This window comes from Corvus hawaiiensis, chromosome 1, assembly GCF_020740725.1.
Source record: "Corvus hawaiiensis isolate bCorHaw1 chromosome 1, bCorHaw1.pri.cur, whole genome shotgun sequence".
Lineage (NCBI taxonomy): Eukaryota > Metazoa > Chordata > Aves > Passeriformes > Corvidae > Corvus > Corvus hawaiiensis.
The window spans coordinates 90,412,333-90,483,425 of NC_063213.1; the positions used below are offsets into that span (position 1 = coordinate 90,412,333).

Genomic DNA, 71,093 nt, shown 5'->3' on the forward strand with positions numbered 1-71,093 from the left:
ACAAAAGGACAGAAAAGGATGTCACTGCAAATAATAGCAAAAGCCAAGAAGACTCAAGAAGAAAAAATTAAATCAATGGTAATTAAGGTTTGTAAAGACAAATACAGATCAAATAAAAAGAGGAGGGATTAAAAGGAAGGAGGTGGATGAGTCTTTACAAACAGACCGTGTGAATTGGCCTGTAGACAAGGCTAGGAACTTATGGGGAGTGAAGTAACAGAAGAAACTATTAGTTCTCTAGAACTGTTACTAATCATCAGAGACTGTTGATTAATCCAGGGCGTGTTAAATTCCTGAACCTAGAGCAAGGCAACAAAGACTTAATAGAATTAGGAATGGGGTTTTTTTCTTCCTTTTCGATGCCAAAAGGGGGGGTGCATATTAGAGGGGGACTTAGAGTAGGCAGTTCTGGAAGTCTGTATCTGCCGAATACCTCAGCCAGTGGGGAAAAGGGTGCTGTGGCCAGGAACTTGACATCAAAAGGGGGCTGCATCCCGCAACCGTTTGACAGACCCCAGGGGAAAAGCCCCATGGACTCTCCCTGTAGTCGAAGAATGTTGCAGGACTCCTCTGTCTCCTTTTCGGACATCAACCTCAGGCATCGTGGATTAATTTTCCCTAACGGCAGGGACCTGCTGCGTGCTCTCCGTGCTCCTCCCCAGCCCCCCGGCAGGTGTAAAATAGTTCCCGGCGGCTCCCACCGCGCGTTACAGACGGCTGCATGGTCCCGGGGCTGCCCGCAGTGCTCCCCTGCTCCGCAAGGGCTGCCCGCGGGCTGCGGAGCCACCTCGCCACCGGCGCGGCCACGGCCGGGGCCCTTCTCGACAGCAGCCGAGGGGCTGCGGAGCGGGCGGCTGCGGGACGATCAGCCATTTTATGCCGCGCGGTGCTGCCGCCTCCATCTAGCTCTCTATCGCGCCGCCGGCCGACCCCGCCTGGCGCGTTCACGCTCGGCCGCGCTCGCCGCCCGCCCAGCCTCGCCGGAAGCTCTCCGGCCCGGGCCGTGCCCCGGCTCCGCCTGCGGTTCGGCAGGGCCCGGCCGCACGCGTGCTGCGTGGCTCGGAGCACCCGCGTTGCGCCGCAGGCCACGGGGAAGGCGGGGCGGGGCGGGCCGGCGCCATGGTGGTAGCGCGAGGAGAGGAGCGCCCGGGCGGGGCGGCGCGTGGCGCGGCGGTGAGCGCTTCTGCTTCCTGTCGCTCGGCGGCCGCCCTCGGCAGGTGCCGTGTGACCCCGCGGAGCGGCGGGGCCGGCCGGGCGGTGCGCGGCGAGGCTTTCGGCCAGCGGCGGCCGCAGCGAGAGGCTGCTGGCACTGCCCGTGCCGGTGGAGAGAGCGGGGATCCGAGGCCGGCCTTCCCAGAGCGACGAGGGGTGGCCGCCTTTGCCGCGCTGCCTAAGACGCAGGGCCCCGATCCAAGCAAACACGACACTTTTTATTTCCACATATTAGGAATATCCAAAATACAAATGCATATTCGTAACATTAACACCTCCCATTCTCCGCTTCATATGGAAATGAGCTTAAATGTCATTAAGCATGCATAGTGTGTGTCCTGAATGGAGTCAGTGGTCTTGAATTGGGTCAGTGGTCCCAAGAAAGATGAAGTAACTCATCTTCCTCATTTTGGCCTTTTTGCCTTTTTGAACTTTAACAATCCGAATTACTTTAGTGACCTCTTAAGTTTCCTCTTGCGTGACTTTTGAACGGGTTCCCACCAAGGGAGGAAATTGGTAATTGTCCTTGTTCCCTACACCAACTTATCAAAGTTTCTATTCCTCCTTCTAAGCACAGCTAAGCAAACATGCAAATGACAGATCATCAGTTATTTGGTAATCACATCTTAAAACCCCTTTCAGGTCCAGCTCTCTTAACTATTTTCGTTAACTCTCACTGGGCCCAAATTCCTTCCTACTCTAACTAATCTCAACACAGCTAGCCTATAACTAAAATCTTTATAGTTCTTCTAAATCTATCTTTCACTCTGAAGAGGAAAGGCTGCAAGGAAAAGGCAAGGCAAGGTCAGTGAAAGCTTTCTGTCCTGGCACATTTAGCAGTGTGAAGCGGAACCGCTGTTTGCTTTCCCTAAGGACTCTACGACACTGAGAGCATGTGCTTTTACATGGAGCTGAGAAGTGTGGAGATACAGCTAGAAAGCAGAAGTGAGAGCACTGCTAAACTCATGTCAGAAGTGGACGCGCTAACGCTGCTAGGCCGCAAACCATGGCAGGCAGTACGGCCTACCAGGAAATAGCTAGTATAAGGGAACGGCATGCTTGCTGTCGGTTAATGCTAGCTTGTAGTTTTGCAATGTTATTAAGAAACATAGATATGGTTGTTATAGTGACTGCTGCTTATATAAGAATCTATTTTTAGTTACTGCTGAAAAGGTATACTCAGCTCTGTATCAATAAAATCGGCTTCTTGCATCCGAGCAATCTGCCCCGTCTCTTCCATTGCCGACCACCACAGGACAGAGAAGGAAAGTGAGAATCACCCGTATGTTGGGGTTTTAGTAGTTCTCCTTTTATTTTTTTGGGGTTTTTTTTCTCTTAAGGAGCTTTCCCCCATACGCTAGGAGACAATAACGACTGGACACTTAAGAGAGACAAAAGAAGTTGTCATCGCTCAGGGGAGGGATGCAGCTGGCTACTCCCTTTAGCTGAGGTGTCTTGTGAGGGCAGAGATACAGTGAACTTTGGACTGGGAAAACGGGGTTGCATGCAGCCCCCAGCTCTTGTTCTCTCAAGCATTCGGAGGGGAGAGAGGCTGCGGTGGCTGTGGGGAGAATTGGTCACCACTGCAGGATTCCGTCTCCTGCTGCCTTTCTTCTACCGTGAGTGCAGCTCTGTTCGTAAGAGCGGCCGTTGCATTGGAACCTTCTTAACAGTCTACCTTCACTAAAAGAGGGACTCTTCACCATCTGCTCAGGTGCCTCAGGTGAGAAACCCCGGCATCCCGAGCCTGCCTTTCCCTGCCCCGCTCAGAGCAGGGCCGCTGCTGCCCCACCCCACCCCCCCCCCCTTCTTTGCCACTGCTCCGAGTTTTCTATTCTACAGGAATAAAATCCCATATAAACACATGAATAGATTGAAGAGATTGACTGATAATATGGGTTTATTTACAAGCCTGATTGGCGCATTTAAGGCCTGATTGCCATACTACTCACAAACTACTATTAAATGTAACTCACTTTCAAATTTCTAAGAGTAAAATACGTATTTGCACTGTATTCAAAACTGCATGGCAAATTATTTCAGATATTATGGACAAAACGATGCGATAATCATCACATAATAAGAATTTGAAAAGTCAAGTAGGCAAGAGAAAACTGCTGGGATTTTGTCTGCCCGCATTCTGGACCACGGCTGTGTGAAAATGGTCTGTGAGCCAGGTGCAAAGGTGCACAGCAGGAACAGCACTGTCACCTAATAAACACCCCAGGTTTCTTTATTAATGACTCCCAGGAGTAGAAGAATGTGTCAAGTTTCCTACAGAGATCCATTTGGAGAGGAGAAATGTTTGGAGAGGAGCAAAATCACAGGAGTTCCCACTGTAGGCTATATCCCCGTTTCCTTGTATCCTTTCACTGCAGAAACCCATCTGATCCTGACTAGTTGAATTCCAAGGACACACCAAACCACTTGCACGCACATCTGCTCACTGAGCCTGAGAAATGTGATCTAGAGAAAAGGAAATGAGAAGGACCAGTGTAGATACAAAAATGCTGCTAGCGAGGATTTTCTTGCTATTTTCTAAGTCCGTGAGAGACTTTTCTCTCTCACAGAAGAGGTAGCAGAGTATGGAAACGACCAAGCCACCTGCAACCTTGAAAAGTCTTGTTTATGGTATAGTAGAAAAATATTTTGACAATGGATCTTTTAGGATTTTAGCCAATCACCCCAAGGGGTGGCTGATCCTTTGTCCAAATAGATTATGAAGAAGAAAGTCTGTAAAAGAGTTTGTAAAATAATTAAATGAATAAATCTTGCTGCACAATTCCTGCCTGCTGGATCTTCTCTCCTCCTCCTCCTCCCTATGGCTGCGCGACATGGTGATATAGCCTAGGGCCCAGGCCTGCGGTAATAGACCAGCATTACAAGTGAACTGCAACACGAGCAGCTAACACATTCCTCCTGTGATAAATGAGTGAACGATAAATCTTGTCTTTCCCATATATGATTTTAACATTTAGAAGTGATCATGTACTATGTAGAAACAGGTAAAATATAGTTAAGTAAAAACAAGACTAGAGTAAATTGTAACTTCGAAAGAGTGGTAACATGTTGGGAAACGTGGTAATAAACACGTGATAATAAATGTCCTTTAAGTTGAGAAATGACAGAGGTAGAAACCAAGACATCTTAAAGAAACAAAGAAGATGAACCGCATGCATCCCAGGAAGTCTGTTATCTCATCAAAACTCACACCTCCCAAAGAATCTGTCAACTACAAATTAGGTTGGAGACTGAGGAGGCACCGGAGCGGGGTGCCAGCCTTCAATTCTGGAGCTATCCAGAGGACCGAGGCGGCAGCGTGCTGGCGTGCGCTGGCACAAGGGGGCAGAGACAGGAGGGGGGGGAAAAGTTGAGTGAAGTGTAAATTACTTTCTGGGCTTAAGGACTATGTTTAAAAAGTACTTAAGTTCACAGTAACATGAATGGAGCCACGCCTCTAGCAATATTGCTAAGTGCTCCCGCGCTGTGATATGCCTTTGTTCTACTAACAAATGTTCAATATTATGCTGCTGAAAATTCCGCTTGTGAATTCATCTTTCTCACATCTTCCCTTAAAATCAGTTCTAAGAATTTAGTGTGAAATACATTTAGGCTTGGTCCACAGGAATTTTAGTTCAAATAAACACATCTCAATGTTTTCCATCTTTCCCATTAAAGGATATTGGTTTTGGCTCATTCTTTTGGCATTTTGCCAGCCATATGCTCAATGCTATTTCCTTAGGAATGAAAGCTGCAGCATGATATTACAAAGTGTTTGGTGAAACCTTTACCATGACTCTCAAGTCGCAACATGCCAGATCATCACTGGTTTTCAAAGCTGCTTGAAGATAGAAGGAAAGCATCAAAGGTTTATGCATGAATCAGCATCCCCTTGTCACAACGTCATGCTGTAGTGATCCCTGCAGAGCTCTAAGACTGGATTTAAAAGAGAAAAGCTCAACACTGGCTCTTGAGTCAGCAGGTTGAAACATCCAAGATTGTACATCTATTACTTCTGTGCTAAAACTACTGTATGAAAACGTGTTACCATGATGGCAGTTTTATAGTACTCCATAGGAGACACCTCTTTAAATGACTCTGATATCCCTTCAGTGCTAAAATTGAGAAGGGGGTTGATCCATAGTTTACTCATGTAAACACGAGTGAACTACTAAGAGACAGCAAATGTTAATCACAAAACCTAAGCAGCAGCACTTGCCTTAATCTTGTCAAGATAAGAGGAACAGGATCTTTTGAAAACCAGCACAGAGATCGCTGAATCATCCGGTGAAGAACTGTGCATGCTCCAGAAAGAAAGGTAAAAAGTGCATTGTGACGGAGACTACTGATCTTTATCAGAAAGACCCCCGAGGAAGAAGGGCAGCCTTCCTCAGTGCGACCACCTGGCTACACAGCGCATGCGTGGCACGTCTGCTAATGATATCAATGACTTCCGAGAAGTAATTTCTAGAACTACTCCTATCCCAAGGAATGGGATGAATATTCAAAAATTTTATACATAATGCTGGACTGTATGGAGTGCTCTGCGTGTGTGTGTTAGGAGGAGCAATCCCCCACGCACCCAGCGCCAAATAAAGCAAATACCCACTTCTCTAACTCTGTCTCTGAAGCATCTCTAGGCCTGGTTTTGGGCAATTCAAAATAGGTGAATACACATTACAACTACCCCTGAAGTTGCTCTGTAGGCAGATTTAAGAGGAAAGGATTTCATCTTCATCACTCTCCTTCTTTCTTGTTTTGACAGAATTAAGAACTTGTAAAAAATCTGATATCACTGATGCTCACCACTCCTCCAATTAGACTATGCTCACTTACACTGTGCTGAGGACAACAAAGTGCAGAGCTTTGGCTATCTCCCGCTTCTGCCCTAGGAATTGCTTCCAGTGCTGTACCTTTGCTCCAGCTGCGAAACCAAACCAGCAGAACCAAGGAAGTTCTCTCTGAATGAACCAAGATTTCTCTAGAAGGCGACAACGGCAGTCATGGCAGTGAACACTGCTCTTCACTGGGCCATTCCTCTGAAAAAAAACATGCACCACCTCTCAACCTAAACCGTTAAGCCTCCTGGTGATGCTGACTGACAAAGTGTCCAAATGCAGTTAGATTCCAACAGCTACTTCCAATGACCTGGCAACAGAGCTTTGCAGACTTGCAACAGTGCAATAAACTAAAGGGGCTATGTTTCATGGCTGTTTTTCAAACATCATTGATTTATGTCCCTATGCTGGGTTAAGTGAAGGTGGCCCGTCCACCTTGATCAAAGTCAGCAGAATTTTGGCCCAATTTGCTGTTATGCAACACATCATGGAACGATCTCTTGGTGTTGATGCAAAATTCCCACTGAAGTGCCAGTCGCTGCATGACTTAAGGCTACCTACTCGCAGAGTGTCCACTCCACTGCCACACCCATTTTCTGGCCACCTTTAAATGACTGGGCACTCTTACTTTTTCAAACATTCCTCAGGGGTATGTGACCACCATCTTCTCCTTTCTGAAGTTCAGGAGCCTAATTTAAAAGTAGTACTAGCAATACCAGTTTATCCAAAATCCATTTGCGCCATCAACAAACTCCGAGCAAGCGCTGAGAATTAGTTTCAAGACTTTTACATATTTTTACAGTGGGCTTTTTGTTTGCTTCTTTGTTTTTAAAGTAGGTGGAGTAGTCCGCTGTTTCCCTGAGGCTACCGGGGGTGCAAGCAGGCAGGCAGAGCCCTGGCGTGGGCGGCACAGGGGACCCCAGGCGCTGACGGCTGCCACCGGCGTGCGCCAGGTCGGGACCGGCAGGCAAGGCTGCACCCCGCATCTGCCACAACACCTGCAGCTTCTGCAGCCTGAAACACAGCTGGCTCAGGGGTTTAAATCAAGAGCCAAAATATCTTGCTGGTTAATTTGGGGCAGAGAAAGGTCATCACTTCTAGCATGGCATAAGCCTGCCACTACATTTCTGTGAAGGACAATCACCTTGTTGGAGTGAAACTCCTGGGTAAAATACTGAAGCGCTTTCAGATTCATATTAGCCAACATTGCGGTGACCTTCTTTTATACCTGCGTTGCTTCATACTGCTGGTTTTGGGCACAAGTTCTTTGTACACTATCCTGGAAATTAAAAAAATCAGAAACAACACCCACCCCTCCCCCACCACCACTCCTTCCCCAGCCACAACCCTAACAAAACCAGCCTCCAGAATGTTCAGGATTTCAAATGAGAACAAGCATAGATGGGACAAAAAAAGAAGGATCCTCCTTAGACATTTGTGCATGCAGTGCCCTGCAAGCAACAACGTTCTACTTCTCGTACACCAAATACCTGTCTTCGGAACTCCTTGTTCTCCATTCAAACCCTTCTGGGAGGGTAATCGAGGAGATACTCTACATATCTTTAGCACATGTTGCACTAGGCAATTAAATCCAGTGCACAGCATTACTTGACTAACTGAGGCGGTGACAAGGTCAATTAAGACCTGTTCATATCTTAATTTGGAGCTCTTCCAACTGCTTGAAAAGTGAAGCCTTGGACATTGAAGGTTCAGACTAAGGAGAATCCAAAACGTGGACAGCATCTCCCTTCTGCTGGAAGCCTTGAAGTTCACCACTGCACTCTGCAGCCTACACAGATCATCTGAGTACTGTAAAAGTTCTCCAGGGAAGAACAAGAACAAGGCTAATGCTTGCACACAAACGCTGACCAAAAGCACTTGATGCTCTTGGACAAAAAGATGTAACCTTCACTTTTGGAAAGACAAGGTGACTATGGTTGTCTCTACAGTACTCGTAGGAAAAAATCCCTCAAGTTTTGTAAAACCTCTTTTCAGGGCTTTGTTAACTTCATTTTTGTTAAGAATTGGGGAACGCAGAGAGACCTGTCACTTTTTTGCAAAATGCCATAGAAACTGCTACACTCACCTCAACAACAGTCCAAATAACCTTCTCTGCAAATACTGACCATATGCAGTTCTGGTTGATACTAACCCCCATTACCTAAGAAAAGGAACAACTCGGCAAGCTGTTTGCAAAGATGAACAACTTAGCACGATTGCGGCTGATGACATGCCCTGACCTTTTCTGCCTTCAGCTGTGGGTGCCGTACCCTCCTACCCTCACACATGCCACTCAAAGCTCCTTGCGTGGAGCTCTTGCACCACCTATGCCAGCAACTGTGCCAAGCCGCCACCCTTCTTCAGCACCATCGCACCTACTACAAGGTAGCTGAATCAGAGGGAAAAGGACGTCGCCAATGGAGGCAAGTTGCTCCCCCTGACAGCTAAGCTCCAACTTTGGTGTCCCTTGTGTCCTCCCCAGGACGGGCGGCAAAACGCCTCGGCGGAGCGCAGCGCTGGGCGGGAGCGGCCGGCAGAGCACCGAGCGCGCTCCCCACTCCCTCCCGCCCGCGCCGCTGCGGAGACCTCGGGTTCACCGGAATCGGCCACGTGCTGCACGGAGGGCAGCGCGGCAAAGGCGGTCGCCCCTCGTTACCCTAGGAAGGCCGGCCTCGGATCCCCGCTCTCTCCACCGGCACGGGCAGTGCCAGCAGCCTCTCGCTGCGGCCGCCGCTGGCCGAAAGCCTCGCCGCGCACCGCCCGGCCGGCCCCGCCGCTCCGCGGGGTCACACGGCACCTGCCGAGGGCGGCCGCCGAGCGACAGGAAGCAGAAGCGCTCACCGCCGCGCCACGCGCCGCCCCGCCCGGGCGCTCCTCTCCTCGCGCTACCACCATGGCGCCGGCCCGCCCCGCCCCGCCTTCCCCGTGGCCTGCGGCGCAACGCGGGTGCTCCGAGCCACGCAGCACGCGTGCGGCCGGGCCCTGCCGAACCGCAGGCGGAGCCGGGGCACGGCCCGGGCGGGAGAGCTTCCGGCGAGGCTGGGCGGGCGGCGAGCGCGGCCGAGCGGGAGCGCGCCAGGCGGGGGTCGGCCGGCGGCGCGATGGAGCACTAGATGGAGGCGGCAGCACCGCGCGGCATAAAATGGCTGATCGTCCCGCAGCCGCCCGCTCCGCAGCCCCTCGGCTGCTGTCGAGAAGGGCCCCGGCCGTGGCCGCGCCGGTGGCGAGGTGGCTCCGCAGCCCGCGGGCAGCCCTTGCGGAGCAGGGGAGCACTGCGAGCAGTCCCGGGGCCGCGCAGCCGTCTGTAACGCGCGGTGGGAGCCGCCGGGAACTATTTTACACCTGCCGGGGGGCTGGGGAGGAGCACGGAGAGCACGCAGCAGGTCGCTGCCGTTAAGGAAAATTAATCCACGGTGCATCTTAACTTAACACGGTGCACGTAACTTGTTCTGGTGGCCATTCATCTTTTCCCCGTTTTGGGGTGCTCCCTGCAGCCAAGGCTGCATCAGCTGACTGCTTTTCTCTAATTAAATCCTCACAGATTTTGATTCCTAAGCGATTTCCCTGAATTTGTAGTAGCAAAAAGAACAATGGTCTAAGATATACACTATATCCCTGACCAGTTTGGAGGTAACCTGAGCTAAGCATGTTGGCCACAAATCCAATAATGTCCTTTCAAAGCCCGTGTTCCATTAGCAAAGGGGCCTTCCTACCCTTGGTCATCAATTGGCGGGTCAAAATACAGCAGGATTCCCGGGCCTAACGGTCCTCCAACAATAGCTGCCCCACCATAAGGGTCACAGTATTTGCATTTCCAAGCTCCCACACAGGGTTGCCATCTACATTTACATCTGCAAGCTGTTTGGTTGGATTTGGAGCAGAACTCACTAAAAGGCTTTGAGTTCCAATCCGGTGTTGCCATTCCCACTGATAATCACAAACAACATGTCTTCTACTTGTGGAATTTTTGTGGGGACAGCTTAAAAATAGGTGGTCAAAAAAACCCCTTGTCCCTCCCCATTGCTTTACAGGCTTCCAAATGTTTTTGGTAAGTGTGGTAAGAACACCTTACGCAGCTACCATTAGTGAGCTGAACAGCTATTTGATTGCATTTGTCTTGATATTTGGAACAATTGTAAGGAGGGCAATTGTGGGTCCAAAGCCAATTGTTTAAAGCCAGAGGGAAAGTCAATTGACAAACGCCTTTTCCTACATAGACCCGCCCTGTCCTGTTTAGGCAATAAGTGCCTGTTGGAGAAGAATGAAGTGGCCATGTGTTGGGGAGGATGAAAGTTTGGTAAGAAAGTTTCACAGGTATGTAGGCTTGGCAGAAAGGTCTGTGAATGTAGAAGCTGGGGATGAGGTAGAAATGGAAGCAAGTTTTGATATAGAATAAAAGATGTTTTGCTGAAACAGTGATCGCTGAGTAACTGAGAAGGCAAAGGTTGGAGATGAGTTGGAAGGAGATTTTTAGGAGCAGGACAAAGGTATGTGATTACAAACAAAGACGTGTTTTTCACCAAGTAAGTAAGTCTCAAGAAGAGCATAAGTCAATAGAAAACGTGTCTTTACCAAAAAGAAAGATATGGCAGGCAAACAAGAAATGTTGATGTAGCAAGAAGAAGAAAGGTCTAAGAATTCTCCACTGTAAGCTGAAATTGTAACTTACTTACTCTTGTGATTGGATAATAATGACTAGAATATGGTGATGGTAGTAGCTATGATAGGCTATAGGCAAATGTAAAGGTATTGGGTATGGTGCTTATTGGTTGTTATGTGTTAAGATACTCTGCAAAGAAAAGTCTAGAATGCTTTGTAACTTGACCAGAAAGCGGCTTCAGGTATGCCTACAGCTGGAGCTGGCAGCTGTAGGGCTGGCTCTGGATACCCGCTCCCTGAACTGCTGTAACTTCGCCTATGCAAGAAACAGCTTTCAAGAGAGCCACCTGAAGTCCAGACATCCTTCGTGAAACCTTCTCCTATAGCCATGGACTTCCTTCTTTGGCCCTTTGGTCCTAGTATGGACCTCATGTTGGGTGTTGAGCCACCACTTAGGTTCAGCTGGGCTAGCCAACCATAGGCACTCTTCAGATCCTCCTGGCCCTCCACAGAGCCAGCAATTGCTAAGGTTCAAAACTTTTGCTACTTCTTCTCCTAAGGCTGCCAATTGATTCTCCCACTCCTGGCCTAAACTTAGCTGACCATATAAAAGTAGAATTATTAAGGAAAATGTTTTAATAATGTGATCTAATTAGCTAGTCTAATTTTCCCGTTGTCTTCTGCACCACCTGTGGCAATTGATGACACAGAAACTACTTAACGTGAAACAATGGCTGCAAGTATTAGCGCCCCAGTGAGTGGAGATTCTAGAGGAGGGATGCCCATAGAGACTATTTCAGCAGATGGTCTGTGGGTAGGCACGCAGGGCTTCCTCTGATGTCGAAGCACTGGCTACTGCTCCGGCCCACTCCTGCAGAGTGTCAGTCACGGCCTCCCGGCCTTCTCCTCCAGCTGAGATGTGCAAATCTCTGAGGCTTCAGAGACCTTGACCCGAGAGTGACGGGTCCACCTGTGTTCAGCTGTCTTGATGGCTGTTTCTGTCGTCAGTGACACTTGGAATGGGCCACGCCATTTCACCGCCACTGGCGCTTCTTTCTACTCCTTAACTAGGACTCAATCTCCTGGTTGGATGTTACAAGCAGCAAAGTCCAAAGGTGGGGCTTGTGCCAGCTGAGCTTCCTGTTGAAGGGGTTTCACAAGAAGCAGTATCCTGGCCACAGATGGTTTTCAATATACATCACTTACCTCTACTCCCCCACTAGGTTGAGACTTACCCGGGTAATTCATAACAACGACGGAAAGGGGGATAACGGAATCTCTCTTCTGGGTCGGGCTCTCATTCTCGCCAAAGCCAATGTCCAAAGCCTTAGCCATGGAATCTTGGTTTCTATTAGCAGCTTCAAAAGGTGTTTCTTTCTCTATTCATTGTTTTCTACTCGAGCCGAGCTCTGGGGGTGCCAGGGCCTATGGAGGTTCCATTGTGTTCCTAAAGAAGCCAAAACCCCTTGAAGGATCTTTCCTGTAAAATGAGTTCCCCTATCTGAGTCTATTGCTTCTACAATGCTGTATCTTGGAATGATTTGTTCCAAAGAGGCCTTAATAACTGATCCTGTCGTTGCTGAAGCAGTTGGATATGCCTCTGGCCACCTTGCTAGCTGACATACCATTAGCAGAAGATATGAAGCCTTCCCACTTGGGGCATCTCAGGAAAATCCCCCCGGCATCTTTGGAAGGGACATGCAGCCCAAGGCCTCCCTCCCCTGGCAAGTTACTTTGTAACTTGGCTGTTTGCTTTAGCATAGATCAAGCAACCTTCAACAGCTCGTTTTGCCAGTCTAAAAAGACCCCCAGCAACATACAGCATGAGGAAGGCTTCTGCCAATCCTCAGGAAGTGCAAGGACTCTCTTCACGGAGTTCTTTTAATATTGGTAGGGCCAAAGCTTCTGGTATCTCTTGTTTGCCATCCCTTGTAAACCAATTATTGTCTTTTTTCTCTGCCACGCGGCTTTTTACTGTATCTCGAACTCCTCTGGTAGAAAAGACAGCTTCCCGGGCAGTGATGGAGTCGCTGGGAGCAAAGGAGGCATCTTGGAGAGTTCTGGCAGAAGTGTTGCTTTCTGAATTTCTTCATCCACCAAAAAGGAGACAGAGGAGTCCTGGAACATTCTTCAACTACAGGGAGAGGCCATGGGGCTTTTGCCATGGAGTCTCTCAACTGATTGCGGGACGCAGCCCCCTTTTTATGCTAAGTTCCTGGCAACAGCACCCTCTGAGGTACTCGGGAATTACAGACTTCTGGAACTGCCTACTCTATGCTCCCCTCTAATATGCACCCCCCTCTTGGTATGGAAAAGGAAGAAAACGAAACTATTCCTAATGCTATTAAGTCTTTGTTGCCTTGCTCTAGGTTCATGAATTTAACACGGCCTTGGCTGAGCAACAGTCTCTGTCGATTAGTAACAGTTTCTAGAACTAACACTTTCTTCTGTTACTCCCCTACCAGTAAATTCCTAGCCTTGTCTAAGGACGGGTTCACACGGTCTCTTTGTAAAGACACATCCATGTTACTCCTTTCACTCCCACACCTTCTTGGAGGTGGGACGGCTCCCCCTGGCACAGCACCTGGCACAAAACCCCCCTATGCGCACACGCACACCTGCACTTACCCTGCACTCCGCTGCACACACACACACACGCCTCCCGCACACTAACACCCCCCTCCACATCCCCACCATGCTACTTGCAGTGGCCCCGCCCCTGCCATCCCGGCCGGCTGGCAGCACCCACTCCTCACATGCTTCCCCATGCCTTGCGTTTCCTTGCTGCCCCCTCTGTAGCCTTCCGTCAACCTGCCTTTTCTCCCCTGCCTTGCATTGACTTGCTCACCCATCCCCCACCTGACTTCCTTTCACATTCGTCTAGGTCTGGCCTCACCTTTCCTTTTCCTTCTAGGACCCTCATTGCCCTGCCTCGCCTCGCCAAGCAAGGCAGTTGGTCCTGGCCACTTTTGTGTACCAGCAGTCCTTGAATGTACTTCTCACCTGCCTTGCCTATCCTTGCCTTGCCTTGGCAACACAACAGTTTCCTTGCCTTGCCCTGCTAGCTCTCTGGAGCCTTGCATTCCTTTGCACGTCCATGCCCCGCCCTTGACCTGCCTACTGCTTTCCTCCAGGGCCTTGGCTTGCCGAGCCCTTCTTGTTTCTGCCTAGCCTACCCATCAGTGGACTTTCCTTCCTACGGCCAGCCTTGCCTCTAACTTCTGGGCCTTCTCTTGCCTACCACTCCATTTGCTTTCCCCTCACTGCTCTGGCCTTGCTTAGCTCTCCCTTGACTTGCCCACAATTGCCTGCACTTGCTTTGCAGCGCCTTGCCTGCATGGAAGGCAAGGCCAAGAGTGGTAAGCAGGGCAAAGCAAAGCCAGCAAGTTGTAGGTAGTGCGAGGCAAGGCAGACGTAGGCAAAGGAAGCAGAGCAAGGGTAGCTTAAGAAGAACTCGACAAGGTACTGAAGGCAAGGCAAGGCCAAGAGACTCGGAGTGCCAGTGTTGCTGGAGCAGATGTTAAGGTAGCATGGGGAGGAATAGTCCAGCAAGACATTTCTCTTCTGGCCCCTGGGCGTGTAGGGGCAATTGTTGGATACATTCAATACTGGAGGTGGATCAGTGGCTGGATGTGTTGTATTTTGGAGGAGGGGATGCCGTTTCTTTGGAGATGGGCTTGTAGTTGCTCTCTTTGGCAAGGAAAGCAGGTTTGGATGTGCACATCAGGTGCTCTTAGGGATTTTAAGGGCTTTTCCCAAGAGGCAGAGCTCTCTCTGGGTTAGAGCTGTTGAGCTGTCCGTGGGAATGCAAAGGCCAAACTTGTGAGCCTTTTGTCCTGATGCCTTTAGTGTGTGAGCAGTCCGTGGTGCCGTTGTCTTTGGATCCTGACTCTAGGAGAGGGAAGGCTTAGGATGGTAGCTAGAGCTGAGAAGGAAAGTGCTGAGAACAGCGTGTGTGCTGCTAGTTTGAGGGGTGCAGTTGAAGTTGCAGGCAGTAAGATCTTCCTCAGCTGGCACTGTTTTGAGCTCTGTTTTTGCCAGATGGTTTCAAGATGGTAGGCAGAATCTGCGAGAGGGAAAAGATTTGTTTGGGCCAAAGAGGTTTGTCTGGCTCTTGGAGTGTGGTGTAAAGAAGAGTGTGCTCTTGGAAGGGGAAGATGAGGGAAATCTTTTTGTCCTGATGTGCTGTTGATTGGAGTGCAGGGACGTTTGCAACTTGCCTCTGCCCTTGGGGCGGTTTCGAGCAGCGCCAGGTGCTTGGCCTTCTTTTGCAAGTCGTCAGCGCCATCGTGTGGTTGTTTCCATGAGCGCTGACAGTGCCGGGGAAAAAGCCAAGCGCTTCGCTGGCGCGGCCGCAGTCGTGTGCGAGCAGTTGGTGGAAGAGCTCCGCTGTGCATCCTGCTTCTTGGAGACACAAAAGAATGTGATCCTGCGCGTCGCGGGGAAGCAAGAGGAATCTTTTCATTGTTGGCTGTGCAGTTTCGAAGCGGCAAAAGTCAAGGCAGTTCCAGCACGGCCTCTTTCTTTCAGAACCTTTTCTGTGCCATCTTGAACATGCTCAACATGGAACTCGCACCCACTGAACTGCATCAAAGGTCCTGGAGAGATGCACTTTCCTTCAAGCTCTAGGTACCATCCTACCCTCCACCTCTCGCGGATCCCAAAGCCCTTCCAAACATCCAGCAGCTGCACGCAGAGAACAAGTGCTAGAACAAGGCGTTGGCCTTCCTAGTCCCTCTAAAGTCTGTAAACTAGGCGAAACATTGCAGTGACCAGCACTTTCCTTCGCAACTATCTATAGAGCGTCATCACATTCTCTCAGAGTGGCTAAGTCCACCCTTGCAGCGCAGCATTTCCAGCCACAGTTGGGACTGAGAGATGGGCCAGGTGAGAAAGCATTTGTTGACTATCCCTCGTCTCTGGAAGACTTGATACTCGCAGCGCAATCACGTCCACTCACCTTCAGTGTGGCCAAGTTCAAGCAGCTAGAGCTCACAGAGATGGGAGAGTCAGGAGAGAAGCTGTTCCAAAAGTACCGTGTACTTACAGCAGCATTAAACCTGTGCACAGTAGTCTACAGCACTGTAGACCGTGGCTTCTCTGACAAGACGTGCCATCCCATTGTTGGCTCTCGCAGCTCGGTTGCTAGCTGCTCTCCTGAAGAAAAGAACTAGAAGGAAAAGCCAATGCTGGGCTGCACCTTCCCCTTGCCTCACGTAAAAGCCACTTCAACTCCCCGCTGCACTCTCTACTTCCCCTCTCCTTGGCATCGACCACTGTGTTTTCAGCATCTCGGAGCCGAAAGGTAAGCGCCAGTGTTCCCAGGGATGGTTGGAAGAGGGATAAGTAGTAGCACAAGTAGCTGTCGTTGAACTTCCTCCTTCTCAATGCTAACGTGAACTCGGCAGGCAGGCGAGCGCCAGCCACCCTCCTTTCTCAGTTTGTACGCTGCGGACGCGAGCCCGGTGCTCGGCGCCTTCGTTCGGCCTCTTTAGTACCCATGTGGCGCTTTCGTTCTGCCGGAGTCGAAGCGGCATCTAGTTCTCGCCCAGAGAGCACGGTGCCGGCAGCGAAATGCTCCAGCCCACTGCTTGTGCCGACACACGCCTGGGCTATGCACTTTGCCTCTCAGCGACATACAGCAGCACATTCGGTCTAAATGAAAAGGGAAAGATTCTCGGCTACGTCTGGCACAGAGAATAGCTGTAGTTCAACGAGCTTAGCCGGAGCTTACCCCCGACGCGTGGGAACTTGTATTTGCACCACATTCCAGTGGCAGTCCTCTTTCCTTTACAGGCAGCACAGCGCCGTCAGATCGCGGTGCTCTCTGCACGTGCCTTCTCACTTCCAAGTAGCACCGCGCACATTAGAGCCTTGCAGGGAGAGAAGACGCGGATAGTCGTGTCGCAGAGAAGAACGTGGCAGGGCGAAAAGGTGTTCTTCTTTTGTCCTCCTCGTCGCCCAGAGTGTGGTGCTGTGTTGAAAGTCTTGGCCAGCGAAAAGCTAATCCAGCAAGTGCTTCTCTCCTGATGCATTTCGCTGAGCGAGAGCTACGCGGACAGTTTGGACTCTGTGAAGCAGCAAGAAAATGATTGTCCGTCGAGCTGAGAAAAATCCGTGCACAGCACACTGTGGCCGCGTGCAGTGTTGGCGCTGAAGAGCGGCAAAGCTCAAAGGCATCGCTGGGCTTCAGTTCTGTCCAGACCGCAGAAGGCGAAGAACGAAGCAGCTGAGCACCGGCTGCATGTACTCAGTGGAGCGAATTTCAAATGTCCAGTCAAAAGCCTCTTCACAAGCACATTCAGCTGACAATGCTCTGGCTGCTTCACAAAGGAAGGCGCTGTGTTGCACTCCTGGACACTACATGGTCAGAAGCAGGTTCTTACACCTTCAATGCTGCAGAGTCCATGCAGCTGGAGCACAGCCAGAAGGACGCGTCCAGAAAGAAGGCGTTCTTCAAGTATCCCCCTCTTCCAAGTAGCCTTGAAACTGAGCACAACACACTGCGGCTCAGGAGGTTCCTTCTCAGATAGACGTGCCGTCACATTCTTCACTCTCGCAGCTCTGTTGCCCACTTGCAGCAGCTGCTCCCAAAGGAAAAGGCTCCAGAAGTAAAAGCCACTGCTGGACTGCACTTTCCCCTTGCCTCACGTCAAGCACCAGAAACTGTCCGCTGCACTCTCTATTTCCCTTCTCCGCCGCATGGCGAAGCATAAACGTAATCGCAATTGTTTCCAGGGGAAAGCTGGAAGAGAATTAGGAAGCAGCACAAGTAGCTGCAAGTTGGACTTTAAGTTTCGAGCTGCTAATGTGAACCCGAAAACAAGCGAGTGGCAGCCACGCTTCCTCTTGCAGCCTGTGCGATGCACACACCAGCTCGGTGCTCTGCCTTCATTCTTATGCTCTTCGTAGCAGGTGGCGCTTTCGTTTTGCTGGAGACGAACCGTCGTCTACTTGTCGCCCAGAGAGCACGGTGCCGGCAGCGAAATGCTGCAGGCTGCTGCTTCTGCCGAAACACGCCTGGGCTATGCAATTTCTCTCTAGCGCTGAAGTAGCGCCACATTCTGTTTGCTTTGTAGCCAGCATCTTTACGGAAAGCTTCTCGGCTACGTCTGGCACAGAGAACAGCTTTATTTTAACCGGCTTACACGGAGCTTGTCCCCGACGCGTGGAACTTGTATTTGCACCACATTCCAGTGGCAGTCCTCTTTCCTTTACAGGCTGCACAGCGCCGTCCGATCGCGGTGCTCTCTGCACGTGCCTTCTCACTTCCAAGTAGCACCGCGCACATTAGAACCTTGCAGGGAGAGAAGACGTGGATAGTCGTGTCGCAGAGAAGAACGTGGCAGGGCGAAAAGGTGTTCTTCTTTTGTCCTCCTCGTCGCCCAGAGTGTAGTGCTGTGTTGAAAGTCTTGGCCAGCGAAAAGCTAATCCAGCCAGTGTTTCTCTCCTGATGCATTTCGCTGAGCGAGAGCTGAGGAAAATCCTTGCACAGCACACTGTGGATGCGTGCAGTACACACGCAGAAGAGCGGCACGGCTAAAAGTCATCGCTGGGCTTCAGTTCTGTCCAGACCGCAGAAGGTGAAGAACGAAGCAGCTGAGCACCGGCTGCATGTACTCAGTGGAGCAAATTTCAAATGTCCAGTCAAAAGCCTCTTCACAAGCAGATTCAGCTGAGAATGCTCTGGCTGCTTCACAAAGGAAGGCGTTGTGTTGCACTCCTGGACACTACCTGGTCAGAAGCAGGTTCTTACACCTTCAATGCTGCAGAGTCCATGCAGCTGGAGCACAGCCAGAAGGACGCGTCCAGAAAGAAGGCGTTCTTCAAGTACCCCCTCTTCCAAGCAGCCTTGAAACTGAGCACAACACACTGCGGCTCAGGAGGTTCCTTCTCAGATAGACGTGCCGTCACATTATGCACTCTCGCAGCGCCGTTGCCCACTTGCAGCAGCTGCTGCCAAAGAAAAAGGCTCCAGAAGTAAAAGCCACTGCTGGACTGCCCTTTCCCCTTGCCTCACGTCAAGCACCAGAAACTGTCCGCTGCACTCTATTTCCATTCTCCGCCGCATCTACCACTGTAATCTCTGCATCTCGAAGCATAAACCCCGGCACAATTCTTTCCTGGGAAAGCTGGAAGAGAAATAGGTAGCAGCACAAGTAGCTGCAAGTTTCGAGCTGCTAATGTGAATCCGAAAACAAGCGAGTGGCAGCCACGCTTCCTCTTGCAGCCTGTGCGATGCACACACCAACTCGGTGCTCTGCCTTCGTTCTTATGCTCTTCGTAGCAGGTGGCGCTTTCGTTTTGCTGGAGACGAAGCGTCGTCTACTTGTCGCCCAGAGAGCACGGTGCCGGCAGCGAAATGCTGCAGGCTGCTGCTTCTGCCGAAACACGCCTGGGCTATGCAATTTCTCTCTAGCGCTAGGTAGCACAACCTTCTGTCTGCCTGGTGGTCTTTATCTTAAGGGAAAGATTCTCGGCTACGGCTCGCACAGAGAAGTGTTCCAGGACAATACATGTGTTTTATTACCCCTTCTCGCAATAAGACTGTGGTGCTGCGTTGGAACTGTTGGCCAGTGAAAGGCTAATCCAGCAAGTGCTTCTTCTCTCCTGACACATTTCTCTGAGCGAGACCTTGTGCGGACAGTTGGGCTCTGCGAAGCAGAACGGCTGTAGTGTCACGTAGGGCTGAGGAAAATCCGTGCAAAGAGCACTGTGGATGCGTGCAGTACACACACTGAAGAGAGCCACAGCTGAGTGCTTCAGTTCTGTCCAGCGCCGGTAAGGGAGAAGAACGCAGCCCCAGGCCACTGGGCTGGTGTGTGCGATGACTATGAGCTTCGCCGCTCTTCTGCGTGTATACTGCATGCATCCACAGTGTGCAGTGCACGGATTTTCCTCAGCTCTCGCTCAGCAAAATGCATCAGGAGGGAAGCACTTGCTGGATTAGCCTTTCACTGGCCAACAGTTCCAACGCAGCACATAGTCTCACTGCGAGAAGGGGTAATAATACCCACGCTTTCAGCACAGCACCACAATCTGGGCGACGAGGAGGACAAAAGAAGAACACCTTTTCGTCTTTGCACGATTTTCTCTGCCACACATCTATCCACGTCTTTGCTCCCTGCAAGGCTCTAATGTGCGCGGTGCTACTTGGAAGTGAGAAGGCACGTGCAGAGAAGCACTGCGATCTGACGGCGCTGTGCAGCCTGTAAAGGAAGGAAGACTACCCCCGGAATGTGGTGCAAATACAAGTTCCCACGCGTCGGGGTAAGCGCCGGGTAAGCCCGTTGAACTAAAGCTGTTCTCTGTGCCAGACGTAGCTGAGAATCTTTCCCTTGATATTCAGGCTACAAAGCAAACAGAATGTGGTGCTACCAAGGGCAGCGAAGGAAAATGCACAGCCCAGGTGTGTTTCGGAAGAATCAGCAACCTGGAGCGTTTCTCTGCCGGCGTGCCCTCTGTGAGACAAGATGACGACGGAAAGAATTGGGCCGGGGTTTATTCTTCGAGATGCAGAGATTACAGTGGTAGATGCGACGGAGAATGGAAATAGAGAGTGCAGCGGACAGTTTCTGGTGCTTGACATGAGGCAAGGGGAAAGGGCAGTCCAGCAGTAAAAGGCTTTTACTTCTGGAGCCTTTTTCTTTGGGAGCAGCTGCTGCAAGTGGGCAACAGAGCTGCGAGCTCTGCGAGCCCACAGTATGCGAGCTGCATAATGTGACGGCACGTCTATCTGAGAAGGAACCTCCTGAGCCGCAGTGTGTTGTGCTCAGTTTCAAGGCTACTTGGAAGAGGGGGTACTTGAAGAACGCCTTCTTTCTGGACGCGTCCTTCTGAGTGTGCTCTAGCTGCATGGACTCTGCAGCATTGAAGGTGTAAGAAACTGCTTCTGACCAGGTTGTGTCCAGGAGTGCCACGGCGGCGCCTTCCTTTGTGAAGCAGCCAGAGCATTCTCAGCTGAATCTGCTTGTGAAGCAGTTCTTGGCTGGACATTTGGAATTCGCTCCACTGAGTACATGCAGCCGGTGCTCAGCTGCTTCGTTCTTCGCCTTCTGCGGTCGGGACAGAACTGAAGCCCAGCGATGCCTTTGAGCTTTGCCGCTCTTCAGCGCCAACACTGCACGCGGCCACAGTGTGCTGTGCAAGGATTTTCCTCAGCTCGACGTACAATCATTTTCTTGCTGCTTCACAGAGTCCAAACTGTCCGCGTAGCTCTCGCTCAGCGAAATGCGTCAGGAGAGAAACACTGGCTGGATTAGCTTTTCGCTGGCCAAGACTTTCAACACTGCAACACAATTCGGAAAAGAAACAGGACAAAGGAAGAACATCTTTTCATCCTGGCACGTTCTTCTGTGTGAGACGACTATCCGCGTCTTCTCTCCCTGCAAGGCTCTAATGTGCGCGGTGCTACTTGGAAGTGAGAAGGCACGTGCAGAGAGCACCGCGATCGGACGGCGCTGTGCAGCCTGTAAAGGAAAGAGGACTGCCACTGGAATGTGGTGCAAATACAAGTTCCACGCGTCGGGGACAAGCTCCGGCCAAGCCCGTTGAACTAAAGCTGTTCTCTGTGCCAGACGTAGCCGAGAAGCTTTCCGTAAAGATGCTGGCTACAAAGCAAACAGAATGTGGCGCTACTTCAGCGCTAGAGAGAAATTGCATAGCCCAGGCGTGTTTCGGCAGAAGCAGCAGCCTGCAGCATTTCGCTGCCGGCACCGTGCTCTCTGGGCGACAAGTAGACGACGGTTCGTCTCCAGCAAAACGAAAGCGCCACCTGCTACGAAGAGCATAAGAATGAAGGCAGAGCACCGAGCTGGTGTGTGCATCGCACAGGCTGCAAGAGGAAGCGTGGCTGCCACTCGCTTGTTTTCGGATTCACATTAGCAGCTCGAAACTTAAAGTCCAACTTGCAGCTACTTGTGCTGCTACCTATTTCTCTTCCAGCTTTCCCCTGGAAACAATTGCGATTACGTTTATGCTTCGCCATGCGGCGGAGAAGGGAAATAGAGAGTGCAGCGGACAGTTTCTGGTGCTTGACGTGAGGCAAGGGGAAAGTGCAGTCCAGCAGTGGCTTTTACTTCTGGAGCCTTTTTCTTTGGCAGCAGCTGCTGCAAGTGGGCAACAGAGCTGCGAGAGTGAAGAATGTGACGGCACGTCTATCTGAGAAGGAACCTCCTGAGCCGCAGTGTGTTGTGCTCAGTTTCAAGGCTGCTTGGAAGAGGGGGATACTTGAAGAACGCCTTCTTTCTGGACGCGTCCTTCTGGCTGTGCTCCAGCTGCATGGACTCTGCAGCATTGAAGGTGTAAGAAACTGCTTCTGACCAGGTAGTGTCCAGGAAGTGCAACACAGCACCTTCCTTTGTGAAGCAGCCAGAGCATTCTCAGCTGAATCTGCTAGTGAAGAGGCTTTTGACTGGACATTTGAAATTCGCTCCACTGAGTACATGCAGCCGGTGCTCAGCTGCTTCGTTCTTCGCCTTCTGCGGTCGGGACAGAACTGAAGCCCAGCGATGCCTTTGAGCTTTGCCGCTCTTCAGCGCCAACACTGCACGCGGCCACAGTGTGCTGTGCAAGGATTTTCCTCAGCTCGACGTACAATCATTTTCTTGCTGCTTCACAGAGTCCAAACTGTCCGCGTAGCTCTCGCTCAGCGAAATGCATCAGGAGAGAAACACTGGCTGGATTAGCTTTTCGCTGGCCAAGACTTTCAACACAGCACTACACTCTGGGCGACGAGGAGGACAAAAGAAGAACACCTTTTCGCCCTGCCACGTTCTTCTCTGCGACACGACTATCCGCGTCTTCTCTCCCTGCAAGGCTCTAATGTGCGCGGTGCTACTTGGAAGTGAGAAGGCACGTGCAGAGAGCACCGCGATCTGACGGCGCTGTGCTGCCTGTAAAGGAAAGAGGACTGCCACTGGAATGTGGTGCAAATACAAGTTCCCACGCGTCGGGGGCATGCTCTGGGTAAGCCCGTTGAACTACAGCTGTTCTCTGTGCCAGACGTAGCCGAGAATCTTTCCCTTTTCATTTAGACCGAATGTGCTGCTGTATGTCGCTGAGAGGCAAAGTGCATAGCCTAGGCGTGTGTCGGCACAAGCAGTGGGCTGGAGCATTTCGCTGCCGGCACCGTGCTCTCTGGGCGAGAAGTAGACGACGCTTCGACTCCGGCAGAACGAAAGCGCCACATGGGTACTAAAGAGGCCGAACGAAGGCGCCGAGCACCGGGCTCGCGTCCGCAGCGTACAAACTGAGAAAGGAGGGTGGCTGGCGCTCGCCTGCCTGCCGAGTTCACGTTAGCATTGCGAAGGAGGAAGTTCAACGACAGCTACTTGTGCTACTACTTATCCCTCTTCCAACCATCCCTGGGAACACTGGCGCTTACCTTTCGGCTCCGAGATGCTGAAAACACAGTGGTCGATGCCAAGGAGAGGGGAAGTAGAGAGTGCAGCGGGGAGTTGAAATGGCTTTTACGTGAGGCAAGGGGAAGGTGCAGCCCAGCATTGGCTTTTCCTTCTAGTTCTTTTCTTCAGGAGAGCAGCTAGCAACCGAGCTGCGAGAGCCAACAATGGGATGGCACGTCTTGTCAGAGAAGCCACGGTCTACAGTGCTGTAGACTGCTGTGCACAGGTTTAATGCTGCTGTCACTACACGGTACTTTTGGAACGGCTTCTCTCCTGACTCTCCCATCTCTGTGAGCTCTAGCTGCTTGAACTTGGCCACACTGAAGGTGTGTGGACGTGATTGCGCTGCGAGTATCAAGTCTTCCAGAGACGAGGGATAGTCAACAAATGCTTTCTCACCTGGCCCATCTCTCAGTCCCAACTGTGGCTGGAAATGCTGCGCTGCAAGGGTGGACTTAGCCACTCTGAGAGAATGTGATGACGCTCTATAGATAGTTGCGAAGGAAAGTGCTGGTCACTGCAATGTTTCGCCTAGTTTACAGACTTTAGAGGGACTAGGAAGGCCAACGCCTTGTTCTAGCACTTGTTCTCTGCGTGCAGCTGCTGGATGTTTGGAAGGGCTTTGGGATCCGCGAGAGGTGGAGGGTAGGATGGTACCTAGATCTTGAAGGAAAGTGCGTCTCTCCAGGACCTTTGATGCAGTTCAGTGGGTGCGAGTTCCATGTTGAGCATGTTCAAGATGGCACAGAAAAGGTTCTGAAAGAAAGAGGCCGTGCTGGAACTGCCTTGACTTTTGCCGCTTCGAAACTGCACAGCCAACAATGAAAAGATTCCTCTTGCTTCCCCGCGACGCGCAGGATCACATTCTTTTGTGTCTCCAAGAAGCAGGATGCACAGCGGAGCTCTTCCACCAACTGCTCGCACACGACTGCGGCCGCGCCAGCGAAGCGCTTGGCTTTTTCCCCGGCACTGTCAGCGCTCATGGAAACAACCACACGATGGCGCTGACGACTTGCAAAAGAAGGCCAAGCACCTGGCGCTGCTCGAAACCGCCCCAAGGGCAGAGGCAAGTTGCAAACGTCCCTGCACTCCAATCAACAGCACATCAGGACAAAAAGATTTCCCTCATCTTCCCCTTCCAAGAGCAGCCTCTTCTTTACACCACACTCCAAGAGCCAGACAAACCTCTTTGGCCCAAACAAATCTTTTCCCTCTCGCAGATTCTGCCCACCAACTTGAAACTATCTGGCAAAAACAGAGCTCAAAACAGTGCCAGCTGAGGAAGATCTTGCTGCCTACAACTTCAACTGCACCCCTCAAACTAGCAGCACACACGCTGTTCTCAGCACTTTCTATTCCTCCCCATTCCACCTTAACATCTGCTCCAGCAACACTGGCACTATGTCCTTGCCGTCCCAAGGAAAGGCACTCCGAGTCTCTTGGCCTTGCCTTGCCTTCAGTACCTTGTCGAGTTCTTTTTAAGCTACCCTTGCTCTGCTTCCTTTGCCTACGTCTGCCTTGCCTCGCACTACCTACAACTTGCTGGCTTTGCTTTGCCCTGCCTACCACTCTTGCCCTTGCCTTCCATGCAGGCAAGGCGCTGCAAAGCAAGTGCAGGCAATTGTGGGCAAGTCAAGGGAGAGCTAAGCAAGACCAGAGCAGTGAGGGGAAAGCAAATGGAGTGGTAGGCAAGAGAAGGCCCAGACGTTAGAGGCAAGGCTGGCCGTAGGAAGGAAAGTCCACTGATGGGTAGGCCAGGCAGAAACAGGAAGTGCTTGGCAAGTCAAGGCCCTGGAGGAAAGCAGTAGGCAGGTCAAGGGCGGGGCATGGCCGTGCAAAGGAATGCAAGGCTCCAGCGGGCTCCAGAGGGCTAGCAGGGCAAGGCAAGGAAACTGTTGTGTTGCCAAGGCAAGGCCAGGCAAGGCAGGTGAGAAGTACATTCAAGGACTGCTGGTACACAAAAGTGGCCAGGACCAAGTGCTTTGTGTGGCCTTGATCCCGCGTGGGTCATGTCTCCTCTGCACCTAAAAGACTTGAGCTACCTGCTTTCCTTTGTATGCAAAAGAACTCTCATTCTGGTCCCCGAGCTCAAGGGCAAAATGTGAATTGCCCTTCCAAGATTCAAGGCATGCAAGGATTGCTCCCAGACAAAGGCTGCCCATGGAGATGAGTGTGGCAACATGCGTCCGCCCCTGGTCTTCCTCTCCTGTGATCCTGAAACACCGGAGATGCTTGAGAGCTTTGAGATTCCTAGGAGGAGCAGAAAGGGCAGGGCAAGGCCATGAAATGTCATTGAAAAGGGGTCTTGAATTCCAGGTGGGGGAGGGGTGAGCAAGGTCATGCAAGGCAAGGGAGGGCTTCAAGGGCAGGGCAAGGCAAGTGGTGGCCTTGCTTGGCGAGGCGAGGCAGGGCAATGAGGGTCCTAGAAGGAAAAGGAAAGGTGAGGCCAGACCTAGACGAATGTGAAAGGAAGTCAGGTGGGGGATGGGTGAGCAAGCCAATGCAAGGCAGGGGAGAAAAGGCAGGTTGACGGAAGGCTACAGAGGGGGCAGCAAGGAAACGCAAGGCATGGGGAAGCATGTGAGGAGTGGGTGCTGCCAGCCGGCCGGGATGGCAGGGGCGGGGCCACTGCAAGTAGCATGGTGGGGATGTGGAGGGGGGTGTTAGTGTGCGGGAGGGGTGTGTGTGTGTGTGTGCAGCGGAGTGCAGGGTAAGTGCAGGTGTGCGTGTGCGCATAGGGGGGTTTTGTGCCAGGTGCTGTGCCAGGGGGAGCCGTCCCACCTCCAAGAAGGTGTGGGAGTGAAAGGAGTAACATGGATGTGTCTTTACAAAGAGACCGTGTGAACCCGTCCTTAGACAAGGCTAGGAATTTACTGGTAGGGGAGTAACAGAAGAAAGTGTTAGTTCTAGAAACTGTTACTAATCGACAGAGACTGTTGCTCAGCCAAGGCCGTGTTAAATTCATGAACCTAGAGCAAGGCAACAAAGACTTAATAGCATTAGGAATAGTTTCGTTTTCTTCCTTTTCCATACCAAGAGGGGGGTGCCTATTAGAGGGGAGCATAGAGTAGGCGGTTCCGGAAGTCTGTAATTCCCGAGTACCTCAGAGGGTGCTGTTGCCAGGAACTTAGCATAAAAAGGGGGCTGCGTCCCGCAATCAGTTGAGAGACTCCATGGCAAAAGCCCCATGGCCTCTCCCTGTAGTTGAAGAATGTTCCAGGACTCCTCTGTCTCCTTTTTGGTGGATGAAGAAATTCAGAAAGCAACACTTCTGCCAGAACTCTCCAAGATGCCTCCTTTGCTCCCAGCGACTCCATCACTGCCCGGGAAGCTGTCTTTTCTACCAGAGGAGTTCGAGATACAGTAAAAAGCCGTGTGGCAGAGAAAAAAGACAATAATTGGTTTACAAGGGATGGCAAACAAGAGATACCAGAAGCTTTGGCCCTACCAATATTAAAAGAACTCCGTGAAGAGAGTCCTTGCACTTCCTGAGGATTGGCAGAAGCCTTCCTCATGCTGTATGTTGCTGGGGGTCTTTTTAGACTGGCAAAACGAGCTGTTGAAGGTTGCTTGATCTGTGCTAAAGCAAACAGCCAAGTTACAAAGTAACTTGCCAGGGGAGGGAGGCCTTGGGCTGCATGTCCCTTCCAAAGATGCCGGGGGGATTTTCCTGAGATACCCCAAGTGGGAAGGCTTCATATCTTCTGCTAATGGTATGTCAGCTAGCAAGGTGGCCAGAGGCATTTCCAACTGCTTCAGCAACGACAGGATCAGTTATTAAGGCATCTTTGGAACAAATCATTCCAAGATACAGCATTGTAGAAGCAATAGACTCAGATAGGGGAACTCATTTTACAGGAAAGATACTTCAAGGGGTTTTGGCTTCTTTAGGAACACAATGGAACCTCCATAGGCCCTGGCACCCCCAGAGCTCAGCTCGGGTAGAAAACAATGACTAGAGAAAGAAACACCTTTTGAAGCTGCGAATAGAAACCAAGATGCCATGGCTAAGGCTTTGGACATTGGCTTTGGCGAGAATGAGAGCCCGACCCAGAAGAGAGATTCCGTTATCCCCCTTTCCGTCGTTGTTACGAATTACCCGGGTAAGTCTCAACCTAGTGGGGGAGTAGAGGTAAGTGATGTATATTTAAAACCATCTGTGGCCAGGATACTGCTTCTTGTGAAACCCCTTCAACAGGAAGCTCAGCTGGCACAAGCCCCACCTTTGGACTTTGCTGCTTGTAACATCCAACCAGGAGATTGAGTCCTAGTTAAGGAGTAGAAAGAAGCGCCAGTGGCGGTGAAATGGCGTGGCCCATTCCAAGTGTCACTGACGACAGAAACAGCCATCAAGACAGCTGAACACAGGTGGACCCGTCACTCTCGGGTCAAGGTCTCTGAAGCCTCAGAGATTTGCACATCTCAGCTGGAGGAGAAGGCCGGGAGGCTGTGACTGACACTCTGCAGGAGTGGGCCGGAGCAGTAGCCAGTGCTTCGACATCAGAGGAAGCCCTGAGTGCCGACCCACAGACCATCTGCTGAAATAGTCTCTATGGGTATCCCTCTTCTAGAATCTCCACTCACTGGGGCGCTAATACTTGCAGCCATTGTTTCACGTTAAGTAGTTTCTGTGTCGTCAATTGCCACAGGTGGTGCAGAAGACAACGGGAAAATTAGACTAGCTAATTAGATCACACTATTAAAACATTTTCCTTAATAATTCTACTTTTATATGGTCAGCTAAGTTTAGGCCAGGAGTGGGAGAATCAATTTGCAGCCTTAGGAGAAGAAGTAGCAAAAGTTTTGAACCTTAGCAATTGCTGGCTCTGTGGAGGGCCAGGAGGATCTGAAGAGTGGCCATGGTTGGCTAGCCCAGCTGAACCTAAATGGTGGGTCAATGGGAGGGCCACAATGGCATGGGATTTGGGGCCAAAGAAGGAAGTCCATGGCCACTTCATTCTTCTCCAACAGGCACTTATTGCCTAAACAGGACAGGGCGGGTCTATGTAGGAAAAGGCGTTTGTCAATTGACTTTCTCTCTGGCTTTAAGCAATTGGGTTTGGCCCTCCAATTGCCCTCCTTACAATTGTTCCAAATATCAAGACAAATGCAATCAAATAGCTGTTCAGCTCACTAATGGTAGCTGCGTAAGGTGTTCTTACGAAAAATATTTGGAAGCCTGTAAAGCAATGGGGAGGGACAAGGGGTTTTTTTGACCACCTATTTTTAAGCTGTCCCCACAAAAATTCCACAAGTAGAAGACATGTTGTTTGTGATTATCAGTGGGAATGGCAACACCGGATTGGAACTCAAAGCCTTTTAGTGAGTTCTGCTCCAAATCCAACCAAGCAACTTGCAGATGTATTGAGAGTCTTTCTGAAGAATGGCTAAAAAGCAAAGGTCATGATGACACAGTAGGATTGATAAAGATGCAGACTTGGCAAGGATACTAAATCCTTGTGCAAGGAGTTGTATAAACAACAGGATGTGAGTCCAGATAAGTAAGCGGAAAGAAACCATATGGAAGAGGAAAATAAGACCCCTATGTTTGCAGATCTCATGGCATAGCTCCCACCAATAAGGAGCTCAGCTTTTGCAATATGTATGAGCTAATTAGTAGTACTATAAGTATGTGTAGATTAGTACAATAAACGAGACTTGCTGACCACAATGCCGTGAGTGCTTGTCTCCCGCGACTCCACCCGACATCTGGTGCCCGAACAGGAGAAGTTGCCCTTATGCGACGGGGAGTTGCGTTGGGTTCGGGTCCTGCAGCTAGAAGGACGGCGAAAGAGGTCGCGTACGGCTAAAACGCAGCGCCAATCTGTGTCGAGCCTATCACCTCCGCGCCCGAGCGACCGCACAGGCGGGCTCGCCGATACGTGCTGCCGAAGCCTGGAGAGCTAGCAACGGTACCGTAAGTATGGAAAGGCAAGCAGCACAGGAACTTTTTAAAGCCTTTTTGCTTAAGCGTAATTTTAAAGGGATTGATCTTGATAAAGACCTCCCCGTTCTTTTAACGCATGCGCGCTCTTATAGTTTTTTCACTGATCCCCACTCCATTCATGAATTAAGTCAGTGGCGCGCGTATGGTGATAAACTCTGGGATCTTGTCTTAGATGACGATAAGCCAGCTAAAAAGATTTCTAAACTATGGAGAGTTGTCCACAATGAACTTTTAATGGTACAGGCGGAGAAAAAAGCGGCAGAAAAAATTAAGATTGCTCAGGATCGGAACCGTCATTATGGCGATCACAGTGCCTCTGTTTTCTCTGGCCCACCTAATCCCCCCACCTTTGCTGCGGTTCATGTACCGCCTGAGGCTCTTGCCTCTGAGTCGCCTTCCGCGCCTCCCCTCCCCCCACCTCCTACTCCTCCTACGCCTTCCTTGCCGCAGCCTGCTCTGCCGCGGCCCCCCCCGCCGCTCGAGCCGGCTCGGGAGCCGCCGCAGCCTGCTCTGCCGCGGCCCCCCCCGCCGCTCGAGCCGGCTCGGGAGCCGCCGCAGCCTGCTCCTCCACCGCCCTTGCCTCACTCGTCTCTGCCGGACTGTTCTCATTCGCGAAACCCCTTTGTTAGCCCTAAGCCTGTCCCTGGGGCAGAGTCTGACCTCGCGGAGGCCATGGCTAGGGGCCATAGAGAACTCTGGGCTGCGGTTGCTCGTGATGGCTTACAAAAGGGTGATTCTGATATGTTAGCGGCTGCGCAAGACAGCATGGCGTTCCCTGTTTTATTTGTCCCGAATCCACAAGGGGGCGGCAATGTTGCGCAGGTGACTAACCTTGATTGGAAGCTGTTAGCGCAGCTAAGAGCAACGGTGGGGAATTACGGTGTCACCAGTGAACCAGTTAAACAGATGCTTGATTATATTTTTAACGCTTTTACCCTTCTTCCTGCTGACATTAAAGGCATTACTAAGCTCATGTATACCTCGCATCAGCGACTGCTTTTTGAGGCTCGCTGGAGGGAGGAAGCCGCTATTACTGCTGCTGTCCCCAGGCCAGCGGCAGATCCCTTGACAGGTGTTACAGTAGCTGAGCTCATGGGTGAAGGGGATCACATGAGAGTAGAAGCTCAAGCGGCACTAGGACCTGCCAAGCTACGGGAAGCTATGGCAGTTGCTAAGAAAGCCATGGATAAGGTCCGAGCCCCAGGTGGAATCCCGATGTATATGAGCATTAAACAAGGCAGAGAGGAGTCTCTAGGCTCTTTTGTTGACAAAGTTATGGAAGCTATTTCAAAAGCTGGGGTTCAAGAGCATATGCATGACCCGTTGCTTAAACAATGCCTTTTACAAAATGGCAATCAGGCCACCCATGCCCTTATTACTTCCACTCCAGGGGATTGGACTGTCCAGCAACTTTTAGAAAAAGCTGCGACCATGCCCACTGGCTCGCAACTATTCTTAGTACAAGCCTTAGAAAAATTAGGTGAAGGGCTTAAAGAACAGGCTATCAGCTCTCAAAATCAGGTTATGGCAGCCCTTGCTCCTCTCCAAGCGGCAGCAGCACGTCCCCGCCCAGCTCCAGGTGACCGCATGAAGTGTTAGCGCTGCGAGACACCCGGTCACATTCGTCGAATTCGTTGGAATTTATGGGGGCGCTACAACCTGGTCTCCCCAATCCGGCTATGTTGCCCCAAAACTGGCCTCTTTTAATTATAGATCTCAAGGACTGCTTTTTCACTATTCCATTGCATCCAGATGACACCAAGCGCTTCGCCTTTACCTTACCTGCCCTGAATAAAGGAGAACCAGCTAGGCGATTTGAATGGACTGTATTGCCACAAGGGATGAAAAACTCACCTACTTTGTGCCAACTGTATGTTGATGCTGCCTTACAACCCTTACGGAGACAGATGCCTGATGCCATTATTTATCACTACATGGACGACATCCTCTTTGCTCAAAAGGATCCTTTCACCCCTGCCCAGATGCAAATTATTGTTGCCTCCTTGGCTGCTTGGTCCCTTGTTGTGGCACCCAACAAAATACAAGTTTCTGCTCCATGGAAATATCTAGGATGGACTATTACCGCTCAGAGAATAAAACCTCAGAAGTTACATATTCAAGCATCTATTTCAAACCTAAATGAGGCCCAGAAACTTCTAGGAGACCTGCAATGGCTTAAACCTGTTACAGGAATTCCCAACATGCTATTGGAACAGCTACGTCCTTTGCTAAAGGGCACAGACCCATGTACTCCTGTGACGCTTACGCCGCAACAGTCTAAAGTCTTGCAGCAAATTACATCCTGCATCTCCAGAGGCTTTGTCGACCGTCTAGACCCCGACACCCCCCTATCCTTAACTGTCTGGAACAGTGGAGAACATCTCTTAGGAGCTATTACACAGCAAAAGAAAACGGGGGACATTTCCGTTTTAGAATGGATCTCGCCCCCCTTGCAGCAAAGAAAAACAGTCACTCCAAAGATTGAAAATTTGGCAACTCTTTTAAAGAAAGGACGCCTACGCACCTGGGAAATTAGTGGCCTTGAACCTGCAGTTATTAACCTCCCCATGGAAAAACCTACTTTGGACTGGTACCTACTCAACTCCTCACGACTCACTGAAGCCTTGCTCTCTTCTGGAGCAGAAGTTCGCACCGGCCCATTAGCTCCAAAATCACTTAACTGGTTGGGAAGCTGGACCTGGATATCCAAACCGCTGCAACACCAAGGGCCTATCCCTGATGCCTTGGCAGTTTTTACTGATGCCGGACGCAGAACCAGGACAGCTGCCGTTGTTTGGCACTATAATCAACAATGGTGCCACCATAAGATCGCAGCTACCCCTACTGATACATTACAAACCTTAGAACTTGTAGCAGTACTGTGGGCCGCCCTTCATTTTTCGGAACCCCTCAATGTCGTTTCAGACTCTCTTTATGTTGTGGGAATTGTTTCTAGAATTGAGGACGCTGTCATCAAAGAAGTGAAAAAACAGCGACTTTTTGATCTGTTATTACAGCTAAAACGTGCGCTGCGGAACAGATCTCACCCTTATGCAATTCTCCATATACGTAGCCATAAGTGGCAAGAAGGCTTAGGAGAGGGCAATGAGAGAGCAGATCAGATCGTATCACTCAGTCAGAATGTTCCCAAAAATACTAGGGCTCGAGAAAGTCACAGTATGTTTCATCAAAATGCAAAAGGATTAGTAAGAGATTTCCATATCCCCTTACGTGACGCACGCGCCATAGTAAAAGCATGTCCGTTATGTAGTTTTCACAATACTGGAGTCGGTTTAGGCATAGGAGTCAATCCTTGAGGACTTAAAGCCAATGAAATATGGCAAATGGACGTTACACATGTCCCCAGTTTTGGGCGCTTGAAGTATGTTCATGTGTCAATTGACACATACAGTCATTTCATATGGGCTACGGCTCAGACAGGAGAACAAGCGAGACATGTCGAACGTCATTTGAATAGCTGTATAGCAGTTATGGGAGTCCCTTTAATAATCAAAACTGATAATGGCCCCGCTTATAGCAGTGCACGCTTTGACAGATATATGCAAAATTGGAATATTACTCACAAAACAGGCATTCCCCACTCGCCCACAGGTCAGGCTATTGTAGAGAGGGCACATGGCACCCTCAAAACATACTTGCAGAAATATCCTGATTTGTCCAACCCGCATGACAAATTACAAAAATGCCTTTTTGTCCTAAATCACCTTTGTGTGTTCGGTGACAAAGAAGTGCCTCCTGCCATTGTTCATTTTACCTATCCTCAACCCCCGACGCCCATGCCTTGGGTGCGCTACAAAGACCCCAAGACAGGACTTTGGCAGGATCCTGTAAAAACCTTGTACTGGGGAAGAGGTTATTTATGTGTGTCCACTCCGACAGGTCCCCTATGGGTTCCAGCCAAATGGACTAAGCCTGTTGTCACTGATGAGCAACCCACAACAGAGGAAGGCAAGGAGAGTACAGAGGAAGATCTCACAAATCCTGCAGGAAGTTGAGCAACCGTTTCGCGTTACCTTCCTTGTGGAATCTGAACAGGAGATAGAGGATCATCTCCTTCCACATCTGCAGAGACACTTTATACGCTTTTGCCAATCTGCTTGCTTTGCATGTAATTGTAGTAATCATAAGGCGTGGGTAAGATTGTTTTGCGGAGGTTGTAATTTACAGTGGTGGGTCCACCAGCGACATCTATCAGAAGGGTTTTGGTGTCAGTCTTGCAGTTTTCACTGGCACCGTGAGACGGCTCAAGGAGCATTGGTACAACTCACAGGCAAAAATATCATTGACAGTTTGCAATTAGTTGAAAATCTTGAGGATCTGAGACTGCGAGAACTTGCGTGGTCGGTACAGCATTTAGCAAAAAAGATCCTAGCAGATAGTTACTCTGTAGTTTTGCAATCCTCCTGCCAATTAAATATTGGGGTCCCCATTCAGTGGCAAGTTGAACCAAGAAAGTGGGATCATGTTTGCCAGCGGTTTAAGCATCGTGCTGCTAATCGCAGGCTCAGTAATGGGTCACAACCTTCCCTACCCTCCTAAGGTGTTTGACCCTAGAGATAATATCTGGGTCTCCTTGGCACGCGAATTAAACACCACAACATTCTGTGCCTCCTTAGCCACACCCAGTACTCCATTTTTGACATGCTTAGTTGGAGTACCATTAACAGATAATACATGGCGCAACTTTGTAATCGAGACCCAGAAGCAGCTCAAACCTATTTGGCAGTTGAATTCCACAAAAAATATTACTCATGGCCTACTAGACTATGATATCTGGGATGACAGACTCCCGGTGGGCCCTGAGCCACAAGAAATAGAACTAGTTGATTCCCTTAACGCTACAGCCTGTATCTATATTAATAGTTCACGCAATTTATGCCAAGAGGGCAGCCTTGGTGGCTGTCAAATGAATACATCCAACCCCACCTGGATTAATCCTGCTGGCAATGTTTCACAGTGGGACTTAGAATGGTGCAACGTTACCGTGAGAGATCGATCTCTTGCAGCCCCTGGAACGTTTTTCCCTCGAAAGTTACCCAGAGGGTTTTTCCTAATTTGTGGGAATCGTGCCTGGTCAGGTATCCCATCCAAGCCTATAGGCGGGCCCTGTACCTTTGGCCAACTGAGTCTTGCACTTCCACAGCACCATCCTAATGCTACACACCGAATACGATGGAAGAGGTCTTTAGCAGAAACTATAACATCTGATTGTGAGGATGACCTCACGCTGTGGAGCAAATTAGAAGTGCTTTTTACCTCCCTTTTTGTTCCTGGTGCAGCTGTGGCACGAGCCCATCGTCACTTAGAAAAACTGACATGTTGGGTAGTTAAACAAGCAAACGGTACCAGCCGAGTGTTGTCTGAACTTGCAGAAGACCTGAGTTCAGTCCAACACGCCCTGCTTCAAAATAGAGCGGCTATAGATTTTTTACTCTTAGCCCACGGCCATGGCTGTGAAGACTTTGAAGGAATGTGCTGCATGGATCTTGAGGATCATTCTAAGTCCATCCACGCCGAAATTAAGAATTTGATTGAATACTCCCAAAAGATAAAAAAGGACTCCGGATTTTTCGGATTAGAAGGACTTACAGAGTGGATGGGCTTAGAAGGATGGATGAAAAGTGTGATCAAATCTTTAATGCTATTGCTAATTATTGTTTTGCTTGGTTTACTTATGCTTAGCTGTATAATGTCATGTGTAAAAAATTTAATTTTGAAGTCAGTCAATATGACTATGATCATGCAAAAAGAAAACGGGGGAAGTGTTGAGAGTCTTTCTGAAGAATGGCTAAAAAGCAAAGGTCATGATGACACAGTAGGATTGATAAAGATGCAGACTTGGCAAGGATACTAAATCCCTGTGCAAGGAGTTGTATAAACAACAGGATGTGAGTCCAGATAAGTAAGCGGAAAGAAACCATATGGAAGAGGAAAATAAGACCCCTATGTTTGCAGATCTCATGGAATAGCTCCCACCAATAAGGAGCTCAGCTTTTGCAATATGTATGAGCTAATTAGTAGTACTATAAGTATGTGTAGATTATTACAATAAACGAGACTTGCTGACCACAATGCCGTGAGTGCTTGTCTCCCGCGACTCCACCTGACACAGATGTAAATGTAGATGGGAACCCTGTGTGGGAGCTTGGAAATGCAAATACTGTGACCCTTATGGTGGGGCAGCTATTGTTGGAGGACTGTTAGGCCCGGGAATCCTGCTGTATTTTGACCCACCAATTGATGACCAAGGGTAGGAAGGCCCCTTTGCTAATGGAACACGGGCTTTGAAAGGACATTATTGGATTTGTGGCCAACATGCTTAGCTCAGGTTACCTCCAAACTGGTCAGGGATATGGTATAGCCCTGGGGTATATTAGACCATTGTTCTTTTTGCTACTACAAATTCAGGGAAATTGCTTAGGAATCAAAATCTGTGAGGATTTAATTAGAGAAAAGCAGTCAGCTGAGGCAGTCTTGGCTGCAGGGAGCACCCCAAAATGGGGAAAAGATGAATGGCCACCAGAACAAGTTACGCAACACGATGGACCAGCCCCTTGGAAACCTAAGGAATTAATCCCAGATGCCTGGGAACCCATTTATCATTTCAATGAGATAATTAGGTTACAAGCTGTCTCAGAAATAATTACCAACCAGCCAGCCACAGCTCTTGACCGTCTTGCTGAGCAACCCACTTCAATGAGGAAAGCGGTATTTTCAACATTGGATGGTATTAGATTATCTGTTAGCAGAAGAAGGAGGAGTTTGTGGGAAATTCAATGACTCGAGCTGCTGTTTGCAAGCAGAGGACAGCGGAAATGTGGTCAAACAAATAACAAAGGAAATAACCTCAGCTCATGGACCTGTCCAAGTGTTGAAAGGATGGTAATGGGACATGTTTTCATGGTTAACTGGCCAGCTATGGGCTAAATGAATACCATTTCTCCTCTTATATGCTATAGCAACTCTAATCTTTTGAGCATGCGTGACACCATGCTGGGTGCAGCTCTTTCAGCAGGTGGTCAAGGGGATGCCGCTAGCAGCCATGCCTACCTGATCCAGAAAGGACTACAAAAGGACAGAAAAGGATGTCACTGCAAATAATAGCAAAAGCCAAGAAGACTCAAGAAGAAAAAATTAAATCAATGGTAATTAAGGTTTGTAAAGACAAATACAGATCAAATAAAAAGAGGAGGGATTAAAAGGAAGGAGGTGGATGAGTCTTTACAAACAGACCGTGTGAATTGGCCTGTAGACAAGGCTAGGAACTTATGGGGAGTGAAGTAACAGAAGAAACTATTAGTTCTCTAGAACTGTTACTAATCATCAGAGACTGTTGATTAATCCAGGGCGTGTTAAATTCCTGAACCTAGAGCAAGGCAACAAAGACTTAATAGAATTAGGAATGGGGTTTTTTTCTTCCTTTTCGATGCCAAAAGGGGGGGTGCATATTAGAGGGGGACTTAGAGTAGGCAGTTCTGGAAGTCTGTATCTGCCGAATACCTCAGCCAGTGGGGAAAAGGGTGCTGTGGCCAGGAACTTGACATCAAAAGGGGGCTGCATCCCGCAACCGTTTGACAGACCCCAGGGGAAAAGCCCCATGGACTCTCCCTGTAGTCGAAGAATGTTGCAGGACTCCTCTGTCTCCTTTTCGGACATCAACCTCAGGCATCGTGGATTAATTTTCCCTAACGGCAGGGACCTGCTGCGTGCTCTCCGTGCTCCTCCCCAGCCCCCCGGCAGGTGTAAAATAGTTCCCGGCGGCTCCCACCGCGCGTTACAGACGGCTGCATGGTCCCGGGGCTGCCCGCAGTGCTCCCCTGCCCCGCCAGGGCTGCCCGCGGGCTGCGGAGCCACCTCGCCACCGGCGCGGCCACGGCCGGGGCCCTTCTCGACAGCAGCCGAGGGGCTGCAGAGCGGGCGGCTGCGGGACGATCAGCCATTTTATGCCGCGCGGTGCTGCCGCCTCCATCTAGCTCTCTATCGCGCCGCCGGCCGACCCCGCCTGGCGCGTTCACGCTCGGCCGCGCTCGCCGCCCGCCCAGCCTCGCCGGAAGCTCTCCGGCCCGGGCCGTGCCCCGGCTCCGCCTGCGGTTCGGCAGGGCCCGGCCGCACGCGTGCTGCGTGGCTCGGAGCACCCGCGTTGCGCCGCAGGCCACGGGGAAGGCGGGGCGGGGCGGGCCGGCGCCATGGTGGTAGCGCGAGGAGAGGAGCGCCCGGGCGGGGCGGCGCGTGGCGCGGCGGTGAGCGCTTCTGCTTCCTGTCGCTCGGCGGCCGCCCTCGGCAGGTGCCGTGTGACCCCGCGGAGCGGCGGGGCCGGCCGGGCGGTGCGCGGCGAGGCTTTCGGCCAGCGGCGGCCGCAGCGAGAGGCTGCTGGCACTGCCCGTGCCGGTGGAGAGAGCGGGGATCCGAGGCCGGCCTTCCCAGAGCGACGAGGGGTGGCCGCCTTTGCCGCGCTGCCTAAGACGCAGGGCCCCGATCCAAGCAAACACGACACTTTTTATTTCCACATATTAGGAATATCCAAAATACAAATGCATATTCGTAACATTAACACCTCCCATTCTCCGCTTCATATGGAAATGAGCTTAAATGTCATTAAGCATGCATAGTGTGTGTCCTGAATGGAGTCAGTGGTCTTGAATTGGGTCAGTGGTCCCAAGAAAGATGAAGTAACTCATCTTCCTCATTTTGGCCTTTTTGCCTTTTTGAACTTTAACAATCCGAATTACTTTAGTGACCTCTTAAGTTTCCTCTTGCGTGACTTTTGAACGGGTTCCCACCAAGGGAGGAAATTGGTAATTGTCCTTGTTCCCTACACCAACTTATCAAAGTTTCTATTCCTCCTTCTAAGCACAGCTAAGCAAACATGCAAATGACAGATCATCAGTTATTTGGTAATCACATCTTAAAACCCCTTTCAGGTCCAGCTCTCTTAACTATTTTCGTTAACTCTCACTGGGCCCAAATTCCTTCCTACTCTAACTAATCTCAACACAGCTAGCCTATAACTAAAATCTTTATAGTTCTTCTAAATCTATCTTTCACTCTGAAGAGGAAAGGCTGCAAGGAAAAGGCAAGGCAAGGTCAGTGAAAGCTTTCTGTCCTGGCACATTTAGCAGTGTGAAGCGGAACCGCTGTTTGCTTTCCCTAAGGACTCTACGACACTGAGAGCATGTGCTTTTACATGGAGCTGAGAAGTGTGGAGATACAGCTAGAAAGCAGAAGTGAGAGCACTGCTAAACTCATGTCAGAAGTGGACGCGCTAACGCTGCTAGGCCGCAAACCATGGCAGGCAGTACGGCCTACCAGGAAATAGCTAGTATAAGGGAACGGCATGCTTGCTGTCGGTTAATGCTAGCTTGTAGTTTTGCAATGTTATTAAGAAACATAGATATGGTTGTTATAGTGACTGCTGCTTATATAAGAATCTATTTTTAGTTACTGCTGAAAAGGTATACTCAGCTCTGTATCAATAAAATCGGCTTCTTGCATCCGAGCAATCTGCCCCGTCTCTTCCATTGCCGACCACCACAGGACAGAGAAGGAAAGTGAGAATCACCCGTATGTTGGGGTTTTAGTAGTTCTCCTTTTATTTTTTTGGGGTTTTTTTTCTCTTAAGGAGCTTTCCCCCATACGCTAGGAGACAATAACGACTGGACACTTAAGAGAGACAAAAGAAGTTGTCATCGCTCAGGGGAGGGATGCAGCTGGCTACTCCCTTTAGCTGAGGTGTCTTGTGAGGGCAGAGATACAGTGAACTTTGGACTGGGAAAACGGGGTTGCATGCAGCCCCCAGCTCTTGTTCTCTCAAGCATTCGGAGGGGAGAGAGGCTGCGGTGGCTGTGGGGAGAATTGGTCACCACTGCAGGATTCCGTCTCCTGCTGCCTTTCTTCTACCGTGAGTGCAGCTCTGTTCGTAAGAGCGGCCGTTGCATTGGAACCTTCTTAACAGTCTACCTTCACTAAAAGAGGGACTCTTCACCATCTGCTCAGGTGCCTCAGGTGAGAAACCCCGGCATCCCGAGCCTGCCTTTCCCTGCCCCGCTCAGAGCAGGGCCGCTGCTGCCCCACCCCACCCCCCCCCCCTTCTTTGCCACTGCTCCGAGTTTTCTATTCTACAGGAATAAAATCCCATATAAACACATGAATAGATTGAAGAGATTGACTGATAATATGGGTTTATTTACAAGCCTGATTGGCGCATTTAAGGCCTGATTGCCATACTACTCACAAACTACTATTAAATGTAACTCACTTTCAAATTTCTAAGAGTAAAATACGTATTTGCACTGTATTCAAAACTGCATGGCAAATTATTTCAGATATTATGGACAAAACGATGCGATAATCATCACATAATAAGAATTTGAAAAGTCAAGTAGGCAAGAGAAAACTGCTGGGATTTTGTCTGCCCGCATTCTGGACCACGGCTGTGTGAAAATGGTCTGTGAGCCAGGTGCAAAGGTGCACAGCAGGAACAGCACTGTCACCTAATAAACACCCCAGGTTTCTTTATTAATGACTCCCAGGAGTAGAAGAATGTGTCAAGTTTCCTACAGAGATCCATTTGGAGAGGAGAAATGTTTGGAGAGGAGCAAAATCACAGGAGTTCCCACTGTAGGCTATATCCCCGTTTCCTTGTATCCTTTCACTGCAGAAACCCATCTGATCCTGACTAGTTGAATTCCAAGGACACACCAAACCACTTGCACGCACATCTGCTCACTGAGCCTGAGAAATGTGTTCTAGAGAAAAGGAAATGAGAAGGACCAGTGTAGATACAAAAATGCTGCTAGCGAGGATTTTCTTGCTATTTTCTAAGTCCGTGAGAGACTTTTCTCTCTCACAGAAGAGGTAGCAGAGTATGGAAACGACCAAGCCACCTGCAACCTTGAAAAGTCTTGTTTATGGTATAGTAGAAAAATATTTTGACAATGGATCTTTTAGGATTTTAGCCAATCACCCCAAGGGGTGGCTGATCCTTTGTCCAAATAGATTATGAAGAAGAAAGTCTGTAAAAGAGTTTGTAAAATAATTAAATGAATAAATCTTGCTGCACAATTCCTGCCTGCTGGATCTTCTCTCCTCCTCCTCCCTATGGCTGCGCGACATGGTGATATAGCCTAGGGCCCAGGCCTGCGGTAATAGACCAGCATTACAAGTGAACTGCAACACGAGCAGCTAACACATTCCTCCTGTGATAAATGAGTGAACGATAAATCTTGTCTTTCCCATATATGATTTTAACATTTAGAAGTGATCATGTACTATGTAGAAACAGGTAAAATATAGTTAAGTAAAAACAAGACTAGAGTAAATTGTAACTTCGAAAGAGTGGTAACATGTTGGGAAACGTGGTAATAAACACGTGATAATAAATGTCCTTTAAGTTGAGAAATGACAGAGGTAGAAACCAAGACATCTTAAAGAAACAAAGAAGATGAACCGCATGCATCCCAGGAAGTCTGTTATCTCATCAAAACTCACACCTCCCAAAGAATCTGTCAACTACAAATTAGGTTGGAGACTGAGGAGGCACCGGAGCGGGGTGCCAGCCTTCAATTCTGGAGCTATCCAGAGGACCGAGGCGGCAGCGTGCTGGCGTGCGCTGGCACAAGGGGGCAGAGACAGGAGGGGGGGGAAAAGTTGAGTGAAGTGTAAATTACTTTCTGGGCTTAAGGACTATGTTTAAAAAGTACTTAAGTTCACAGTAACATGAATGGAGCCACGCCTCTAGCAATATTGCTAAGTGCTCCCGCGCTGTGATATGCCTTTGTTCTACTAACAAATGTTCAATATTATGCTGCTGAAAATTCCGCTTGTGAATTCATCTTTCTCACATCTTCCCTTACAATCAGTTCTAAGAATTTAGTGTGAAATACATTTAGGCTTGGTCCACAGGAATTTTAGTTCAAATAAACACATCTCAATGTTTTCCATCTTTCCCATTAAAGGATATTGGTTTTGGCTCATTCTTTTGGCATTTTGCCAGCCATATGCTCAATGCTATTTCCTTAGGAATGAAAGCTGCAGCATGATATTACAAAGTGTTTGGTGAAACCTTTACCATGACTCTCAAGTCGCAACATGCCAGATCATCACTGGTTTGCAAAGCTGCTTGAAGATAGAAGGAAAGCATCAAAGGTTTATGCATGAATCAGCATCCCCTTGTCACAACGTCATGCTGTAGTGATCCCTGCAGAGCTCTAAGACTGGATTTAAAAGAGAAAAGCTCAACACTGGCTCTTGAGTCAGCAGGTTGAAACATCCAAGATTGTACATCTATTACTTCTGTGCTAAAACTACTGTATGAAAACGTGTTACCATGATGGCAGTTTTATAGTACTCCATAGGAGACACCTCTTTAAATGACTCTGATATCCCTTCAGTGCTAAAATTGAGAAGGGGGTTGATCCATAGTTTACTCATGTAAACACGAGTGAACTACTAAGAGACAGCAAATGTTAATCACAAAACCTAAGCAGCAGCACTTGCCTTAATCTTGTCAAGATAAGAGGAACAGGATCTTTTGAAAACCAGCACAGAGATCGCTGAATCATCCGGTGAAGAACTGTGCATGCTCCAGAAAGAAAGGTAAAAAGTGCATTGTGACGGAGACTACTGATCTTTATCAGAAAGACCCCCGAGGAAGAAGGGCAGCCTTCCTCAGTGCGACCACCTGGCTACACAGCGCATGCGTGGCACGTCTGCTAATGATATCAATGACTTCCGAGAAGTAATTTCTAGAACTACTCCTATCCCAAGGAATGGGATGAATATTCAAAAATTTTATACATAATGCTGGACTGTATGGAGTGCTCTGCGTGTGTGTGTTAGGAGGAGCAATCCCCCACGCACCCAGCGCCAAATAAAGCAAATACCCACTTCTCTAACTCTGTCTCTGAAGCATCTCTAGGCCTGGTTTTGGGCAATTCAAAATAGGTGAATACACATTACAACTACCCCTGAAGTTGCTCTGTAGGCAGATTTAAGAGGAAAGGATTTCATCTTCATCACTCTCCTTCTTTCTTGTTTTGACAGAATTAAGAACTTGTAAAAAATCTGATATCACTGATGCTCACCACTCCTCCAATTAGACTATGCTCACTTACACTGTGCTGAGGACAACAAAGTGCAGAGCTTTGGCTATCTCCCGCTTCTGCCCTAGGAATTGCTTCCAGTGCTGTACCTTTGCTCCAGCTGCGAAACCAAACCAGCAGAACCAAGGAAGTTCTCTCTGAATGAACCAAGATTTCTCTAGAAGGCGACAACGGCAGTCATGGCAGTGAACACTGCTCTTCACTGGGCCGTTCCTCTGAAAAAAAACATGCACCACCTCTCAACCTAAACCGTTAAGCCTCCTGGTGATGCTGACTGACAAAGTGTCCAAATGCAGTTAGATTCCAACAGCTACTTCCAATGACCTGGCAACAGAGCTTTGCAGACTTGCAACAGTGCAATAAACTAAAGGGGCTATGTTTCATGGCTGTTTTTCAAACATCATTGATTTATGTCCCTATGCTGGGTTAAGTGAAGGTGGCCCGTCCACCTTGATCAAAGTCAGCAGAATTTTGGCCCAATTTGCTGTTATGCAACACATCATGGAACGATCTCTTGGTGTTGATGCAAAATTCCCACTGAAGTGCCAGTCGCTGCATGACTTAAGGCTACCTACTCGCAGAGTGTCCACTCCACTGCCACACCCATTTTCTGGCCACCTTTAAATGACTGGGCACTCTTACTTTTTCAAACATTCCTCAGGGGTATGTGACCACCATCTTCTCCTTTCTGAAGTTCAGGAGCCTAATTTAAAAGTAGTACTAGCAATACCAGTTTATCCAAAATCCATTTGCGCCATCAACAAACTCCGAGCAAGCGCTGAGAATTAGTTTCAAGACTTTTACATATTTTTACAGTGGGCTTTTTGTTTGCTTCTTTGTTTTTAAAGTAGGTGGAGTAGTCCGCTGTTTCCCTGAGGCTACCGGGGGTGCAAGCAGGCAGGCAGAGCCCTGGCGTGGGCGGCACAGGGGACCCCAGGCGCTGACGGCTGCCACCGGCGTGCGCCAGGTCGGGACCGGCAGGCAAGGCTGCGCCCCGCATCTGCCACAACACCTGCAGCTTCTGCAGCCTGAAACACAGCTGGCTCAGGGGTTTAAATCAAGAGCCAAAATATCTTGCTGGTTAATTTGGGGCAGAGAAAGGTCATCACTTCTAGCATGGCATAAGCCTGCCACTACATTTCTGTGAAGGACAATCACCTTGTTGGAGTGAAACTCCTGGGTAAAATACTGAAGCGCTTTCAGATTCATATTAGCCAACATTGCGGTGACCTTCTTTTATACCTGCGTTGCTTCATACTGCTGGTTTTGGGCACAAGTTCTTTGTACACTATCCTGGAAATTAAAAAAATCAGAAACAACACCCACCCCTCCCCCACCACCACTCCTTCCCCAGCCACAACCCTAACAAAACCAGCCTCCAGAATGTTCAGGATTTCAAATGAGAACAAGCATAGATGGGACAAAAAAAGAAGGATCCTCCTTAGACATTTGTGCATGCAGTGCCCTGCAAGCAACAACGTTCTACTTCTCGTACACCAAATACCTGTCTTCGGAACTCCTTGTTCTCCATTCAAACCCTTCTGGGAGGGTAATCGAGGAGATACTCTACATATCTTTAGCACATGTTGCACTAGGCAATTAAATCCAGTGCACAGCATTACTTGACTAACTGAGGCGGTGACAAGGTCAATTAAGACCTGTTCATATCTTAATTTGGAGCTCTTCCAACTGCTTGAAAAGTGAAGCCTTGGACATTGAAGGTTCAGACTAAGGAGAATCCAAAACGTGGACAGCATCTCCCTTCTGCTGGAAGCCTTGAAGTTCACCACTGCACTCTGCAGCCTACACAGATCATCTGAGTACTGTAAAAGTTCTCCAGGGAAGAACAAGAACAAGGCTAATGCTTGCACACAAACGCTGACCAAAAGCACTTGATGCTCTTGGACAAAAAGATGTAACCTTCACTTTTGGAAAGACAAGGTGACTATGGTTGTCTCTACAGTACTCGTAGGAAAAAATCCCTCAAGTTTTGTAAAACCTCTTTTCAGGGCTTTGTTAACTTCATTTTTGTTAAGAATTGGGGAACGCAGAGAGACCTGTCACTTTTTTGCAAAATGCCATAGAAACTGCTACACTCACCTCAACAACAGTCCAAATAACCTTCTCTGCAAATACTGACCATATGCAGTTCTGGTTGATACTAACCCCCATTACCTAAGAAAAGGAACAACTCGGCAAGCTGTTTGCAAAGATGAACAACTTAGCACGATTGCGGCTGATGACATGCCCTGACCTTTTCTGCCTTCAGCTGTGGGTGCCGTACCCTCCTACCCTCACACATGCCACTCAAAGCTCCTTGCGTGGAGCTCTTGCACCACCTATGCCAGCAACTGTGCCAAGCCGCCACCCTTCTTCAGCACCATCGCACCTACTACAAGGTAGCTGAATCAGAGGGAAAAGGACGTCGCCAATGGAGGCAAGTTGCTCCCCCTGACAGCTAAGCTCCAACTTTGGTGTCCCTTGTGTCCTCCCCAGGACGGGCGGCAAAACGCCTCGGCGGAGCGCAGCGCTGGGCGGGAGCGGCCGGCAGAGCACCGAGCGCGCTCCCCACTCCCTCCCGCCCGCGCCGCTGCGGAGACCTCGGGTTCACCGGAATCGGCCACGTGCTGCACGGAGGGCAGCGCGGCAAAGGCGGTCGCCCCTCGTTACCCTAGGAAGGCCGGCCTCGGATCCCCGCTCTCTCCACCGGCACGGGCAGTGCCAGCAGCCTCTCGCTGCGGCCGCCGCTGGCCGAAAGCCTCGCCGCGCACCGCCCGGCCGGCCCCGCCGCTCCGCGGGGTCACACGGCACCTGCCGAGGGCGGCCGCCGAGCGACAGGAAGCAGAAGCGCTCACCGCCGCGCCACGCGCCGCCCCGCCCGGGCGCTCCTCTCCTCGCGCTACCACCATGGCGCCGGCCCGCCCCGCCCCGCCTTCCCCGTGGCCTGCGGCGCAACGCGGGTGCTCCGAGCCACGCAGCACGCGTGCGGCCTGGCCCTGCCGAACCGCAGGCGGAGCCGGGGCACGGCCCGGGCGGGAGAGCTTCCGGCGAGGCTGGGCGGGCGGCGAGCGCGGCCGAGCGTGAACGCGCCAGGCGGGGGTCGGCCGGCGGCGCGATGGAGAGCTAGATGGAGGCGGCAGCACCGCGCGGCATAAAATGGCTGATCGTCCCGCAGCCGCCCGCTCCGCAGCCCCTCGGCTGCTGTCGAGAAGGGCCCCGGCCGTGGCCGCGCCGGTGGCGAGGTGGCTCCGCAGCCCGCGGGCAGCCCTTGCGGAGCAGGGGAGCACTGCGAGCAGTCCCGGGGCCGCGCAGCCGTCTGTAACGCGCGGTGGGAGCCGCCGGGAACTATTTTACACCTGCCGGGGGGCTGGGGAGGAGCACGGAGAGCACGCAGCAGGTCGCTGCCGTTAAGGAAAATTAATCCACGGTGCATCTTAACTTAACACGGTGCACGTAACTTGTTCTGGTGGCCATTCATCTTTTCCCCGTTTTGGGGTGCTCCCTGCAGCCAAGGCTGCATCAGCTGACTGCTTTTCTCTAATTAAATCCTCACAGATTTTGATTCCTAAGCGATTTCCCTGAATTTGTAGTAGCAAAAAGAACAATGGTCTAAGATATACACTATATCCCTGACCAGTTTGGAGGTAACCTGAGCTAAGCATGTTGGCCACAAATCCAATAATGTCCTTTCAAAGCCCGTGTTCCATTAGCAAAGGGGCCTTCCTACCCTTGGTCATCAATTGGCGGGTCAAAATACAGCAGGATTCCCGGGCCTAACGGTCCTCCAACAATAGCTGCCCCACCATAAGGGTCACAGTATTTGCATTTCCAAGCTCCCACACAGGGTTGCCATCTACATTTACATCTGCAAGCTGTTTGGTTGGATTTGGAGCAGAACTCACTAAAAGGCTTTGAGTTCCAATCCGGTGTTGCCATTCCCACTGATAATCACAAACAACATGTCTTCTACTTGTGGAATTTTTGTGGGGACAGCTTAAAAATAGGTGGTCAAAAAAACCCCTTGTCCCTCCCCATTGCTTTACAGGCTTCCAAATGTTTTTGGTAAGTGTGGTAAGAACACCTTACGCAGCTACCATTAGTGAGCTGAACAGCTATTTGATTGCATTTGTCTTGATATTTGGAACAATTGTAAGGAGGGCAATTGTGGGTCCAAAGCCAATTGTTTAAAGCCAGAGGGAAAGTCAATTGACAAACGCCTTTTCCTACATAGACCCGCCCTGTCCTGTTTAGGCAATAAGTGCCTGTTGGAGAAGAATGAAGTGGCCATGTGTTGGGGAGGATGAAAGTTTGGTAAGAAAGTTTCACAGGTATGTAGGCTTGGCAGAAAGGTCTGTGAATGTAGAAGCTGGGGATGAGGTAGAAATGGAAGCAAGTTTTGATATAGAATAAAAGATGTTTTGCTGAAACAGTGATCGCTGAGTAACTGAGAAGGCAACGGTTGGAGATGAGTTGGAAGGAGATTTTTAGGAGCAGGACAAAGGTATGTGATTACAAACAAAGACGTGTTTTTCACCAAGTAAGTAAGTCTCAAGAAGAGCATAAGTCAATAGAAAACGTGTCTTTACCAAAAAGAAAGATATGGCAGGCAAACAAGAAATGTTGATGTAGCAAGAAGAAGAAAGGTCTAAGAATTCTCCACTGTAAGCTGAAATTGTAACTTACTTACTCTTGTGATTGGATAATAATGACTAGAATATGGTGATGGTAGTAGCTATGATAGGCTATAGGCAAATGTAAAGGTATTGGGTATGGTGCTTATTGGTTGTTATGTGTTAAGATACTCTGCAAAGAAAAGTCTAGAATGCTTTGTAACTTGACCAGAAAGCGGCTTCAGGTATGCCTACAGCTGGAGCTGGCAGCTGTAGGGCTGGCTCTGGATACCCGCTCCCTGAACTGCTGTAACTTCGCCTATGCAAGAAACAGCTTTCAAGAGAGCCACCTGAAGTCCAGACATCCTTCGTGAAACCTTCTCCTATAGCCATGGACTTCCTTCTTTGGCCCTTTGGTCCTAGTATGGACCTCATGTTGGGTGTTGAGCCACCACTTAGGTTCAGCTGGGCTAGCCAACCATAGGCACTCTTCAGATCCTCCTGGCCCTCCACAGAGCCAGCAATTGCTAAGGTTCAAAACTTTTGCTACTTCTTCTCCTAAGGCTGCCAATTGATTCTCCCACTCCTGGCCTAAACTTAGCTGACCATATAAAAGTAGAATTATTAAGGAAAATGTTTTAATAATGTGATCTAATTAGCTAGTCTAATTTTCCCGTTGTCTTCTGCACCACCTGTGGCAATTGATGACACAGAAACTACTTAACGTGAAACAATGGCTGCAAGTATTAGCGCCCCAGTGAGTGGAGATTCTAGAGGAGGGATGCCCATAGAGACTATTTCAGCAGATGGTCTGTGGGTAGGCACGCAGGGCTTCCTCTGATGTCGAAGCACTGGCTACTGCTCCGGCCCACTCCTGCAGAGTGTCAGTCACGGCCTCCCGGCCTTCTCCTCCAGCTGAGATGTGCAAATCTCTGAGGCTTCAGAGACCTTGACCCGAGAGTGACGGGTCCACCTGTGTTCAGCTGTCTTGATGGCTGTTTCTGTCGTCAGTGACACTTGGAATGGGCCACGCCATTTCACCGCCACTGGCGCTTCTTTCTACTCCTTAACTAGGACTCAATCTCCTGGTTGGATGTTACAAGCAGCAAAGTCCAAAGGTGGGGCTTGTGCCAGCTGAGCTTCCTGTTGAAGGGGTTTCACAAGAAGCAGTATCCTGGCCACAGATGGTTTTCAATATACATCACTTACCTCTACTCCCCCACTAGGTTGAGACTTAGCCGGGTAATTCATAACAACGACGGAAAGGGGGATAACGGAATCTCTCTTCTGGGTCGGGCTCTCATTCTCGCCAAAGCCAATGTCCAAAGCCTTAGCCATGGCATCTTGGTTTCTATTAGCAGCTTCAAAAGGTGTTTCTTTCTCTATTCATTGTTTTCTACCCGAGCCGAGCTCTGGGGGTGCCAGGGCCTATGGAGGTTCCATTGTGTTCCTAAAGAAGCCAAAACCCCTTGAAGGATCTTTCCTGTAAAATGAGTTCCCCTATCTGAGTCTATTGCTTCTACAATGCTGTATCTTGGAATGATTTGTTCCAAAGAGGCCTTAATAACTGATCCTGTCCTTGCTGAAGCAGTTGGAAATGCCTCTGGCCACCTTGCTAGCTGACATACCATTAGCAGAAGATATGAAGCCTTCCCACTTGGGGCATCTCAGGAAAATCCCCCCGGCATCTTTGGAAGGGACATGCAGCCCAAGGCCTCCCTCCCCTGGCAAGTTACTTTGTAACTTGGCTGTTTGCTTTAGCACAGCTCAAGCAACCTTCAACAGCTCGTTTTGCCAGTCTAAAAAGACCCCCAGCAACATACAGCATGAGGAAGGCTTCTGCCAATCCTCAGGAAGTGCAAGGACTCTCTTCACGGAGTTCTTTTAATATTGGTAGGGCCAAAGCTTCTGGTATCTCTTGTTTGCCATCCCTTGTAAACCAATTATTGTCTTTTTTCTCTGCCACGCGGCTTTTTACTGTATCTCGAACTCCTCTGGTAGAAAAGACAGCTTCCCGGGCAGTGATGGAGTCGCTGGGAGCAAAGGAGGCATCTTGGAGAGTTCTGGCAGAAGTGTTGCTTTCTGAATTTCTTCATCCACCAAAAAGGAGACAGAGGAGTCCTGGAACATTCTTCAACTACAGGGAGAGGCCATGGGGCTTTTGCCATGGAGTCTCTCAACTGATTGCGGGACGCAGCCCCCTTTTTATGCTAAGTTCCTGGCAACAGCACCCTCTGAGGTACTCGGGAATTACAGACTTCTGGAACTGCCTACTCTATGCTCCCCTCTAATATGCACCCCCCTCTTGGTATGGAAAAGGAAGAAAACGAAACTATTCCTAATGCTATTAAGTCTTTGTTGCCTTGCTCTAGGTTCAGGAATTTAACACGGCCTTGGCTGAGCAACAGTCTCTGTCGATTAGTAACAGTTTCTAGAACTAACACTTTCTTCTGTTACTCCCCTACCAGTAAATTCCTAGCCTTGTCTAAGGACGGGTTCACACGGTCTCTTTGTAAAGACACATCCATGTTACTCCTTTCACTCCCACACCTTCTTGGAGGTGGGACGGCTCCCCCTGGCACAGCACCTGGCACAAAACCCCCCTATGCGCACACGCACACCTGCACTTACCCTGCACTCCGCTGCACACACACACACACACCTCCCGCACACTAACACCCCCCTCCACATCCCCACCATGCTACTTGCAGTGGCCCCGCCCCTGCCATCCCGGCCGGCTGGCAGCACCCACTCCTCACATGCTTCCCCATGCCTTGCGTTTCCTTGCTGCCCCCTCTGTAGCCTTCCGTCAACCTGCCTTTTCTCCCCTGCCTTGCATTGACTTGCTCACCCATCCCCCACCTGACTTCCTTTCACATTCGTCTAGGTCTGGCCTCACCTTTCCTTTTCCTTCTAGGACCCTCATTGCCCTGCCTCGCCTCGCCAAGCAAGGCAGTTGGTCCTGGCCACTTTTGTGTACCAGCAGTCCTCGAATGTACTTCTCACCTGCCTTGCCTATCCTTGCCTTGCCTTGGCAACACAACAGTTTCCTTGCCTTGCCCTGCTAGCTCTCTGGAGCCTTGCATTCCTTTGCACGTCCATGCCCCGCCCTTGACCTGCCTACTGCTTTCCTCCAGGGCCTTGGCTTGCCGAGCCCTTCTTGTTTCTGCCTGGCCTACCCATCAGTGGACTTTCCTTCCTACGGCCAGCCTTGCCTCTAACTTCTGGGCCTTCTCTTGCCTACCACTCCATTTGCTTTCCCCTCACTGCTCTGGCCTTGCTTAGCTCTCCCTTGACTTGCCCACAATTGCCTGCACTTGCTTTGCAGCGCCTTGCCTGCATGGAAGGCAAGGCCAAGAGTGGTAAGCAGGGCAAAGCAAAGCCAGCAAGTTGTAGGTAGTGCGAGGCAAGGCAGACGTAGGCAAAGGAAGCAGAGCAAGGGTAGCTTAAGAAGAACTCGACAAGGTACTGAAGGCAAGGCAAGGCCAAGAGACTCGGAGTGCCAGTGTTGCTGGAGCAGATGTTAAGGTAGCATGGGGAGGAATAGTCCAGCAAGACATTTCTCTTCTGGCCCCTGGGCGTGTAGGGGCAATTGTTGGATACATTCAATACTGGAGGTGGATCAGTGGCTGGATGTGTTGTATTTTGGAGGAGGGGATGCCGTTTCTTTGGAGATGGGCTTGTAGTTGCTCTCTTTGGCAAGGAAAGCAGGTTTGGATGTGCACATCAGGTGCTCTTAGGGATTTTAAGGGCTTTTCCCAAGAGGCAGAGCTCTCTCTGGGTTAGAGCTGTTGAGCTGTCCGTGGGAATGCAAAGGCCAAGCTTGTGAGCCTTTTGTCCTGATGCCTTTAGTGTGTGAGCAGTCCGTGGTGCCGTTGTCTTTGGATCCTGACTCTAGGAGAGGGAAGGCTTAGGATGGTAGCTAGAGCTGAGAAGGAAAGTGCTGAGAACAGCGTGTGTGCTGCTAGTTTGAGGGGTGCAGTTGAAGTTGCAGGCAGTAAGATCTTCCTCAGCTGGCACTGTTTTGAGCTCTGTTTTTGCCAGATGGTTTCAAGATGGTAGGCAGAATCTGCGAGAGGGAAAAGATTTGTTTGGGCCAAAGAGGTTTGTCTGGCTCTTGGAGTGTGGTGTAAAGAAGAGTGTGCTCTTGGAAGGGGAAGATGAGGGAAATCTTTTTGTCCTGATGTGCTGTTGATTGGAGTGCAGGGACGTTTGCAACTTGCCTCTGCCCTTGGGGCGGTTTCGAGCAGCGCCAGGTGCTTGGCCTTCTTTTGCAAGTCGTCAGCGCCATCGTGTGGTTGTTTCCATGAGCGCTGACAGTGCCGGGGAAAAAGCCAAGCGCTTCGCTGGCGCGGCCGCAGTCGTGTGCGAGCAGTTGGTGGAAGAGCTCCGCTGTGCATCCTGCCTCTTGGAGACACAAAAGAATGTGATCCTGCGCGTCGCGGGGAAGCAAGAGGAATCTTTTCATTGTTGGCTGTGCAGTTTCGAAGCGGCAAAAGTCAAGGCAGTTCCAGCACGGCCTCTTTCTTTCAGAACCTTTTCTGTGCCATCTTGAACATGCTCAACATGGAACTCGCACCCACTGAACTGCATCAAAGGTCCTGGAGAGATGCACTTTCCTTCAAGCTCTAGGTACCATCCTACCCTCCACCTCTCGCGGATCCCAAAGCCCTTCCAAACATCCAGCAGCTGCACGCAGAGAACAAGTGCTAGAACAAGGCGTTGGCCTTCCTAGTCCCTCTAAAGTCTGTAAACTAGGCGAAACATTGCAGTGACCAGCACTTTCCTTCGCAACTATCTATAGAGCGTCATCACATTCTCTCAGAGTGGCTAAGTCCACCCTTGCAGCGCAGCATTTCCAGCCACAGTTGGGACTGAGAGATGGGCCAGGTGAGAAAGCATTTGTTGACTATCCCTCGTCTCTGGAAGACTTGATACTCGCAGCGCAATCACGTCCACTCACCTTCAGTGTGGCCAAGTTCAAGCAGCTAGAGCTCACAGAGATGGGAGAGTCAGGAGAGAAGCCGTTCCAAAAGTACCGTGTAGTGACAGCAGCATTAAACCTGTGCACAGCAGTCTACAGCACTGTAGACCGTGGCTTCTCTGACAAGACGTGCCATCCCATTGTTGGCTCTCGCAGCTCGGTTGCTAGCTGCTCTCCTGAAGAAAAGAACTAGAAGGAAAAGCCAATGCTGGGCTGCACCTTCCCCTTGCCTCACGTAAAAGCCACTTCAACTCCCCGCTGCACTCTCTACTTCCCCTCTCCTTGGCATCGACCACTGTGTTTTCAGCATCTCGGAGCCGAAAGGTAAGCGCCAGTGTTCCCAGGGATGGTTGGAAGAGGGATAAGTAGTAGCACAAGTAGCTGTCGTTGAACTTCCTCCTTCTCAATGCTAACGTGAACTCGGCAGGCAGGCGAGCGCCAGCCACCCTCCTTTCTCAGTTTGTACGCTGCGGACGCGAGCCCGGTGCTCGGCGCCTTCGTTCGGCCTCTTTAGTACCCATGTGGCGCTTTCGTTCTGCCGGAGTCGAAGCGTCGTCTACTTCTCGCCCAGAAAGCACGGTGCCAGCAGCGAAATGCTCCAGCCCACTGCTTGTGCCGACACACGCCTGGGCTATGCACTTTGCCTCTCAGCGACATACAGCAGCACATTCGGTCTAAATGAAAAGGGAAAGATTCTCGGCTACGTCTGGCACAGAGAACAGCTGTAGTTCAACGAGCTTAGCCGGAGCTTACCCCCGACGCGTGGGAACTTGTATTTGCACCACATTCCAGTGGCAGTCCTCTTTCCTTTACAGGCTGCACAGCGCCGTCCGATCGCGGTGCTCTCTGCACGTGCCTTCTCACTTCCAAGTAGCACCGCGCACATTAGAGCCTTGCAGGGAGAGAAGACGCGGATAGTCGTGTCGCAGAGAAGAACGTGGCAGGGCGAAAAGGTGTTCTTCTTTTGTCCTCCTCGTCGCCCAGAGTGTGGTGCTGTGTTGAAAGTCTTGGCCAGCGAAAAGCTAATCCAGCAAGTGCTTCTCTCCTGATGCATTTCGCTGAGCGAGAGCTACGCGGACAGTTTGGACTCTGTGAAGCAGCAAGAAAATGATTGTCCGTCGAGCTGAGAAAAATCCGTGCACAGCACACTGTGGCCGCGTGCAGTGTTGGCGCTGAAGAGCGGCAAAGCTCAAAGGCATCGCTGGGCTTCAGTTCTGTCCAGACCGCAGAAGGCGAAGAACGAAGCAGCTAAGCACCGGCTGCATGTACTCAGTGGAGCGAATTTCAAATGTCCAGTCAAAAGCCTCTTCACTAGCAGATTCAGCTGAGAATGCTCTGGCTGCTTCACAAAGGAAGGCGCAGCCGTGGCACTCCTGGACACTACCTGGTCAGAAGCAGGTTCTTACACCTTCAATGCTGCAGAGTCCATGCAGCTGGAGCACACCCAGAAGGACGCGTCCAGAAAGAAGGCGTTCTTCAAGTATCCCCCTCTTCCAAGCAGCCTTGAAACTGAGCACAACACACTGCGGCTCAGGAGGTTCCTTCTCAGATAGACGTGCCGTCACATTATGCACTCTCGCAGCGCCGTTGCCCACTTGCAGCAGCTGCTCCCCAAGGAAAAAGGCTCCAGAAGTAAAAGCCACTGCTGGACTGCCCTTTCCCCTTGCCTCACGTCAAGCACCAGAAACTGTCCGCTGCACTCTATTTCCATTCTCCGCCGCATCTACCACTGTAATCTCTGCATCTCGAAGCATAAACCCCGGCACAATTCTTTCCTGGGAAAGCTGGAAGAGAACTAGGTAGCAGCACAAGTAGCTGCAAGTTTCGAGCTGCTAATGTGAATCCGAAAACAAGCGAGTGGCAGCCACGCTTCCTCTTGCAGCCTGTGCGATGCACACACCAACTCGGTGCTCTGCCTTCGTTCTTATGCTCTTCGTAGCAGGTGGCGCTTTCGTTTTGCTGGAGACGAACCGTCGTCTACTTGTCGCCCAGAGAGCACGGTGCCGGCAGCCAAATGCTGCAGGCTGCTGCTTCTGCCGAAACACGCCTGGGCTATGCAATTTCTCTCTAGCGCTAGGTAGCACAACCTTCTGTCTGCCTGGTGGTCTTTATCTTAAGGGAAAGATTCTCGGCTACGGCTCGCACAGAGAAGTGTTCCAGGACAATACATGTGTTTTATTACCCCTTCTCGCAATAAGACTGTGGTGCTGCGTTGAAACTGTTGGCCAGTGAAAGGCTAATCCAGCAAGTGCTTCTTCTCTCCTGACACATTTCTCTGAGCGAGACCTTGTGCGGACAGTTGGGCTCTGCGAAGCAGAACGGCTGTAGTGTCACGTAGGGCTGAGGAAAATCCGTGCAAAGAGCACTGTGGATGCGTGCAGTACACACACTGAAGAGAGCCACAGCTGAGTGCTTCAGTTCTGTCCAGCGCCGGTAAGGGAGAAGAACGCAGCCCCAGGCCACTGGGCTGGTGTGTGCGATGACTATGAGCTTCGCCGCTCTTCTGCGTGTATACTACATGCATCCACAGTGTGCAGTGCACGGATTTTCCTCAGCTCTCGCTCAGCAAAATGCATCAGGAGGGAAGCACTTGCTGGATTAGCCTTTCACTGGCCAACAGTTCCAACGCAGCACATAGTCTCACTGCGAGAAGGGGTAATAATACCCACGCTTTCAGCACAGCACCACAATCTGGGCGACGAGGAGGACAAAAGAAGAACACCTTTTCGTCTTTGCACGATTTTCTCTGCCACACATCTATCCACGTCTTTGCTCCCTGCAAGGCTCTAATGTGCGCGGTGCTACTTGGAAGTGAGAAGGCACGTGCAGAGAAGCACTGCGATCTGACGGCGCTGTGCAGCCTGTAAAGGAAGGAAGACTACCCCCGGAATGTGGTGCAAATACAAGTTCCCACGCGTCGGGGTAAGCGCCGGGTAAGCCCGTTGAACTAAAGCTGTTCTCTGTGCCAGACGTAGCTGAGAATCTTTCCCTTGATATTCAGGCTACAAAGCAAACAGAATGTGGTGCTACCAAGGGCAGCGAAGGAAAATGCACAGCCCAGGTGTGTTTCGGAAGAATCAGCAACCTGGAGCGTTTCTCTGCCGGCGTGCCCTCTGTGAGACAAGATGACGACGGAAAGAATTGGGCCGGGGTTTATTCTTCGAGATGCAGAGATTACAGTGGTAGATGCGACGGAGAATGGAAATAGAGAGTGCAGCGGACAGTTTCTGGTGCTTGATATGAGGCAAGGGGAAAGGGCAGTCCAGCAGTGGCTTTTACTTCTGGAGCCTTTTTCTTTGGGAGCAGCTGCTGCAAGTGGGCAACAGAGCTGCGAGCTCTGCGAGCCCACAGTATGTGAGCTGCATAATGTGACGGCACGTCTATCTGAGAAGGAACCTCCTGAGCCGCAGTGTGTTGTGCTCAGTTTCAAGGCTACTTGGAAGAGGGGGTACTTGAAGAACGCCTTCTTTCTGGACGCGTCCTTCTGAGTGTGCTCTAGCTGCATGGACTCTGCAGCATTGAAGGTGTAAGAACCTGCTTCTGACCAGGTAGTGTCCAGGAGTGCCACGGCTGCGCCCTCCTTTGTGAAGCAGCCAGAGCATTGTCAGCTGAATCTGCTTGTGAAGCAGTTCTTGGCTGGACATTTGGAATTCGCTCCACTGAGTACATGCAGCCGGTGCTCAGCTGCTTCGTTCTTCGCCTTCTGCGGTCGGGACAAGAACTGAAGCCCAGCGATGCCTTTGAGCTTTGCCGCTCTTCAGCGCCAACACTGCACGCGGCCACAGTGTGCTGTGCAAGGATTTTCCTCAGCTCGACGTACAATCATTTTCTTGCTGCTTCACAGAGTCCAAACTGTCCGCGTAGCTCTCGCTCAGCGAAATGCGTCAGGAGAGAAACACTGGCTGGATTAGCTTTTCGCTGGCCAAGACTTTCAACACTGCAACACAATTCGGGCAAGAAACAGGACAAAGGAAGAACATCTTTTCATCCTGGCACGTTCTTCTGTGTGAGACGACTATCCGCGTCTTCTCTCCCTGCAAGGCTCTAATGTGCGCGGTGCTACTTGGAAGTGAGAAGGCACGTGCAGAGAGCACCGCGATCGGACGGCGCTGTGCAGCCTGTAAAGGAAAGAGGACTGCCACTGGAATGTGGTGCAAATACAAGTTCCACGCGTCGGGGACAAGCTCCGGCCAAGCCCGTTGAACTAAAGCTGTTCTCTGTGCCAGACGTAGCCGAGAAGCTTTCCGTAAAGATGCTGGCTACAAAGCAAACAGAATGTGGCGCTACTTCAGCGCTAGAGAAATTGCATAGCCCAGGCGTGTTTCGGCAGAAGCAGCAGCCTGCAGCATTTGGCTGCCGGCACCGTGCTCTCTGGGCGACAAGTAGACGACGGTTCGTCTCCAGCAAAACGAAAGCGCCACCTGCTACGAAGAGCATAAGAATGAAGGCAGAGCACCGAGCTGGTGTGTGCATCGCACAGGCTGCAAGAGGAGGCGTGGCTGCCACTCGCTTGTTTTCGGGTTCACATTAGCAGCTCGAAACTTAAAGTCCAACTTGCAGCTACTTGTGCTGCTTCCTAATTCTCTTCCAGCTTTCCCCTGGAAACAATTGCGATTACGTTTATGCTTCGCCATGCGGCGGAGAAGGGAAATAGAGAGTGCAGCGGACAGTTTCTGGTGCTTGACGTGAGGCAAGGGGAAAGTGCAGTCCAGCAGTGGCTTTGACTTCTGGAGCCTTTTTCTTTGGCAGCAGCTGCTGCAAGTGGGCAACAGAGCTGCGAGAGTGAAGAATGTGACGGCACGTCTATCTGAGAAGGAACCTCCTGAGCCGCAGTGTGTTGTGCTCAGTTTCAAGGCTGCTTGGAAGAGGGGGATACTTGAAGAACGCCTTCTTTCTGGACGCGTCCTTCTGGGTGTGCTCCAGCTGCATGGACTCTGCAGCATTGAAGGTGTAAGAAACTGCTTCTGACCAGGTAGTGTCCAGGAGTGCAACACAGCGCCTTCCTTTGTGTAGCAGCCAGAGCATTCTCAGCTGAATGTGCTTGTGAAGCAGCTCTTGGCTGGACATTTGAAATTCGCTCCACTGAGTACATGCCGCCGGTGCTCAGCTGCTTCGTTCTTCGCCTTCTGCGGTCGGGACAGAACTGAAGCCCAGCGATGCCTTTGAGCTTTGCCGCTCTTCAGCGCCAACACTGCACGCGGCCACAGTGTGCTGTGCAAGGATTTTCCTCAGCTCGACGTACAATCATTTTCTTGCTGCTTCACAGAGTCCAAACTGTCCGCGTAGCTCTCGCTCAGCGAAATGCATCAGGAGAGAAGCACTTGCTGGATTAGCTTTTCGCTGGCCAAGACTTTCAACACAGCACCACACTCTGGGCGACGAGGAGGACAAAAGAAGAACACCTTTTCGCCCTGCCACGTTCTTCTCTGCGACACGACTATCCGCGTCTTCTCTCCCTGCAAGGCTCTAATGTGCGCGGTGCTACTTGGAAGTGAGAAGGCACGTGCAGAGAGCACCGCGATCGGACGGCGCTGTGCAGCCTGTAAAGGAAAGAGGGCTGCCACTGGAATGTGGTGCAAATACAAGTTCCCACGCGTCGGGGGTAAGCTCCGGCTAAGCCCGTTGAACTACAGCTGTTCTCTGTGCCAGACGTAGCCGAGAATCTTTCCCTTTTCATTTAGACCGAATGTGCTGCTGTATGTCGCTGAGAGGCAAAGTGCATAGCCCAGGCGTGTGTCGGCACAAGCAGTGGGCTGGAGCATTTCGCTGCCGGCACCGTGCTCTCTGGGCGAGAAGTAGACGACGCTTCGACTCCGGCAGAACGAAAGCGCCACATGGGTACTAAAGAGGCCGAACGAAGGCGCCGAGCACCGGGCTCGCGTCCGCAGTGTACAAACTGAGAAAGGAGCGTGGCTGGCGCTCGCCTGCCTGCCGAATTCACGTTAGCATTGAGAAGGAGGAAGTTCAACGACAGCTACTTGTGCTACTACTTATCCCTCTTCCAACCATCCCTGGGAACACTGGCGCTTACCTTTCGGCTCCGAGATGCTGAAAACACAGTGGTCGATGCCAAGGAGAGGGGAAGTAGAGAGTGCAGCGGGGAGTTGAAGTGGCTTTTACGTGAGGCAAGGGGAAGGTGCAGCCCAGCATTGGCTTTTCCTTCTAGTTCTTTTCTTCAGGAGAGCAGCTAGCAACCGAGCTGCGAGAGCCAACAATGGGATGGCACGTCTTGTCAGAGAAGCCACGGTCTACAGTGCTGTAGACTGCTGTGCACAGGTTTAATGCTGCTGTCACTACACGGTACTTTTGGAACGGCTTCTCTCCTGACTCTCCCATCTCTGTGAGCTCTAGCTGCTTGAACTTGGCCACACTGAAGGTGTGTGGACGTGATTGCGCTGCGAGTATCAAGTCTTCCAGAGACGAGGGATAGTCAACAAATGCTTTCTCACCTGGCCCATCTCTCAGTCCCAACTGTGGCTGGAAATGCTGCGCTGCAAGGGTGGACTTAGCCACTCTGAGAGAATGTGATGACGCTCTATAGATAGTTGCGAAGGAAAGTGCTGGTCACTGCAATGTTTCGCCTAGTTTACAGACTTTAGAGGGACTAGGAAGGCCAACGCCTTGTTCTAGCACTTGTTCTCTGCGTGCAGCTGCTGGATGTTTGGAAGGGCTTTGGGATCCGCGAGAGGTGGAGGGTAGGATGGTACCTAGAGCTTGAAGGAAAGTGCGTCTCTCCAGGACCTTTGATGCAGTTCAGTGGGTGCGAGTTCCATGTTGAGCATGTTCAAGATGGCACAGAAAAGGTTCTGAAAGAAAGAGGCCGTGCTGGAACTGCCTTGACTTTTGCCGCTTCGAAACTGCACAGCCAACAATGAAAAGATTCCTCTTGCTTCCCCGCGACGCGCAGGATCACATTCTTTTGTGTTTCCAAGAGGCAGGATGCACAGCGGAGCTCTTCCACCAACTGCTCGCACACGACTGCGGCCGCGCCAGCGAAGCGCTTGGCTTTTTCCCCGGCACTGTCAGCGCTCATGGAAACAACCACACGATGGCGCTGACGACTTGCAAAAGAAGGCCAAGCACCTGGCGCTGCTCGAAACCGCCCCAAGGGCAGAGGCAAGTTGCAAACGTCCCTGCACTCCAATCAACAGCACATCAGGACAAAAAGATTTCCCTCATCTTCCCCTTCCAAGAGCACACTCTTCTTTACACCACCCTCCAAGAGCCAGACAAACCTCTTTGGCCCAAACAAATCTTTTCCCTCTCGCAGATTCTGCCCACCAACTTGAAACCATCTGGCAAAAACAGAGCTCAAAACAGTGCCAGCTGAGGAAGATCTTGCTGCCTACAACTTCAACTGCACCCCTCAAACTAGCAGCACACACGCTGTTCTCAGCACTTTCTATTCCTTCCCATTCCACCTTAACATCTGCTCCAGCAACACTGGCACTATGTCCTTGCCTTCCCAAGGAAAGGCACTCCGAGTCTCTTGGCCTTGCCTTGCCTTCAGTACCTTGTCGAGTTCTTCTTAAGCTACCCTTGCTCTGCTTCCTTTGCCTACGTCTGCCTTGCCTCGCACTACCTACAACTTGCTGGCTTTGCTTTGCCCTGCCTACCACTCTTGGCCTTGCCTTCCATGCAGGCAAGGCGCTGCAAAGCAAGTGCAGGCAATTGTGGGCAAGTCAAGGGAGAGCTAAGCAAGACCAGAGCAGTGAGGGGAAAGCAAATGGAGTGGTAGGCAAGAGAAGGCCCAGACGTTAGAGGCAAGGCTGGCCGTAGGAAGGAAAGTCCACTGATGGGCAGGCCAGGCAGAAACAGGAAGTGCTTGGCAAGTCAAGGCCCTGGAGGAAAGCAGTAGGCAGGTCAAGGGCGGGGCATGGCCGTGCAAAGGAATGCAAGGCTCCAGCGGGCTCCAGAGGGCTAGCAGGGCAAGGCAAGGAAACTGTTGTGTTGCCAAGGCAAGGCCAGGCAAGGCAGGTGAGAAGTACATTCAAGGACTGCTGGTACACAAAAGTGGCCAGGACCAAGTGCTTTGTGTGGCCTTGATCCCGCGTGGGTCATGTCTCCTCTGCACCTAAAAGACTTGAGCTACCTGCTTTCCTTTGTATGCAAAAGAACTCTCATTCTGGTCCCCGAGCTCAAGGGCAAAATGTGAATTGCCCTTCCAAGATTCAAGGCATGCAAGGATTGCTCCCAGACAAAGGCTGCCCATGGAGATGAGTGTGGCAACATGCGTCCGCCCCTGGTCTTCCTCTCCTGTGATCCTGAAACACCGGAGATGCTTGAGAGCTTTGAGATTCCTAGGAGGAGCAGAAAAGGCAGGGCAAGGCCATGAAATGTCATTGAAAAGGGGTCTTGAATTCCAGGTGGGGGAGGGGTGAGCAAGGTCATGCAAGGCAAGGGAGGGCTTCAAGGGCAGGGCAAGGCAAGTGGTGGCCTTGCTTGGCGAGGCGAGGCAGGGCAATGAGGGTCCTAGAAGGAAAAGGAAAGGTGAGGCCAGACCTAGACGAATGTGAAAGGAAGTCAGGTGGGGGATGGGTGAGCAAGCCAATGCAAGGCAGGGGAGAAAAGGCAGGTTGACGGAAGGCTACAGAGGGGGCAGCAAGGAAACGCAAGGCATGGGGAAGCATGTGAGGAGTGGGTGCTGCCAGCCGGCCGGGATGGCAGGGGCGGGGCCACTGCAAGTAGCATGGTGGGGATGTGGAGGGGGGTGTTAGTGTGCGGGAGGGGTGTGTGTGTGTGTGTGCAGCGGAGTGCAGGGTAAGTGCAGGTGTGCGTGTGCGCATAGGGGGGTTTTGTGCCAGGTGCTGTGCCAGGGGGAGCCGTCCCACCTCCAAGAAGGTGTGGGAGTGAAAGGAGTAACATGGATGTGTCTTTACAAAGAGACCGTGTGAACCCGTCCTTAGACAAGGCTAGGAATTTACTGGTAGGGGAGTAACAGAAGAAAGTGTTAGTTCTAGAAACTGTTACTAATCGACAGAGACTGTTGCTCAGCCAAGGCCGTGTTAAATTCATGAACCTAGAGCAAGGCAACAAAGACTTAATAGCATTAGGAATAGTTTCGTTTTCTTCCTTTTCCATAGCAAGAGGGGGGTGCCTATTAGAGGGGAGCATAGAGTAGGCGGTTCCGGAAGTCTGTAATTCCCGAGTACCTCAGAGGGTGCTGTTGCCAGGAACTTAGCATAAAAAGGGGGCTGCGTCCCGCAATCAGTTGAGAGACTCCATGGCAAAAGCCCCATGGCCTCTCCCTGTAGTTGAAGAATGTTCCAGGACTCCTCTGTCTCCTTTTTGGTGGATGAAGAAATTCAGAAAGCAACACTTCTGCCAGAACTCTCCAAGATGCCTCCTTTGCTCCCAGCGACTCCATCACTGCCCGGGAAGCTGTCTTTTCTACCAGAGGAGTTCGAGATACAGTAAAAAGCCGCGTGGCAGAGAAAAAAGACAATAATTGGTTTACAAGGGATGGCAAACAAGAGATACCAGAAGCTTTGGCCCTACCAATATTAAAAGAACTCCGTGAAGAGAGTCCTTGCACTTCCTGAGGATTGGCAGAAGCCTTCCTCATGCTGTATGTTGCTGGGGGTCTTTTTAGACTAGCAAAACGAGCTGTTGAAGGTTGCTTGATCTGTGCTAAAGCAAACAGCCAAGTTACAAAGTAACTTGCCAGGGGAGGGAGGCCTTGGGCTGCATGTCCCTTCCAAAGATGCCGGGGGGATTTTCCTGAGATGCCCCAAGTGGGAAGGCTTCATATCTTCTGCTAATGGTATGTCAGCTAGCAAGGTGGCCAGAGGCATTTCCAACTGCTTCAGCAACGACAGGATCAGTTATTAAGGCCTCTTTGGAACAAATCATTCCAAGATACAGCATTGTAGAAGCAATAGACTCAGATAGGGGAACTCATTTTACAGGAAAGATCCTTCAAGGGGTTTTGGCTTCTTTAGGAACACAATGGAACCTCCATAGGCCCTGGCACCCCCAGAGCTCGGCTCGGGTAGAAAACAATGAATAGAGAAAGAAACACCTTTTGAAGCTGCTAATAGAAACCAAGATGCCATGGCTAAGGCTTTGGACATTGGCTTTGGCGAGAATGAGAGCCCGACCCAGAAGAGAGATTCCGTTATCCCCCTTTCCGTCGTTGTTATGAATTACCCGGGTAAGTCTCAACCTAGTGGGGGAGTAGAGGTAAGTGATGTATATTGAAAACCATCTGTGGCCAGGATACTGCTTCTTGTGAAACCCCTTCAACAGGAAGCTCAGCTGGCACAAGCCCCACCTTTGGACTTTGCTGCTTGTAACATCCAACCAGGAGATTGAGTCCTAGTTAAGGAGTAGAAAGAAGCGCCAGTGGCGGTGAAATGGCGTGGCCCATTCCAAGTGTCACTGACGACAGAAACAGCCATCAAGACAGCTGAACACAGGTGGACCCGTCACTCTCGGGTCAAGGTCTCTGAAGCCTCAGAGATTTGCACATCTCAGCTGGAGGAGAAGGCCGGGAGGCCGTGACTGACACTCTGCAGGAGTGGGCCGGAGCAGTAGCCAGTGCTTCGACATCAGAGGAAGCCCTGAGTGCCGACCCACAGACCATCTGCTGAAATAGTCTCTATGGGTATCCCTCCTCTAGAATCTCCACTCACTGGGGGGCTAATACTTGCAGCCATTGTTTCACGTTAAGTAGTTTCTGTGTCGTCAATTGCCACAGGTGGTGCAGAAGACAACGGGAAAATTAGACTAGCTAATTAGATCACAGTATTAAAACATTTTCCTTAATAATTCTACTTTTATATGGTCAGCTAAGTTTAGGCCAGGAGTGGGAGAATCAATTGGCAGCCTTAGGAGAAGAAGTAGCAAAAGTTTTGAACCTTAGCAATTGCTGGCTCTGTGGAGGGCCAGGAGGATCTGAAGAGTGGCCATGATTGGCTAGCCCAGCTGAACCTAAATGGTGGGTCAATGGGAGGGCCACAATGGCATGGGATTTGGGGCCAAAGAAGGAAGTCCATGGCCACTTCATTCTTCTCCAACAGGCACTTATTGCCTAAACAGGACAGGGCGGGTCTATGTAGGAAAAGGCGTTTGTCAATTGACTTTCTCTCTGGCTTTAAACAATTGGGTTTGGCCCTCCAATTGCCCTCCTTACAATTGTTCCAAATATCAAAACAATTGCAATCAAATAGCTGTTCAGCTCACTAATGGTAGCTGCGTAAGGTGTTCTTACGAAAAATATTTGGAAGCCTGTAAAGCAATGGGGAGGGACAAGGGGTTTTTTTGACCACCTATTTTTAAGCTGTCCCCACAAAAATTCCACAAGTAGAAGACATGTTGTTTGTGATTATCAGTGGGAATGGCAACACCGGATTGGAACTCAAAGCCTTTTAGTGAGTTCTGCTCCAAATCCAACCAAACAGCTTGCAGATGTAAATGTAGATGGCAACCCTGTGTGGGAGCTTGGAAATGCAAATACTGTGACCCTTATGGTGGGGCAGCTATTGTTGGAGGACCGTTAGGCCCGGGAATCCTGCTGTATTTTGACCCGCCAATTGATGACCAAGGGTAGGAAGGCCCCTTTGCTAATGGAACACGGGCTTTGAAAGGACATTATTGGATTTGTGGCCAACATGCTTAGCTCAGGTTACCTCCAAACTGGTCAGGGATATGGTATAGCCCTGGGGTATATTAGACCATTGTTCTTTTTGCTACTACAAATTCAGGGAAATCACTTAGGAACCAAAATCTGTGAGGATTTAATTAGAGAAAAGCAGTCAGCTGAGGCAGTCTTGGCTGCAGGGAGCACCCCAAAACGGGGAAAAGATGAATGGCCACCAGAACAAGTTACGCAACACGATGGACCAGCCCCTTGGAAACCTAAGGAATTAATCCCAGATGCCTGGGAACCCATTTATCATTTCAATGAGATAATTAGGTTACAAGCTGTCTCAGAAATAATTACCAACCAGCCAGCCACAGCTCTTGACCGTCTTGCTGAGCAACCCACTTCAATGAGGAAAGCGGAATTTTCAACATTGGATGGTATTAGATTATCTGTTAGCAGAAGAAGGAGGAGTTTGTGGGAAATTCAATGACTCGAGCTGCTGTTTGCAAGCAGAGGACAGCGGAAATGTGGTCAAACAAATAACAAAGGAAATAACCTCAGCTCATGGACCTGTCCAAGTGTTAAAAGGATGGTAATGGGACATGTTTTCCTGGCTAACTGGCCAGCTATGGGCTAAATGAATACCATTTCTCCTCTTATATGCTATAGCAACTCTAATCTTTTGAGCATGCGTGACACCATGCTGGGTGCAGCTCTTTCAGCAGGTGGTCAAGGGGATGCCGCTAGCAGCCATGCCTACCTGATCCAGAAAGGACTACAAAAGGACAGAAAAGGATGTCACTGCAAATAATAGCAAAAGCCAAGAAGACTCAAGAAGAAAAAATTAAATCAATGGTAATTAAGGTTTGTAAAGACAAATACAGATCAAATAAAAAGAGGAGGGATTAAAAGGAAGGAGGTGGATGAGTCTTTACAAACAGACCGTGTGAATTGGCCTGTAGACAAGGCTAGGAACTTATGGGGAGTGAAGTAACAGAAGAAACTATTAGTTCTCTAGAACTGTTACTAATCATCAGAGACTGTTGATTAATCCAGGGCGTGTTAAATTCCTGAACCTAGAGCAAGGCAACAAAGACTTAATAGAATTAGAAATGGGTTTTTTTTCTTCCTTTTCGATGCCAAAAGGGGGGGTGCATATTAGAGGGGGACTTAGAGTAGGCAGTTCTGGAAATCTGTATCTCCCGAATACCTCAGCCAGTGGGGAAAAGGAAGAGGGTGCTCTGGCCAGGAACTTGACAGCAAAAGGGGGCTGCATCCCGCAACCGTTTGACAGACCCCAGGGGAAAAGCCCCATGGACTCTCCCTGTAGTCGAAGAATGTTGCAGGACTCCTCTGTCTCCTTTTCGGACATCAACCTCAGGCATCGTGGATTAATTTTCCCTAACGGCAGCGACCTGCTGCGTGCTCTCCGTGCTCCTCCCCAGCCCCCCGGCAGGTGTAAAATAGTTCCCGGCGGCTCCCACCGCGCGTTACAGACGGCTGCATGGTCCCGGGACTGCTCGCAGTGCTCCCCTGCCCCGCCAGGGCTGCCCGCGGGCTGCGGAGCCACCTCGCCACCGGCGCGGCCAGGGCCGGGGCCCTTCTCGACAGCAGCCGAGGGGCTGCGGAGCGGGCGGCTGCGGGACGATCAGCCATTTTATGCCGCGCGGTGCTGCCGCCTCCATCTAGCTCTCCATCGCGCCGCCGGCCGACCCCCGCCTGGCGCGTTCACGCTCGGCCGCGCTCGCCGCCCGCCCAGCCTCGCCGGAAGCTCTCCCGCCCGGGCCGTGCCCCGGCTCCGCCTGCGGTTCGGCAGGGCCCGGCCGCACGCGTGCTGCGTGGCTCGGAGCACCCGCGTTGCGCCGCAGGCCACGGGGAAGGCGGGGCGGGGCGGGCCGGCGCCATGGTGGTAGCGCGAGGAGAGGAGCGCCCGGGCGGGGCGGCGCGTGGCGCGGCGGTGAGCGCTTCTGCTTCCTGTCGCTCGGCGGCCGCCCTCGGCAGGTGCCGTGTGACCCCGCGGAGCGGCGGGGCCGGCCGGGCGGTGCGCGGCGAGGCTTTCGGCCAGCGGCGGCCGCAGCGAGAGGCTGCTGGCACTGCCCATGCCGGTGGAGAGAGCGGGGATCCGAGGCCGGCCTTCCCAGAGCGACGAGGGGTGGCCGCCTTTGCCGCGCTGCCTAAGACGCAGGGCCCCGATCCAAGCAAACACGACACTTTTTATTTCCACATATTAGGAATATCCAAAATACAAATGCATAGTCGTAACATTAACACCTCCCATTCTCCGCTTCATATGGAAATGAGCTTAAATGTCATTAAGCATGCATAGTGTGTGTCCTGAATGGAGTCAGTGGTCTTGAATTGGGTCAGTGGTCCCAAGAAAGATGAAGTAACTCATCTTCCTCATTTTGGCCTTTTTGCCTTTTTGAACTTTAACAATCCGAATTACTTTAGTGACCTCTTAAGTTTCCTCTTGCGTGACTTTTGAACGGGTTCCCACCAAGGGAGGAAATTGGTAATTGTCCTTGTTCCCTACACCAACTTATCAAAGTTTCTATTCCTCCTTCTAAGCACAGCTAAGCAAACATGCAAATGACAGATCATCAGTTATTTGGTAATCACATCTTAAAACCCTTTTCAGGTTCAGCTCTCTTAACTATTTTCGTTAACTCTCACTGGGCCCAAATTCCTTCCTACTCTAACTAATCTCAACACAGCTAGCCTATAACTAAAATCTTTATAGTTCTTCTAAATCTATCTTTCACTCTGAAGAGGAAAGGCTGCAAGGAAAAGGCAAGGCAAGGTCAGTGAAAGCTTTCTGTCCTGGCACATTTAGCAGTGTGAAGCGGAACCGCTGTTTGCTTTCCCTAAGGACTCTACGACACTGAGAGCATGTGCTTTTACATGGAGCTGAGAAGTGTGGAGATACAGCTAGAAAGCAGAAGTGAGAGCACTGCTAAACTCATGTCAGAAGTGGACGCGCTAACGCTGCTAGGCCGCAAACCATGGCAGGCAGTACGGCCTACCAGGAAATAGCTAGTGTAAGGGAACGGCATGCTTGCTGTCGGTTAATGCTAGCTTGTAGTTTTGCAATGTTATTAAGAAACATAGATATGGTTGTTATAGTGATTGCTGCTTATATAAGAATCTATTTTTAGTTACTGCTGAAAAGGTATAAATACTCAGCTCTGTATCAATAAAATCGGCTTCTTGCATCCGAGCAATCTGCCCCGTCTCTTCCATCGCCGACCACCACAGGACAGTAAAGGAAAGTGAGAATCACCCGTATGTTGGGGTTTTAGTAGTTCTCCTTTTATTTTTTGAGGTTTTATTTTCTCTTAAGGAGCTTTCCCCTATACGCTAGGAGACAATAACGACTGGACACTTAAGAGAGACAAAAGAAGTTGTCACTGCTCAGGGGAGGGATGCAGCTGGCTACTCCCTTTAGCTGAGGTGTCTTGTGAGGGCAGAGATACAGTGAACTTTGGACTGGGAAAACGGGGTTGCATGCAGCCCCCAGCTCTTGTTCTCTCAAGCATTCGGAGGGGAGAGAGGCTGCGGTGGCTGCGGGGAGAATTGGTCACCACTGCAGGATTCCGTCTCCTGCTGCCTTTCTTCTACCGTGAGTGCAGCTCTGTTCGTAAGAGCGGCCGTTGCATTGGAACCTTCTTAACAGTCTACCTTCACTAAAAGAGGGACTCTTCACCATCTGCTCGGGTGCCTCAGGTGAGAAACCCCGGCATCCCGAGCCTGCCTTTCCCTGCCCCGCTCAGAGCAGGGCCGCTGCTGCCCCACCCCCACCCCCCCCCTTCTTTGCCACTGCTCTGAGTTTTCTATTCTATAGGAATAAAATCCCATATAAACACATGAATAGATTGAAGAGATTGACTGATAATATGGGTTTATTTACAAGCCTGATTGGCGCATTTAAGGCCTGATTGCCATTTCCTACAGAGATCCATTTGGAGAGGAGAAATGTTTGGAGAGGAGCAAAATCACAGGAGTTCCCACTGTAGGCTATATCCCCGTTTCCTTGTATCCTTTCACTGCAGAAACCCATCTGATCCTGACTAGTTGAATTCCAAGGACACACCAAACCACTTGCACGCACATCTGCTCACTGAGCCTGAGAAATGTGTTCTAGAGAAAAGGAAATGAGAAGGACCAGTGTAGATACAAAAATGCTGCTAGCGAGGATTTTCTTGCTATTTTCTAAGTCCGTGAGAGACTTTTCTCTCTCACAGAAGAGGTAGCAGAGTATGGAAACGACCAAGCCACCTGCAACCTTGAAAAGTCTTGTTTATGGTATAGTAGAAAAATATTTTGACAATGGATCTTTTAGGATTTTAGCCAATCACCCCAAGGGGTGGCTGATCCTTTGTCCAAATAGATTATGAAGAAGAAAGTCTGTAAAAGAGTTTGTAAAATAATTAAATGAATAAATCTTGCTGCACAATTCCTGCCTGCTGGATCTTCTCTCCTCCTCCTCCCTATGGCTGCGCGACATGGTGATATAGCCTAGGGCCCAGGCCTGCGGTAATAGACCAGCATTACAAGTGAACTGCAACACGAGCAGCTAACACATTCCTCCTGTGATAAATGAGTGAACGATAAATCTTGTCTTTCCCATATATGATTTTAACATTTAGAAGTGATCATGTACTATGTAGAAACAGGTAAAATATAGTTAAGTAAAAACAAGACTAGAGTAAATTGTAACTTCGAAAGAGTGGTAACATGTTGGGAAACGTGGTAATAAACACGTGATAATAAATGTCCTTTAAGTTGAGAAATGACAGAGGTAGAAACCAAGACATCTTAAAGAAACAAAGAAGATGAACCGCATGCATCCCAGGAAGTCTGTTATCTCATCAAAACTCACACCTCCCAAAGAATCTGTCAACTACAAATTAGGTTGGAGACTGAGGAGGCACCGGAGCGGGGTGCCAGCCTTCAATTCTGGAGCTATCCAGAGGACCGAGGCGGCAGCGTGCTGGCGTGCGCTGGCACAAGGGGGCAGAGACAGGAGGGGGGGGAAAAGTTGAGTGAAGTGTAAATTACTTTCTGGGCTTAAGGACTATGTTTAAAAAGTACTTAAGTTCACAGTAACATGAATGGAGCCACGCCTCTAGCAATATTGCTAAGTGCTCCCGCGCTGTGATATGCCTTTGTTCTACTAACAAATGTTCAATATTATGCTGCTGAAAATTCCGCTTGTGAATTCATCTTTCTCACATCTTCCCTTACAATCAGTTCTAAGAATTTAGTGTGAAATACATTTAGGCTTGGTCCACAGGAATTTTAGTTCAAATAAACACATCTCAATGTTTTCCATCTTTCCCATTAAAGGATATTGGTTTTGGCTCATTCTTTTGGCATTTTGCCAGCCATATGCTCAATGCTATTTCCTTAGGAATGAAAGCTGCAGCATGATATTACAAAGTGTTTGGTGAAACCTTTACCATGACTCTCAAGTCGCAACATGCCAGATCATCACTGGTTTGCAAAGCTGCTTGAAGATAGAAGGAAAGCATCAAAGGTTTATGCATGAATCAGCATCCCCTTGTCACAACGTCATGCTGTAGTGATCCCTGCAGAGCTCTAAGACTGGATTTAAAAGAGAAAAGCTCAACACTGGCTCTTGAGTCAGCAGGTTGAAACATCCAAGATTGTACATCTATTACTTCTGTGCTAAAACGACTGTATGAAAACGTGTTACCATGATGGCAGTTTTATAGTACTCCATAGGAGACAGCTCTTTAAATGACTCTGATATCCTTTCAGTGCTAAAATTGAGAAGGGGGTTGATCCATAGTTTACTCATGTAAACACGAGGGAACTACTAAGAGACGGCAAATGTTAATCACAAAACCTAAGCAGCAGCACTTGCCTTAATCTTGTCAAGATAAGAGGAACAGGATCTTTTGAAAACCAGCACAGAGATCGCTGAATCATCCAGTGAAGAACTGTGCATGCTCCAGAAAGAAAGGTAAAAAGTGCATTGTGACGGAGACTACTGATCTTTATCAGAAAGACCCCCGAGGAAGAAGAGGAGCCTTCCTCAGTGCGACCACCTGGCTACACAGCGCATGCGTGGCACATCTGCTAATGATATCAATGACTTCCGAGAAGTAATTTCTAGAACTACTCCTATCCCAAGGAATGGGATGAATATTCAAAAATTTTACACATAATGCTGGACTGTATGGAGTGCTCTGCGTGGGTGTGTTAGGAGGAGCGATCCCCCACGCACCCAGCGCCAAATAAAGCAAATACCCGCTTCTCTGACTCTGTCTCTGAAGCATCTCTAGGCCTGGTTTTGGGCAATTCAAAATAGGTGAATACACATTACAACTACCCCTGAAGTTGCTCTGTAGGCAGATTTAAGAGGAAAGGATTTCATCTTCATCACTCTCCTTCTTTCTTGTTTTGACAGAATTAAGAACTTGTAAAAAATCTGATATCACTGATGCTCACCACTCCTCCAATTAGACTACGCTCACTTACACTGTGCTGAGGACAACAAAGTGCAGAGCTTTGGATATCTCCCGCTTCTGCCCTAGGAATTGCTTCCAGTGCTGTACCTTTGCTCCAGCTGCGAAACCAAACCAGCAGAACCAAGGAAGTTCTCTCTGAATGAACCAAGATTTCTCTAGAAGGCGACAACGGCAGTCATGGCAGTGAACACTGCTCTTCACTGGGCCATTCCTCCGAAAAAAAACATGCACCACCTCTCAACCTAAACCGTTAAGCCTCCTGGTGATGCTGACTGACAAAGTGTCCAAATGCAGTTAGATTCCAACAGCTACTTCCAATGACCTGGCAACAGAGCTTTGCAGACTTGCAACAGTCCAATAAACTAAAGGGGCTATGTTTCATGGCTGTTTTTCAAACATCATTGATTTATGTCCCTATGCTGGGTTAAGTGAAGGTGGCCCGTCCACCTTGATCAAAGTCAGCAGAATTTTGGCCCAATTTGCTGTTATGCAACACATCATGGAACGATCTCTTGGTGTTGATGCAAAATTCCCACTGAAGTGCCAGTCGCTGCATGACTTAAGGCTACCTACTCGCAGAGTGTCCACTCCACTGCCACACCCATTTTCTGGCCACCTTTAAATGACTGAGCACTCTTACTTTTTCAAACATTCCTCAGGGGTATGTGACCACCATCTTCTCCTTTCTGAAGTTCAGGAGCCTAATTTAAAAGTAGTACTAGCAATACCAGTTTATCCAAAATCCATTTGCGCCATCAACAAACTCCGAGCAAGCGCTGAGAATTAGTTTCAAGACTTCTACATATTTTTACAGTGGGCTTTTTGTTTGCTTCTTTGTTTTTAAAGTAGATGGAGTAGTCCGCTGTTTCCCTGAGGCTACCGGGGGTGCAAGCAGGCAGGCAGAGCCCTGGCGTGGGCGGCACAGGGGACCCCAGGCGCTGACGGCTGCCACCGGCGTGCGCCAGGTCGGGACCGGCAGGCAAGGCTGCACCCCGCGTCTGCCACAACACCTGCAGCTTCTGCAGCCTGAAACACAGCTGGCTCAGGGGTTTAAATCAAGAGCCAAAATATCTTGCTGGTCAATTTGGGGCAGAGAAAGGTCATCACTTCTAGCATGGCATAAGCCTGCCACTACATTTCTGTGAAGGACAATCACCTTGTTGGAGTGAAACTCCTGGGTAAAATACTGAAGCGCTTTCAGATTCATATTAGCCGACATTTCGGTGACCTTCTTTTATACCTGCGTTGCTTCATACTGCTGGTTTTGGGCACAAGTTCTTTGTACACTATCCTGGAA

At 50.2% G+C, this 71,093-nt stretch overlaps 1 protein-coding gene across 1 annotated transcript; it reads left to right on the forward strand.

Moving 5' to 3' along the window:
• Positions 1-30,784: 30,784 nt before the first annotated feature.
• Positions 30,785-34,875, forward strand: LOC125330240. Its single transcript, XM_048313182.1, has 2 exons — positions 30,785-30,870; positions 32,901-34,875. Exon 2 carries the CDS (start codon positions 33,484-33,486, stop codon positions 34,873-34,875), a length of 1,392 nt encoding a protein of 463 aa, XP_048169139.1. The 5' UTR covers positions 30,785-30,870; positions 32,901-33,483.
• Positions 34,876-71,093: the final 36,218 nt, after the last annotated feature.

Coding starts and splice junctions, on each gene's coding strand:
- LOC125330240 (XM_048313182.1), top strand. CDS start 33,484: ATGTTTGCCAGCGGTTTAAGCATCGTGCTGCTAATCGCAGGCTCAGTA.